This window comes from Aphidius gifuensis, linkage group LG3, assembly GCF_014905175.1.
Source record: "Aphidius gifuensis isolate YNYX2018 linkage group LG3, ASM1490517v1, whole genome shotgun sequence".
Lineage (NCBI taxonomy): Eukaryota > Metazoa > Arthropoda > Insecta > Hymenoptera > Braconidae > Aphidius > Aphidius gifuensis.
In genome coordinates this window covers 11518731-11572864 of record NC_057790.1, presented here as the reverse complement: position 1 = coordinate 11572864, position 54134 = coordinate 11518731, and the positions used below count along the sequence as shown (strand labels likewise).

General features: G+C 28.5%; 3 protein-coding genes across 5 annotated transcripts; 2 read left to right on the top strand and 1 right to left on the bottom strand.

The window, feature by feature from the left end:
• Positions 1 to 29779: 29779 nt before the first annotated feature.
• LOC122851933 (equilibrative nucleoside transporter 1-like) lies at positions 29780 to 33039 on the top strand. Of its 3 annotated transcripts, XR_006373760.1 has the most exons (8): positions 29780 to 29848; positions 29917 to 30042; positions 30130 to 30275; positions 30376 to 30461; positions 30671 to 30847; positions 30927 to 31342; positions 31430 to 31675; positions 31913 to 33039. XR_006373760.1 is itself a non-coding variant. In XM_044151465.1 (6 exons), the coding sequence occupies exons 1-6, from the start codon at positions 29838 to 29840 to the stop codon at positions 30967 to 30969; spliced, it is 576 nt and encodes a 191-aa protein (XP_044007400.1). In that variant the 5' UTR covers positions 29780 to 29837; the 3' UTR covers positions 30970 to 31084. The 3 variants fall into 3 exon arrangements, 2 of the variants coding, with proteins under 2 accessions (XP_044007400.1, XP_044007399.1); XM_044151465.1 differs by lacking the exons at positions 31430 to 31675; positions 31913 to 33039 and having other exon boundaries at positions 30671 to 30834; positions 30927 to 31084; XM_044151464.1 differs by lacking the exons at positions 29780 to 29848; positions 29917 to 30042; positions 30130 to 30275; positions 30376 to 30461; positions 30671 to 30847 and having other exon boundaries at positions 31089 to 31342.
• Positions 33040 to 33065: 26 nt separating this feature from the next.
• Positions 33066 to 35371, top strand: LOC122851938. The gene is made up of 4 exons (XM_044151474.1): positions 33066 to 33594; positions 33674 to 33835; positions 33920 to 34151; positions 34424 to 35371. The coding sequence occupies exon 4, from the start codon at positions 34506 to 34508 to the stop codon at positions 35352 to 35354; it is 849 nt and encodes a 282-aa protein (XP_044007409.1). The 5' UTR covers positions 33066 to 33594; positions 33674 to 33835; positions 33920 to 34151; positions 34424 to 34505; the 3' UTR covers positions 35355 to 35371.
• A 2081-nt stretch (positions 35372 to 37452) lies between these two features.
• LOC122850895 (putative nuclease HARBI1) lies at positions 37453 to 40676 on the bottom strand. Its single transcript, XM_044149951.1, has 6 exons — positions 40496 to 40676; positions 39817 to 39863; positions 39684 to 39706; positions 38772 to 39617; positions 38626 to 38693; positions 37453 to 38558 (listed from the first exon to the last, which is right to left on the bottom strand). Exons 1-5 carry the CDS (start codon positions 40674 to 40676, stop codon positions 38678 to 38680), a joined length of 1113 nt encoding a protein of 370 aa, XP_044005886.1. The 3' UTR covers positions 37453 to 38558; positions 38626 to 38677.
• Positions 40677 to 54134: the final 13458 nt, after the last annotated feature.

The following is a 54134-nucleotide window of genomic DNA, read 5'->3' as shown; positions in this document are numbered from 1 at the left end:
TATATGATTTTCTGTCTTGAAGACATTGACCCCAGTCAGCATCCACAAATCCCTCAAGTGATTTGTTTCCCTTTATATATTTTAAACCAACATCTCTGGTTCCTTGTAGGTATCTTAATATTCTTTTAGCTGCTGACCAGTGTTGTGCATTGTTATTATTATTAAATTGACTTAAGAAGTTTACAGCAAACATAATATCTGGTCTGGTACCCACTGCCAGATACATGAGACTTCCAATTAATTCTTGATACTTATGTCCTTCATGTAACACTTGATTTTCTTGTAATTTATTATCATCAAATTGTAGATTTTTTTCAATTGGTGTTTTAACAGGTTTACAATTTTCCATGTTAAATCTTTTCAGCGTGTCACTTATATATTTGGTTTGTGTTATTGTCATTACATCATTGTCTTGTTTTATTTCAAGACCAAGACAATAACTTGCTTTACCCAAATCTTTGATCTCAAAACAATTTTTCAACTTCATTTTAATTTCATGTGTCCAACTTTCATCTGTGGATGATATCAATATATCATCTACATATACCACTACTAATAATAATTGTTTATTTCTCTTTGACATATATAAACAGCTGTCATACTTTGACTGTACCATATTCAAGCTTGTTAACACACTATTTAACTTTTTGTACCATTGTCTACTGGCTTGTTTCAAGCCATACAAAGCCTTGTTCAAGTGACATACTTGGTTACCATTTTTCAACTTGTTTAACATTTGTTTTGCTTGATGTGAACAATTATTATTTTCTTGTACAATCATTTTTAATGATTCATGTATATATTCAGGTATTTCCATGTATATATTTTCTTCTAAATTAGCATTTAAAAACGCTGTATTCACGTCTATTTGGTGTACCTTCATGTCAAATTGTACTGACAGTGACAAGAACACTCTTACTGTGCTCAGCCTCACTACTGGTGCAAATGTATTGTTATAATCCAACCCTGGACGTTGTGAATAACCTTTAAATTACAAGACGTGCTTTTCTTTTATTTATTTTACCTGACTCATCATATTTATTTTTTAATATTATTCTACTACCAATAACCTCTCTGTCATTTGGTCTAGTTACAATATTCCAGGTTTTATTGTTGAGCATTGCCTCAAATTCTTCTTTTATGGCAATCTTCCACTCATTTGTATCATCACCATTTAGTGCATCTTCAACTCGTACTTCACCAATACATGCTGACTCTTCTTCATAGTTTAACGTCTTTTGATGTTGAACATTTTGATATACTTTACGTGGTCTACCACGTCCACCAGTTCTAATTATCATTGGACGTCCTTTGCCTCTTGGTGTTACATTATCTTGTTCAAGATCTAAATTTATTATTTTGTTCATCTTTTCTTGATGCTTATTTACATTTTGATTACTTTTACTTATTGAAGCAGGACTGAATCCTTTAAAACTATCATTTATACTGGTATTATTATCATAATTTTGTATCATGTTTTCTTCATGTTCATTATCTTCATTGTTTATAAACTCATTTTCTGACAACAAATGTTCTTCATTAATAATTTTTATATTGTTATTATCAACATCAACATCAAGGATAATAATATCTCGACTTATTTTTAATTTGTTTTCATTTGTTAACCAAACACGATATGCTTCAGTTTCACTTGTTCCTGTTGTCATCTTGTCATCATCGTATCCAAGAAAAATACATTCTTTTGTTCTTTCAGCCATTTTATCCTCTTTTGAATCTTTATTCAAACAATGACCTTTTGATCCAAATATTTTTAAATGTTTAATACATGGTGCTTTACCATTCCACAATTTATAAGGTATTTCTCCATTGATGCTTTTTGATGGACACCTGTTTCTTAAATAATTGGCAGTAGCTATTGCTTCAGCCCAAAAGTGTCCCTTTAAATTTGCTTGTAATAGCATGCACCTTGCCATATCATATAATGTTCTGTTTTTTCTTTCTGCAATACCATTTTGCTGTGGTGTATGTGCCACAGTTAATCTTCTAATAATTCCAGCATCGGATAAAAACTCATCAAATTCATTGTTTAAATATTCTGTTCCCCTGTCACATTGTAATTGTTTAATCTTCATGTTTGTTTGTGTTTCCACCATGTTTTTATATTCTTTGAATGCATTTAAAGCTTGATTCTTGTGCTTTAAAAATTTTACAGTGCACATTCGAGAAAAATCATCGATAAACGTAATCACAAACCTCATACCACCTTTGGAGGGTACCCTGTAAGGTCCAGCTAAGTCTGTATGTATAATTTCAAGTAACTTTGTTTTTCTTTGTGACTTCTTTGGGAATGACTTTTGACAACATTTTCCTTTAATACAAATTTCACATTGTGGTGTTTCAATGTCATTAAAATTTATATATAATTGTTTCAACAACAATCTTAAATCTTTATAATTAACATGACCAAGTTTTTGGTGCCACAACAACAAACTTTTATTTTTTATTTTCACTTGACAAGTTTGCTTTTTCAATTTCTTCACTAACAAAGTATAAACCATTTTCTTTTCTTGCAACAACAACAACCTTATTATCTTTATCCAATATTTTTGCTTTATCTTTATCAAACAATATTGTAAAACCATTATCTGTAATTTTTCCAACTGATAATAACTGTGTTCTAAGGTTAGGTACCAATAGTGTATTATCCAATCTCACTATTCTGTTTTCATCATCATTTTTAATCTTAATTTTTATTGTTCCTTGTGAATCAATATCTGCTGTTGTATCATTAGCCATGAATATAAACTTATTTTCATGAAAGCTCATATGTGACGTTGACCCGCTGTCAAGACACCATTTGTATTGTTTATGTTCATTTTTGTATGTATGCATTGACGATTCACATGTAGCGACTTGTGAATACCATCCAGTTTCATCCGCCATTTGTGTCGTTTCATTATTATGATTCACATTAAAATTACAGTCGGCAATTTTGTGCCCAACTTTACCACACTTGTAACATTTTATTTAAAACTTGTGTTTATTATAATTATTTGATGCATTATGATTATTATTTTTACCTTGAGTTTTTTCAATGTTTTTATTATTATTGTTGTATCTATTTTGTTTCCAACTTTGTTTATTATTACATGTTGACACAAAAGCATTTGTTTTATTATTATTTATATTTTCACAATCTTTAACTTGTCTTGCCTCACTTTCTTCAAGAATTTTTATTTTTAAAGCCTCTGGATTTGGCAATGAGTCACGACTTTCTATGGCACATCGAAAGTTCTCGAAACTTGCCGGAAGACTATACAACAGCATAACTGACAACATATCCTCGTTGATGACTACATCCATGTCCAACAATTTATCCACTGAACTCATAAACTCACTTATATGTTCTCTTACATTTTGATTTTCATCCATTTTATTCAAGATTAAATTTTTCAATAACGTGGCCTTTCTTGCCGGTCCACTTGATTGATATATCTCATGCAATGTTTTCCAGACATCGTTTGATGTTGTACACTTCTTGATTTGTCTTAATTCAGACGGTTGAATACACAATATTAATTCTGATTTTGCTTTTCTATCATTTTCTTTCCATGTTTTAATTAATTTTTCTGAGCTTGTTCTTGTTGTTTCTGATGTTGGATCTATTTCGGGTTCTTTTTGTTCACCACACACATAACCCCACAAATTATTTTTCACCAACACTGCTTCAACTTGCATTTTCCAAGTATCAAAATTCTCTTTATTTAATAGTTCAATTCTTGATGCATTATTTGAACCCATTTTTATTTTCAATTGTTATTTTGATTATTCACTATTTCAATGTTCTATTAATACTTCTTTTCAATATGACGCTTCTGGAACTTTCCACGATACCACGTTTTACTCACCTTTTTTAAAAAATTTTATTGCTCCAATTTTACTAATCCGTTTGGATTGTGTCCTGGGCCCATAACCTATTGTGATTATGATTAGGAAAATGGTGCAATAATGTAACAACAACAATTATATTATTGATATTTAATAAAGAGTAAAAGTATATTAATTACAGGTGGAATGTGTGACATCCTCGCTTGAGGTGTCGCCAGAAAGTGTGTACTTTGTGTGTGCATGAACGTATATGTGTGTGTATGTGATGTCACCAAGGCAACTGTTTGTATTTGTGTGCGTCGTTAAGTTCAATTTCCAACATATAATTCAAAGCATTCAGTGTGTGAGACAGTAAAAAAGTGTAAAAAATGTTTTTAAAAAATTACCTTCAATTCGCGTCATTTGTGTGGATATTATTATTGTTCAGCGTGCAAGGAGCTTCAACGGAAAGACACTGTAAAAAAATTTGTTGATTTTTTATTTGGAATTAAAAATAAATATAGTGAAATTATTGTATTAGCTCATAATCAAAAAATTTATGGTGGTCAGTGGGTTTTATAAGAATCAATTAATCGTAAATTATAAGGAAAAATTCGTACTATAATTACTGGTACAAGTATTAATGTTTTGTCAATTGAAAATATTAAATGTATAGATTCGCTCAATTTTTTTCAAGCACGTGTGCGTGCGAAAAATAAAAAAGAAGCCGACAAATTTGATAAGTGGTATAAAGAAAGAGTAGACTCTGGAGAATTTTTTGATTTTAGAAAAAAAATGAAACTTTATTGTACTCTAGATGTAATTGTTTTACGTATGGCATGTTTAAAATTTATAAATTTAACTTTAAAAATTACTAATGTTAATCCATTCCGTGAAGCTTTGACTTGTGCTTCATTATGTATGCGTGTTTTTCAACGTAATTATCTTACTAAAGAAAAAATCGGAATCGTTCCCAGGTCTGGTTATAGATTGAGCGACAATCAGTCAAAAGAAGCTCTTCAGTGGCTAAAATGGTTAGCATATTCAGCAGCGAGTAATATTCAACATGCTGGTAACTCTCCTGAAATCAAAATAGGTCCAAAAAAAATTTTTACATATAAATAAAAGTGAAGGAATAATTAATATTGATCTTGGTAATAATAAATTCAACGTAAATATCAAAAGTGGTGTATATCCAAATACAGATAGTGTCATTTGGTCATTTAATGAAGATAAAAATTTTATACAACATTTTCAATTAGTATATAATACTCGGACACGTTCTGTTACTATAATAAAAAAATGTAGTGAAAAAGATTGCAAAAAACATAAAATAAAATTAACCAGAAAAATTGCAAATATTCTTGGATTTACATACCAAGCTGAGGGTCTTATTTTTACTGTAATTCAACACGTTTTAAAAGCAAATGCACCAGCAAGCATATTGCGTGGGCTTCCGTCAGCTTTATTTGTGCATTGTGATAATGTTTCTCCTCATATTATTGGTGAATCTAATGAGTAAGTACTTCGAGTTGTGCCTTTTGACTCTAGTAATTATCAATACAGCTCGTCGTTAATTGAAAAATTTCAACTATAGGTATTATTTTTCCTTATTACGTCACTCATTTGACACTATTACAATAGATATAAAAAGTAGTTTTGGTGGCCCTATCTCATTTGCATACGATCCATTATTCGTGACACTTCATTTCAAAAAAAATAATTAAAATGTATATTCAATATTAAGAAAATCAAGTTGGTAGTGGGGCACTGATCTATCAAATACATTAGAATCAACGTGATCAATGGATAGGAGGTTTTCTTGGTGGTCTTTATAGAGGAATATTGCCACTAATTAGAAGTGCATTATAACCAGTTGGGAAAGAATTATTATCAGTTGGAATGAATGTTTTGGGTGATGTCATTACTCGTCAGAGCAATTCTAGAGATTCTCTCGATGATCATTTGACACAATCTGGTAATAAATTAAAAAAGGAAAGCTATGGATAAACTAGATACATTTTTAAGTAAAGATGGAGTTGGCTATAAAAGAAAACGACAAAGGACAATAACCAGTCAGAAACGTATAACTTCTGGAAGACAACGTTCCAAGAGAAAAAAAAATCAAAAAGGTCGCAGTATTGTCAAAAGGAAAAAAAAAGAGTTGTAAAAAAAAAGGAAAAAATTCAAAAAGGTGATGGGAAAAAAAACAAAAAGTTGTAAGAAAAAAAAAAGGAAAAAGTCAATTGATATTTTCTCGTCATAATGTCATTTCTTCATAGTCATTTTTTACATACAATGATTAGTCAACGTGTTGTTTTATTTTATCAAAAGTCAGTCACTGGATCTAATTCTTCATATCCATACCGTGCATATATTGAAACATTATTAAACTATGGATCAGATGCATCAAACAGCCATTTACAATTGGGACTATGGTTTTAGATACTCCAGGTTTCATGGAAGCACCAGTAAGCACAAAATAAAGTATTGCAAGATCGATCACTTTTTATGACTAATGGCAATCAATTTAAGATGATTGGCCATTTGCATGTTGATTTTTTTAATCAAAATAAATTTTTATTGAGTGTTGAGATGAAGATAACTTTAACACGATCAAAGAATGAATTTTGTTTAATGGACAACACAGAGTATGGAAATTAAAAAGTAAATAATTTAGAAGCAACACTCGTCATACGCCGTGCTAAGCTCAATTCAAGTGTACTTGTAACACATTCAAAAGCATGGGTTAAAACGACTGCAAAATATCCTTTGACTAGATTAGAAGTAAAGAGTTTTATTTTAGCTTAGGGTATATTATCAAATACACTCGACAATATTATACTAGGAAGTTTACCTAAAAGAATTGTTGATGGTTTAGTTGATAATAGAGCATTTAATGGTCATAGAAAATTTAATCCATTTAATTTTCAACATTTTAATTTAAATTTTTTGGCCTTATATGTCGATGGAAACCAAGTTGGTGGTAAAGCATTATCTCCCAGTTTTAGTGATAATATTTATGATGCTGAAGCTTATTAGACATTATTTTCTGGAACTGGTATACATTTTGCTGATCATGGAATGAAAATTTCTCGTTCCAGTTTCACCAATGGCTATACTTTATTTGCATTCGATTCTACACCTGACCTTTCTGCTAATGATAGCATGTACTGGAATTTAATAAAAAAACGGCGTCTCAAAATTGAGGTCTCAACATTGTCACAATTTTTTTGCCAATTCGGTGTCGCGCTCGCTCAAACCATAAATTGTATAGTGTATGCCGAGTTTGATAATATTATAGAAGTCGATAGTACACGTCAGGTACTATTAGATTATAGTAACTAAGAAGGGGTATACGTATATATAGAGCTACTTTAGTAAATGTTATTCAGTCATAAATATGTCGGAAGTTTTAATCATTGATATTCAGTGTCTAGTTGGATCTTGAAATAAATACTACCCGAAAGAAATTTCTGTCTCGACATTACACGATAAATTTATTAGTCATTGGATAATTGGTCCAACTTTTAAGTACTCGAAACTTGAAAAAGGAGCTCGCCGACAAAACAATTGGTTAATAAAAAATTATCATAAAATTAATCGGGACGCATCTGACGTACCTTACAAAAATGTACAACCATTAATTGAAAAAATTGGAGAACTTTAGTTTATTACCAGCGGACGAACATTATTGTTTATTTCACGGAGTAAATTATCCTAATTATACTTGTACTCAACAAAACGTTTATAAATTAAAAAATTGGTTAATTGGAAAAAATTAATTATACGAGGAGGAAAAAGTGAAGACGACATTGAAGTAGATGTAGTCTTTAATTCTTTTTTTAATACAGTCAAAGAAACATTGGTATGAATACTATTCAATTAGTTGACGCATCACCACCCACTGATTTGACACGTGAAGGAGTTTCCGCTAGTGACCGATTACCTTATATATGGCCGAAACCTTGTGGAATTATTGTCAATCTTGATAATCATAATCAACCATTGGATGTGTTTTACGTCAATAATTAGGAATATGGACTCTTCTTCGACAGCTTCGGACGACCTCCAAAAGATCCCCGTTTCCTTTACGCTCTCAAAAGAAATTGTGTCATCCACGAGTACAACAATATACAGTTGCAAAGTGTTACGAGTAATTGTTGTGGTCATTGGTGCATTGTTGTTCTTCATTATCTCACGAATGGTGGGAGGCTCGACGGATTTCTCCGATTATTTACGAATGATGTTGAACGGAACGACCGATATATTTTAAGAATGTTTAAAAAAATTGTTAGTAGACGTAAAAATTATAATCATAAGAAATTTTCATTTCCTTACTGGCAGTGGATTTAAAATATAATCATCTATTTGTAATCGAAATCGAATAAATTAATTAATAAAAAAACATGTTTGGAATTTTTATTGGAAAATAAAATAAGTAGTTTATAAATTGAGAGGGGAACTGCATCCATTGGTTCAGGTGAAAACTCCCCTCCTATATTACATTATCAAAAAATGTACCCACGTCGTCTTTTACGACAACTAGTTTTAAAAATGACGTCTTCAGTAGAGGATAGAAAACGTAGATATAATAAATATATTTATCGTGCAGAACTAGACGAAAAAGTATAGAGCTATCACCGATAGCAAATATTTGTGATCCTGTAAGATTTTCTGCTGCTGGATTTTATTATACTGGTTATGGATCTAAGTTAAAATGTCTTGAGTATTGTGTTGAAATTGAAAAATGGAGTCGAGGTGACAATCCGTAGCTAGATCATCAACGAGCATAAAGCAAGCTGTCGTTTTATCAGGAATATAGCTTGTGATAATGTTTCTAGAGGAGTAAGTCCACAACTTATACCTATGGAAGGTGATCCACATTGTATACCTACAGATTTTCGTGCTTCGTATCGCGTTCCATCTACTTCAAGGGAGAAGACCGTTTATTTAATGCTGAATTCTATATTGATCTTGAAATGAAAGAATATTCTAATCATCTAATTGAAGAACATTGTGTTGGAATATCTACTACACCTCCAGCGGAAAAACATCTGGTCTCATATGAATCATGATTTGAAATATTTTATTATTGGCCGAAATATATTTCTCAGACAAAAGAATCCATGGCTGAGGCTGGATTTTTTCATTTGTCTATAGAAGATTATGTAATTTGTCATCATTGTGCACTGTTAAAAATCTTGGTATTTTTCCAATACATTTTTATCCTTTTACCGAACCAAGTTGTTGTAAAAGCTCCAAATTTTCTTTGAAATACCAAACTACCAACACTTTCCTGGTAATTGTACCGAAAAATATTGTAATTTTACCAAATATATGGTAGTTTTACCAATATTGTAGGGTTTGGTGAATTTCAAACTACCTTTGGTAATTCGAGATTACCATTTTATAGTAAAAATCCATAAAAATATAGTAGTTTTAGCAATATTTTATTTTCGTAGAAGAGTTTGGTAAATTTCCAACTGCAGTTGGTAATTCGAGATTACTAATTGATAGTAAAAATCCATAAAAGTATGGCAGTTGCATCAATTATGTAATTTCTTAGTAGGATTGGTAAATTCCCAACTACATTCGGTAATTTGAGATTACCATTTTATAGTAAAAATCCAAAAAAATATTGTAGTTTCATCAAAAAAAACTTGCAATTGTAACTTATAATTTCTTATCAAAATTTTCTGTTTTCCGTCAACAATACCTGACTGGAAAAAAATAAATTTCTCTTGTCATTCATTTTAGTGATGGACTAATGATAAAGATGAAATATTTCTTTACCAAACTTGTACTTTACATGATTTTTCATGATTTTTTTTTTTTTTTAAACACTAATAAAATATTTTTTATTTATAAAAAAGACGCTAAATGTGACCTACTCGTGTCTCAAGACTCGGCTAAAGCTATGGGCTTCAGAACATTGTAGTCAGCATCGTTCCCCTTCGTGACTGAGCGGTCTTAAGCGTTCTCTCGACTACGTCTAATCGAAACACTGCCGGTTCGAACCCTGATAGATGCATAATTTAGATAAAAAAAAAACCCTCTCCCTACAAATTTCTCTTTCTCTTTTCTCTGTAGTAATGAAAATGATTGTGCGTCAACAAAAAATTGTTAATAATAAAATATATTTTTTCGATCAAATAATTCCATGAAAATATAGTAATTCATCAATAGATATGACATTGTATTTATTCCACAAATCTTGGAAAAACTACTAAAAATTTTTTGAAATTCCACAATGTGAAAAGATATAGTAATTTTCCATAAAAATATTGCGATTTCACCAAATATATTGTAGACTACAAGTTTGTATTTTTACAAAGACGGTTGGTAAAATTACAAACCGTATAAAGAATGTACCATTAATATATGACATTGTAATTTTACCAAAGACTAGAGGAGAAAAACTTCCAAAGATTTTTTGGTAAAACCACAGTTGAAAATTTGAACAGTGTGGAAATGGAATAAAAGATTGGAAAAATAATGAAGATCCATGGGAAGAACATGCTAGATATTTTCCGGAATGTTATTCTTTCCGACTAATAAAAGGAAATGATTTTGTGCAACGATATTCATTGCAATACAATTTCAAAAAATGTGAAGAAAATACAGACGAGAAAAAAATTAAGAAAAAGAAAGACAAAATAAAAAAAGATTAAAAAAGTAAAAAAGAAGATGCTACATTTGTTTGTAAAATTTGTTATAATGAACCTTTGTCTGTTATTTTTCTTTCTTGTTTACATATGGTTACATGTGTAAAATGTGCTCCAGCAATTGATAAACGTATTATATGTCGAGTTCATATACCTGGTGTCATTTAACAAATAATATCATAATTTAACAAGTTTCAAAAGTAGATCAAATAAATTTTGTTTTGAAATAAATGAAATGTGTTATTTATTTAACCTATATTACATAATTCCCAGCTGCATACAAGAATGAGTCATACTTGAAATATTATTTAAAAAGTTAATTAATAAAATAATAAATGTATTAATATAAAAAAAAAAATCAAAAATGAAATAAAAAAAAAATACACCTGGCCCGACTCGAACGCTAGACCCTACGCTTCAGATACCAATATATCATTTCATTTATTTATCTGCGTCAATTCCGATTGTTAGTTTAAACATCAAAGAATAATACTCCAACATAAGCTGGAGGAACGTATGGCCCAGCAGCTAACCAACGAGCTGAACACTTCGGACACGTAGCCAAAGTGTGTCCTCGACGGGATGGAAAAGCGATGGCTGTCATCACGTAGCCAAACGCGTTGACGGAGGCCAGTTCAATAAACTTTGTCATCTGGTCTTGCATAACCAGAAGATATTTATAACCAGCTCGCAAACGGGGAAGGGGACCAACAATATCGGCAGCTACGATCACCCAAGGTTCCTGTACAACGCGGGTGTCATTAAACCGCGTGGTTTACCTCGGTCAAACTTAGTCCTTCGACAAATCTCGTAACGGGCTACTATCGCCGCTACTTCGTGGAACATATTGGGCCAATAATACGAAGTAGAAACTGGCCGATAAGTTTTGTTATTTCCTATGTGACCCATGTGGGGTGGTTTGTGACACTCTAACACACCCGCTCGTGAAAATAACGGGGCATTAGTATGGTTGACCACCATTAATTTGCCAGTCGGGCTAGTTACCGGGGATGACTCCACCTTGCAAAACCTTTGGCAGTACCATTCATCATCAATATCAGTTAAGTTTGGGCTTCGATTTGTTGTTCGGGAATCCGTGAAAGGGCGTCTGGGACGTGATGGAGGGCCTCTTTACGATGGACTATCTCGAAGTCGTACTGCATCAATTCTAATGCCCAGCGGGACATCAACCGGTAGGGTTACGCAAGTTGTTAAGCCAACGCAGGCTGCTGTGGTCTGTGATAACGGTGAACTTATAACCCTCTAAATAACAACGAAATTTGCGTATGGCTCAAATCATCGCTAGACTTTCCTGCTCAGTAACGGAATATCGTGTTTCTGTCTCGGACATCATGCGGCTATCATACGCGATCACCTTTTCGACCTTATTGAATTCTTGGGTTAATACCGCTCCAAGGCAAACACTACTTGCGTCCGTTTGAAGGGTGAAGGGGAGAGTAAAATCTGGGCATGCGAGGGTTGGTGCGGTGGTCAATTTTAATTTCAGGGCACGGAAACTATTAGTTTGGGGCTCCTTCCATTTCCAATTAACATCTTCTTGGTTAATTGAGTAAGCGGCTCGGCCAGAGTCCAAATTCCGGGATGAACCTTTGGTACCAGGAAGCCATCCTTAGGAAACGACGAAGTTCGAGAATATTTTTCGGGGCCGGGTAGTTTACTACGGGTGAGGTTTTGTCAGGGACTACTAATAGTCCGTCGCGGTTCACAACAAAACCCAGGTACTTCACCTGTGCGCAGCAAGAATGGCTTTTCTTGCGGTCAATTGCGAGATTAGCACCGCCCAAATCGGTTAGTACTTTCTAAAAATACAACAGATGCTCCGCGAATGTTTGCGTCACAATGATTATATCATCCAAATGAGTTACGATTTGTTGTAATATTTTCACGGCCGATAAGGAAGGTGGTTTCAATTTGTATATAAGCAAAATATGAGTATATATGTATTTCTTTTTTTGATTAATATAAACTATATTAATATATACTATAATAAAAAAAAATTAAAATCGAAATCAATTTTCCGGGCAGGCTGACTAATTATTACCATGAAATTCAATTTATCGTAACATTATTAGTCACAAAATAAAATGAGAATCAATTTTCCGGGTGGGCTTACTAATCATTACGATAAAATTTAATTCATCGTAAGATGATTAGTCACAAAATAAAATGGGAATCTAAAAATTTCAATGTAAGCTGACTTATCATTACAGTAAAAAAACTTATTTACTATAACATAATTAGTCATAATTGAAATGGGAATCAATATTTGAAAAGGGCTGACAAATTATAACAGTAAAATTCAATTTACCGTAACATAATTAGTAATATCCAAAATGAGAATCGAAATTTTAACAAAGGCTGGCTAATTATTACAGTAAAATTTAATTTACTATAACATAATTAGTTGTGAAACAAAATGGGAATCAATTTATTGGGTCGGTTGACTAACTATTACAATAAAATTTAAATTATCGTAACATATTTAGTCACAAAATGAAATCGGAATCAATTTTTCCGGTGTGCTGACTAGTTATTACAATAAAATTTAATTTTTCGTAACATAATTACTTACAGAATGAAATGGGAATCTATTTTTCGGGTAGGCTGAGTAATTATTACAATAACAACTAATTTATCATAACATAATTAGTCACAGAATAAAATCGGAATCAATTTTCTGGCTAAGCTGAGTAATTATTACCATGAAATTCAATTTACTGTAACATAATTAATAACAAAATGAAATGAGAATCGATTTTTCTGGTAGGCATATATAATATAGCAAACAATAATTTTTGGTGTGAGAGATAAGCATTAGAAAAGTAAACTATGGTTCCCGGATGACTCGCCGATGAACGTAGTTTTTTTTTTTTTTTTATGTTTTTTTTTTTGTATTTCATTAATCTTAATATTATGATTTCTATTATTATCATTAGATATATTTATTTATGTAGGGTAAATCGTAAATAAAGTAATGGGAAAATGGCAGCGTTCTTTCGTCAATTTTTTTTTAGCGCATCATGACCACGAATTTGCCGCAAAGGTGAAAAAGCACGTAAGTTTTTAAGTGTTTGTAAGTGTGTGTAACGCACACATATATACTTTATAAATTTTACTTGATTCCTCTACTACAGCGCGTATTAAGAGCGTATCATCTTTATGAATCAGATATGCCTGTTCATATCAATCACATCAACGCATCACGAACTGATTGTAACATTACAACGAGTGCATACAGCAATAATAAAAAAGTTCATACCCCAGGTAGAATTTAGTGTCGATTTTCGACACGCAGTGTCCATTCGACGTCAAAATTCGAGCTCGAAACGAAATCGAAAGGTGACGTTTTTCGACGTCGAACCGATGTCGATCCGACTGTGGCGCGTCATACGGTGATAATATTAACATATTTATGATAGGGCTCAGTAGATGGCAGAGTGAGTGATTTTCATCAGATTTATTTACGTATCATTAATTTGAGCAGGGATGGGCATACTGTGAGTTTTTGAGTTGTTTACAATTATCCAGAAATGAAACGTTTAAAACAGAATAAATTACATGTATTTCATTTGTTAAATAAATAAATGACTAAGGACAAGCAGTAGCTAAGGGAAAGATGTAGCTAAGGAATTAATGTGACTAAGGAATTATTTCCTTGAAACATAATTCTTTGGCAACCTCAATTCCTTAGCTACATTTTTTCCTTAGCTACTGCTATTCCTTGGACTTTTTTAATTTTTTTCATAAATGAAATACATGTAAATTTATTTTTAAATAATACAAATGTCCAAGGAAAAGCAGTAGCTGAGGAAAAGATGTAGCTAAGGAATTAAGGTTGCCAAAGAATTATATTTTAAGCAACATTATTCCCTTGAAACATAATTTTTTGGCAACCTTAATTCCTTAGCTACATCCTTTTCTTAGCTACATCTTTTCCTTGGACGATTGTATTATTTAAAAATAAATTTGCATGTATTTTATTTATGAAAAAAATCAAAAAGGTCCGAGAAAAAGCAGTAGCTAAGGAAAAGATGTTGTCTGTATGTTAATTTCTTTGGCAAAATTAATTTCGTAGAAATTAACATGTGACTACATCCTTTCCTTAGCTACCATTTTTCCTACAGCTTTTTATTTATTTCAATTAATAAAAAGCTATTAAAAAAAATTCAGCTAAGGAAAGGAAGTTGTCTACATTTTAATTTCCATGGCTAAATTAATTCTGTATAAATTAACATGTGGCAACCTCCTTTCCTTAGCTATCCCTTTTCCTATAGCTTTTTATTTATTCAATTATAGTTATGGAAAGGAGGTTGTCTACATGTTAATTTCCATGGCTAAATTAATTCTGTATAAATTAACATGTGACAACTTCCTTTCCATAGCCACCATTTTTCCTATAGCTTTTTATTTATTTAAATCAATAAAAAGCTATGGAAAGGAGGTTGTCTACATGTTAATTTCCATGGCTGAAATAATTCTGTATAAATTAACATGTGACAACTGAAAAATTTGAGCTACTGAGAGATCACGTGGGTTTTATCCGTTTTATCCTGTTTCAAACGTTTCATTCATGGATAATTGTAAGCAACTCAAAAACTCACAGATGCCCATCCCTGCGTATGAGGCATTTTTTTTTTTAATTTATTGCTTTTAATGATATTGCTAATAAAAAAAATTGCCTTCTTTACCTATATATAGAACTTGACTCTACTGCCATCTATCAAAATTCAATGCAAGCGATTATTTTATGAACAAGTCCGTAACGACGTCGATCCGACATCGAATAGCGTCACCCTCCGACATCGTTTCGAGCTCGAATTTCGACGTCGAACGGAGCGTGGGCCTCGGAAATCGAGCGCTATTCGACGTCGAATAGACATTAGATTTCTACCTGGGACAATAAACACCTTTTCTCTACGACACCGCCGGGTTATGAAATTATTAAAGTGCCAACTAATCCAATATATTACCAGTGACAGTAAAAACAATTGATTATCTACAAATCAAAATTGTAAATCAAGACGGTCATTGTTAATTTCCGAGGTGAAACATTTCTTGTTTTAACTGTTCATATAAATTAAAAAAAAAGAAAAAAAAGATAGTCAAGTTACCCAAGGTGCACCCTAAGTGTTCCGTAGGATTTTTTATTTTTTTTCTTGCTGTTTACATAAATATTGTAAAAAAACAGTTTGTGACACTACATATCGTTGAATAAAAAAAAAAATAAACGACTGAAAAATTTGAAAAAAATATCGTAGAGTCTACAGATGAAGCGTCGTCGATTGAAACATTGCTGGAATTGATCGGTCAATATTTGGAATTGTGCCATGTCCAAAAATGGGCATATTAAATCTAATAAGACCAAAAAAGTAAAAAAAAATATCATATCTGTTTTTGGAAAAAAAAAAAAACCTAAATTTGTTTTAACATCGACTAATTCTTAATAATAGTGATTTTTAATAATAGTGATGAAATACGGATAACTATTCAAAATCAAGATTTATTTATTTTTCCATCGAAAAGTATTCAACATAAAAGTGGTAAAATAAGTAAAGAAAAAACTCAAACAGTTCCAACAACAGTTAAATTAGTACACAATGCAATGTCGCATATGTTTGATAAAATTCGATATGAAATTAACGGTATAGGAGTTGATAAATCGAAAAATGTTGGTGTTACAAGTACAAAAAAAAATTATTTTTCTATAAATTCATTTACTAACTAAGAAAATGCCGGGTGGATGATTATTGATGAGAACATAGAATTGACGAATAATTATGGTTATTTTGATGTTTGTATCCCATTAAAAATGATACTTGGATTTGCTGAAGATTATAAAAAAATTATTGTTAATGCTAAACATGAAATTATTCTCATACGTTCACGTAATGATATCAATTCAAAGATACCAAATAATGCTAGAGTCGCTGTCGAAAAACAAATTGATATAAATATCACAAAAATTGAGCGGCGTCATGTTATCCAACAAACAAAAATTGAAATAATGAAATTTATTCAAAGAGATCCACTGATCTTAATAGGATTTCGTTCATGAGTATCCACTTTTACCAAGGATCAATAAACATATTTGGACAATTAAAACTGCATCTCAATTAGAAAAACCTCGATATGTTATCCTCGTTTTTCAAACAAACAGAAAAAATCGTTGGAATAAAAATGCTAACCACTTTAATCACTATGATATTAATGATGTTAAATTGTATTTGAATTCCCAAATTTATCCCTATGGAAATTTGAATCTTGATATAAATAAAAATCAGTTTGCATTATTATATGAAATATATGCAAATTTCAGTGAATTATACATTGAAAATCATCAACAATTTTTAATTTCAAAAGAAATATTTAAATCGAAACTTCCTTTTATTGTAATTGATCGTAACAGACAGAATGGAATGTTAAAAAGCGGACCAGTCGATGTACGTTTGGAATTTGGATCAAAAGAAAACTTTCCAGCAGATACATCAGCATATTGTTTAAGGTTGTTTTTAAATCGCATGACCGGGCGACGTTTTGGGTTCACAAGGGTACTTACAAACGTATGTTAAATAAAAAAATTATAGCGCCCCCTCATGCCTAAAATCTTTTCACTTTACTGATGCGTCAGAAGTAGTGTGAGTGTTGCCGGCTTGTATTTACAGACACTAATACTACTCTAGCAATACACATTCAGGGGGAAGTTCCAAAACCGTACATTTCTTGTAAGAGAAGGATAGAAGAAGAGATGGAAGATTGAGCCAGAAGAGATAGAGAGAAGGATAGAGCTAGAAGAATAAAAACGAACGGCGGTATTGGAACGTACCCCAAATTTTCAATGCAATTCAGCCGGCTGAAACCCGTAAACTAAAAAAGTAATTAGCCAATATCTTTTAAGGTTGATTTCGAATATCTGAATTATTGATAGACTTTCGATTTTTTTGGCTTATTTTCTAAATGAAATAATTATCTATAGTGTGAATTTTTTTGTATTGTTTGTTGTTTGCTTTTTTCGAGATATTTACTGTCAAAGTTGACAACTTTAACACACAAGGTATACGCGTTACCTCATGTTTTTACAAATAACTTTTTTTTGTGTTGATTCAAAACTGTACATTTACTATCAGATTGTAGCCCTGGACAAGACAAAATTTTGGTAATTATTTTAATTTTTTCTTCTTTTTCTTTTAATAAATATTTAACTTTTAAACTTCTAAATTTTGCTAGATCCGCGGCACACTGACATGAACACAAGCATGGTTTTGGCGTACGACGTAAACTTTGTTTGCTAGTGTGTTGCCACGCACACACATACTACTAAAGAACTTGGTTTTTTCATCAGCGGCGCCACAAAAATTTCAGGACACGGGAATGAAAAATAGCGTTATTAATATACGTGCCATTCGTGGCATAAATATTTGTACGGCGATGGGACTTGGAAGCAACCTTAAACGACACTGAGGAAATGGATAATTTTTTTTTCATTGATTTCGTATTTGTAAAGTGTACAAATCTGTATAAAAAAATCAAAATTTAAATTGAGAGTTTTAAAAGTACAAGCGCAAACGTACGTTTTTTTGAAAAAAAAAAAAAAAAAAAAAACCAGAAACTTAGAAAAAATAACGAAGTTCCCCCGCCGGGAATCGAACCCGGGTCTTTTGCTTTCCGGGCAAACGCCTTGACCACTAGACCACAGGGCTTCTTACTTTTTCTAAGTTTCATCAAATTAACTCCGACGTCCTTCTATGCGTCAATTCCTTTTTTGAAAAAAAAACCAGAAACTTAGAAAAAATAACGAAGTTCCCCCGCCGGGAATCGAACCCGGGTCTTTTGCTTTCCGGGCAAACGCCTTGACCACTAGACCACAGGGCTTCTTACTTTTTCCAAGTTTTATCAAATTAACTCCGACGTCCTTCTATGCGTCAATTCCTTTTTTGAAAAAAGCGCTATACTCCCTATGCTTGCGTGTTAAAGTTGTCAACTTTGACACTAATTATCTGGATTTTGACGCAGAGGAAAATTACGAAAAAATTCCACCAAATAGATAATTATTTCATTTAAACATTAAAAAAAAAAATCGAAAATTAAATTACGGGAATTTCATTTGAAAACAACCTTAATAACTCACAACCGAATAATATAACCGAATATAAACCAATTAGCGATATTATTAGAAAAATCGATTAATAATTCTAAAATGTAAATGGTAAAATAAAATGTCAATACATAAATAAGTTTGAAATATTTTTTTATTTATTCATGAAAATCAGAATGATCTATAATTTCTTCTTCTTCTTCATAATCTTTAACAATTCTTTTATTATTATTATTATTACTTTTTTTAATATTATCATCAAATTTAACACATCTCTTGTCTTCTCCTGAAACACTTATTCTCAAAATTACTTTCTCAATGGCTTTGGAAAATTCTTTATAGTCTTTTTTTCAGCTTTGAAATGTTCAACAAATCTTGATGGTAGGAAAACTTGAGTAACCTTATTCAACTCAACTATCACTCCTAATCCATATTTTGTATTTATTTGACATACCTTGGTTACTTTGTAAATCTTTCCACTCTGTAGTTTCTTGATTGGTAAATATTCTCTTGCTTTTTACAATTTTTTTAAATTTTCGAGATCCATTGTTATCTGCAAGAAAAAAAAATCAAATACGATAACTATAATTCGATAACAATATATATCAAATTAAATTTTGTTATATTATTACATTAAAATTTCATTACTTACATTCTTATTTTATTATAACCTCAAACTGAGTGACGAGAACGTTCAAGATTGAACTTTGATGAAATAGTCAGTAGTTATATAGGGCGGTTTAAGGCCATGGTGAGGGGGTGAAGCTTGGTCAAGGGGGCAGGGGTCGGGGATCAGAGGCTAGGTCGGGGGAAGGGGGTAGAAATCTCGAAGTTTCTAGAACTTTCGAGATGCATCTAGAAGTTTCTAGAAATTTCTAGAAGCATCTTGAATATTCGAGAAACATATCGAATACGACGTCAGGCTCAAGATGCTTCTGTGTGACGTCATCTAAATAATTGATAATAATATCAAATATCCAAGAATAATAATACTGATAAATGATAACAATAATTAATCAATAAATATATAATAATTAAAAAAATAAATAAAAAAATATTAATGTATAATCATAATAATCAAAAAATAATATTACAATATGATCTGTGACCTTGAAAGTATTTTTTAAATTTTTTAAAAACGAGAAAATATAAAAAATGTATCAGGAGAGAATATGAGTAAGAAGGTAGCTGACGATGCGTTCCCCACTCTATCCGCGAAAAACATTCATATGCATGCCCACTTCCACAGTATGTACAACCCACCCACTACATTGCGTGACCACTCCTCCCGTACAAATGAATGCAATTAAAAAAATAAATGCAATCAAAAAAATAAATAGCGTAAGCACATTACTCGATTGTTATATTAGAGGCCCGTATAATTTCCGATGAGATGTCTCATATGACAATTGAGTAGCCTTGAAATATCAGTATGTTGTTGACTTAATAATTTTTAATAGGCGGAATAAAATAGAATATTATAATTACTAGCAAACAACTAAAAATCAGGAAAGCAGATTAATATTAGAAGACTGTAATAATTTCCGATAGAAAATAACCTTCGATCAATCCAGAAACTGAAATATTAATCTGCCTACGTGATTTTTAAATTATTTAAACTGATAGTCATATGAGAAAGCGCAGGAGTCTCATATGACAATTGAAATAAAATATATTTGAATATTGTCGGCAAACTGTTGACTACCTTATTTTGTCGATAATGAGTAGCCTCGAAATATAAAATGTGTTCACTTGATAATTTTAATATCCATCGCAAAAATACTGAAAAAAAAAAAAAAAAAATCACGTAGGCGGATTAATATTTCAAGATTGTTTGATTATTACATTTTGAAGACCATAATATGTTTTCAATGAATATATTTTCATTTGATAGTCAAACAGTTTTGAAATATGATTTTAAAATCTATTTACTCAATAATGTTTAAATATGCGAATTAGAAAAAAGTTTAATAATTCTTCATAAATAAAAAAATCACGATTGATCAGTCGAAAAACTTTGAAATATTTATCTGCGTACGTGATTTTTAGACTTTCCAAACTGATTGTCATATGAGTTTCCTGCACTCATATGACGTTTGGAATGAATATATTTGAATATTGTCAACAACCTGTTGACTTTCCATATTTTTTTGATAACGATCCCCTTTCTTCTATACCCTCTTTCTTTCTATATAAAGATCTACAAGTTATTCCTTCCATCATTACTTAATTTAACGTTGCTCAATTAACATAACAAAAGAAAAGAACAAAAAATACAAGATGTGAGGGTAAGTGAATATTGTAATTTTTTTAAACTGTTTAAATGAGAAGTTCTCTCTTTTAATTTTGTTTTTTTTAATTATTTTAGAAAGTGTTTCAAAAGTGTTTAAATATTTTTTTTATTTTTACTTACGTTTTTTTACAGTGACTGAAAGTGGATTAATCGTTTTCTGTGAATGAATAATTTAAGTTGACAATTAGTTTTTTAATTTTCTCAAATTTATTGAATGAAATTCTTTAATTTTAAAATGTGATTGATATTTAGTTTTTCTTAAGGGGCAACAAAAGGTTTACTAAGAAGATTATGATATTCTTCCTGTTTTATCGGTAAAGCTGAATTTTTGTGCCCTCTATAATAAATTGAACTAAAATTACGAAGTTTCTTTAAAGCAAGGTACTAATAAGAAAATTTGATGTATTAAATAAGTATGGGTACTGGCGTATACCAATGACCTATATTCTGATGTACAGTACTGTACAGTACTGTATGGTACTGTATATATTAGAGATATACAAATACGTACAAAAACAAAAATAACAATGTATACGTAAATTATTGTATGGAAAAAGAATTCAATTATTTTTTTCGTATAGAAGACTTTAGAAAGCAAGTAAGTACAAAAAAATAGAATAGGAAAATATAATCAAATAAATCTAACATGCAAATAACACTGCCTAAATAAAACAGTGACATTTATTTTGATTTTTTTACCTATTTTACCCATGCAATTATTTTATAGTATGAAATTACAATACTATTTTATACTATTGACTTCATTACAAAGTAAGTAAAAAATATTTAATAAAGCAAGAAAATAAATAAAAAATCAAATAAATCTAACATGCAATTAACAATGCCTAAATAAGACAATGAGATTTATTTTAATTTTTTTTTTTCTTTTTTTTTTTTTTCTAAAACAAAAAATCCAATAACAATTACCCATGCAATTATTTTATATTTTTTTATATTGTAATATTATAAATAATGAAATTTTTTAATTATAATTTGAATTGCTTACCTATTACAGAAGAAAATTGAAACAATTAAATTTTTTGTCAACTAGATTTATATTACCAATTTACTCACCAAATATCAAGTAAAAAATACAACCTGTTGAAAATAAATATAAAGTATAAATTATTAATTTATATAGAATTTCTCTCAAAAAATTGATCGAGATAAATTTTTAATATATAAGTATATTTTTTCACCTATTCGTCAGATCAAGTCGAATCAAAACTTATTTATTTATTTAATCATTTTTAATTTTCTGTTCTTGCAATTTTAACAGCATTTAGTTTCTCAATTAAAAAAACTATTATTTTTTTAAAATTCGTCCAGAGTACTTCGATGACTTTGACAAAAAAATACTAAGCCCAAATAAATGAAATCTGTTGAAAATAAAAGTGAATATAAATTATTAGTCACAAATTTAAAAAAAAACAAATTTATAAAATTTATTACAATTATTTTTTAAAAGAAATATTTTTATTTACCTTTGTATCTGTTTATTCAGTCTTGATAATATAATGATTTCGATAATATATTGCCATAAAATGTGAGCTTGAATTTGTTAAATTATTTTTTAAGTTTAGCAAATTTTATTATTGATTCTTTTGTTCCAGTACTTTTTGTTCTTCATAATAACTTAATAAATGATTACATAATACTTCTGTATTACCAAAAATAATATTGCATTAATAAGACCATATTTTTACTTGTTAATGCAACATTTAAACTTCTTGGATCATTTAAAAATTCTCATGTTCATTCGATCTAACACATGACATTAAAATAATATTTTTTTCACGTCCTTCTAATGCTTGAATTTCTTGATATAATTTTGAATGTATTTAGTCTTCATATTACATATATTGTATTATATATGCACGGTTAAAACACCAATATGTTATGATTTGATTTCATAACGTAAAAATCTTGTTGTTATTTTTTTAATATTTAATGCTTCAGTGCGATTTAAATATGATGTACCACGACAAACAATTTTTTCTTGTTCTTCAACTGGTACCATATGAATATATGGACCAGAATTGGTTTAGTTGCTTGTATATTTTTATCAATGAAAATTTAATATAATAAAGAGGTGGATCACCAACACCAACACATGCACAACATACTATGTCAGCAACTTCAAGTTATTTTTTTTTTCATTATTGACCAAATTTATCTTTCAATTGTTGTAATTTTTTTAATTCATTATTTCTTTTCTTAGCTTCAATTGATCAACAGCTCTATTTGATGGTCCACATTTTGTTTAAAAAGTTGATATATAATTGTTGCACCTTTTTCTTTTTTCACCAGTACCAGTTTTTTCTTGTATTATTGATAATAGATGTTGTAATGCATGTACTTAACGGCATATACTTGTGATTGATTTAAATTTCGTGCACTAGAATATTTTGGCTGATAATACTGATGAATCATCAACAGCAAATTTACATAATAAAATCAACAAAAAAATTATCATGAATTCAGTTGGTGCACCAGTAAGGTTTTTTATTTCAATACTAACTTTTTCCTTAAATAATTTTGATAATATAAACAAGAATAATTCATGGTTTATGTAATTTGCTAAGATAACATAACCATAATTTGCACTAATTTGATGTCACTGCATTTTTAGCTATTAAAAATATACTTTTTTAATTTTTTATTTGAACAAATATTTTAACGTACTTCAATTTTTCTTGTCATTCATTTAAATGTTTATTAATATAATTAATGGTACTTGTTGCAGTACTTTATCAACACCACGTTTTTCTAAATCTTGAAATGCTCCATCAACATTGTCACACCATAATTCTTCAAGCTTATAATTCTTCTTTGTTGCATTGATATTTGACGTCATTTTTCTTGTTCAGATGATATTTTAACAAACCAAGTTAAAACTAAAATTTTCAATTAATATTTATTTAATTATTCTTTAATTGACAGCACTTAAAATAAAAAAATAAAATGACAAAATGTACAAGCGTTATTTTTGAGGTTACGTTGCTTATTGAACGTGGACAACTTTCAGAGCTATATTTGCACATGCGCATAATCAATTCATAATATGGCGTTGCAACAGAGATTTTTTTTTTTTCTTTCTTTCATTTAATTTATATATCCAAAAAATATTGGCTTCATAATGAAGATATAAAAAATCTGTTGTAAAGAAAACAAAAAAAATAAATATTAATCTATACAAACTAGAATTAATGAAGTTTAAATTATAATAATTAAAAAAAAAATTAATTGATTCAATTATATTTTCAATCAACTATAAAATTAGACTTATAAATTTTTTTGTTATTTTAATTATGAATATTTTACCTTTTGAAAAATTAATTGAATATTTTAAATTAGTGCAAATGTGTTTTATTTATTACAATGTTAATTTGATAGTAAATATTTGAGTCCTCATTTTATTTTTTTACTCTTTGTGTTCTTACACGTAAACCAAGTTTTTTTTGGTATTTCAAGTAGTGATGATTATTTTGCTTCTATTAACTTGTTGATAAGGAAATTGGGCATATTGAAGTCTTTTATCGTAGTAATTATAACTTGGTAAATTATAATTACTAGTAAATCCAAGTTGTGGATTCAGAGAAGGTATTCCTGAAAAACTTGGCAATTGCTGCAGAAATGCGGGAGATGATTGAATAGTAGGAAAATATATACATTGTTGAGGTTGTAAAGATGGTGATTGAATATTTGGAAAATAGGATGCTAGAGTGATAAATCTTGTTTCTGTGTTTATGGTTGGCCCTGTTCTATTTTTATTCAGCATCATCTAGAGAAAACAAAGTTATCAATTAATCAAATTTCTCAATTTTATAATTATCAAATTTTTTCATTTTTATTAAGAGTATATACTTTTTCTAATTCTGCAACTCTCGTTTTTAGATATTTGTTTTCTTGCTCCACTTTATTAATTTTTCTCCAAAAAGGAACTGTGGGTTTTTTTTCATTTACATTACTTTGAGAAGATAAAACAATTTTTTTTATATCATTAGTCGTAGGAACAATTGTATTATTATCTCGAATTTTTTTAGACTCATTCCCATCAACATTTTTAGTTGCATCTTGCTGACTGTTTGTATCTTTTCTTTGTTTTTTTGTGGGATTTCTTGAATTATTTTTTTCATTACATATTATATTAGAATCCGTCTTTTTCGGTGGTCTACCACGGCGTTTCACTGGTTCATCATTAACTACAAAATTATTATACATAAAAATTCTGTTTTTTTATCATTTGACATAATAATATTAACTGATAACTCACCCAATTTAGGTATTTGACTTGCTTTATTCGAGCTTTTATCTTTCATATTTTTTTTAAACTCCAAAGTGTTGTTTTCAGTCAATTTATTATTTTTGTCAATTATTTTAGGTTGATCAGTTTTTTTTGTTTCCTGGCCTGGAAGTAAAAAAAAAAAAATTATTTTCTGATAAACTTTAACTTCGATCAATCTAAATAAAATTATATTCATAAATCAAAAACAATTTAAGAGTAATATAGGAAATAATAATAGGAAAATATTAAGTAATGATTTACCTCGTCTAGGTCTTTGACTTGATTTACTCTGGTTTTTACCTTCAATTAAATTTTTAAACGTCAACATCCTTTTTTTAGTAAATTTATCATCATTGTTTATTATATCAGCTGGTTGATTTATTTTATTCCCTTTACCTATGTAAAAATTTTTTAAAATATTAATATGGTTAATATTATCAAAATAAAGTTGTATTTTTCTTTTTATTTTAACAGTGATCTCAATCAATATTGCTCAAGATTTAAATAATAAGAAATATAAAAAAAAAAAAAACAGTTTAAAATATTTTTAAAACAGTTATTTTTTTTTTTTTTTTTAATATAAATAAATTACAATTTTGAACTAAGTTTATTAAAAAAAAAATTTTTTATTTGAGAGTGGTGCATAAGCTGTATTAAGAAGTAACTCACATTGTGCAGATCCTTGACTTGATTTGTTTTTACTTTGATCTTCCATAAAATTTTTAAACATTGAGGTGCTCTCTTCAGTAGATTTATTACCATCATTTTTAATTGTCTTTGCTTCATTAGTTAACTTTTCTCTTTTTTCGTTCCTTGGCATAAAAATAAAATAATTTGTAAGATGTTCATGTCATGTTCATAAATAATAAAATACTAAAATAATAATAATAATTGAAAAAACTGTTTTTTATTTCTTCTAAGTACTGCAGACATATGAATTTTTGACTATAACATTATTGCCCACACACACAAACATAACCCCAAAGAAAAAAAATATATACAAATATATTGCATTTGATTTTGTTTTAACAATAAATATTTTTTTAACACTTACTTGTCTGACAAGCTGATGACATTTTTTCAATTTGTTAAACAGTGAATAAAATGATACTTCGAGAAATATAAAAAAAAAATATAAAGGACGTGTAACGTAAATCACACACTACATATCAAGTATAGACAGCAGCCCATCCACAGTGTGACGTCAAAGTCCTCTCAATGTGAAGCACATTTTTTTTTTGGATGCCATTTCATGTATAAGTTCAATGCACATGCGCAGTCATTATCATACTTATAAATACAAAAATTTATTAAATAATATCAAGTAGACATATAAATAGTAATTATTCTCGACATTATCATTTACTTTTCAACAATAGGTTAAAACTTGGTTTTAATTTTTATTTTTTTATTAAAGAATTAAATAAAATTATTGTAAGAATACTAATTTTTGTGACGCTGTGTTGTTAAAAGTTTTTTTTACTCTGTCAATGATTATGGTTATGGTTATGGTGATTACCACATAAACGTCAACTGTTGAATGCTCTACTCTAGAAAAAGTTAACAGAAACTTGTTGCTAGAATTTCAGCAAATGGAAATAATGTTGTTGTTCTAATGCAGGCTGGTACACTTGATAGTACGCATTGAGTTGGTGGTCATCATGATTGATTATCAATACATTTGGCCACCAAAATGTTAGTCCATATGCTCTATCAATATCAACAGAAAAATTATTATCATTTTAATGATACTGTGATATTCATATGACAACGAAGTCAAGTATATGTAAGTTATTCAAATAATTTATCATCTAATGATTTTTCCACTTGTGAACAAATGTATATGTGAATTTTCCAAACGTTAAAGATTATAATTTTCATGTTATTTTATATTTCAGTAATGTGATGGATTTAGTGACGAATATAATATATCTGGAAAATCAGATAAATATATCACGACTAAATTTAAATAATTTAGTTGATATATTACATCAATGTCAATGCAGAAATATTAAGAAAAGTTTTCGTGAGTTAGTAACATGACCAAATTCCACAATATGTATTGGATAAATTGATAAGGTTGCGTCATCACAATCTGTCAATAATTACTTGTCTGCTACTTGAACAGTTTTTGATGGAAAATTTGCAAAAAAAAATAATGATGAAGATGTAACAATTGGTTCAGCAAATAAACAAAATCGAGCACCATCAACTTCATCTTCATTACCATTTCAATAACAAAGTGGTAATTCATTTGTTGAACCAGGAACAAATATATCTGGTAAATATTGAATTTTAAAAAATAATATTGACTAGACAAGTAGTTGATTTTTATTTTTTTAGTATATTTATTTCCTTATAAATTTAATTTTTTTCAGATAATCTGCATTAGAACTTTGTTATCAAAAATAAAATAATGAAAATATCTAACTTTGTAGAACCGTTGTATTATTTTATATTCCAATATTTGACGATCCATATGTATCAAATGATTGAAAATCAAAAGGCAAACCGTAAAGCTGAAACATAAATTGGCTACTTCATCAAAGTATAATAGAATTTTTAAAATAAACAAGACAATAAAGGTATTGAGTGTTAAATGAGTGGCTATTGAATGTACAAATAAAATGGAAAAAATTATTAGCGACACTGATTGTAAACTGATTTACTAAAAAATAATTATTGAACAAAAAAAATAAATATAACATGAAAGAATATTATAATAAAAAGAAATTTTAAAAGCAAAGAACAAATGAAAAAATTGAAAATGGATTTGTATCTTGATTGATAATTGACAATAAAAGTATAGATAACACTTTATATGTAAAAATGTAAAAATTAATTGTTTAAAAACCTTATAAAATTAACAATGAAACTTAAATTGTTGAATTTTTTTTATTGTTTTCTATTTTACTTTATGTACCATGAATTTTTCAATTACCATGAAATTATTTATGTTTTTTGTTCTTTCAATACTAATAATACTCAATATACTGTTATCTGGAAATTACCAAAAGTCATTCAGGTGTTAATTTTTTTATTAATAATATATTTAATGTTTTATTGTTGTATAATAATAATACATTGAATGTTCCATTGTTGTATTATATCACTATATATTATTATTCATTATTAACTAATTTTTTTTAAAAACTTTTGATTATTGTATTTTATAGTAAATAAAATTTTGAAAAAATTTATAAAATCAGACGTAAATTATAAAAAAATGGAATTATTATACTAGATTCGAGTATTATTCTTTTACGATCATGATTCTTTAAGTGGAAACAGTGTTAACTCATTATGAATAATAATGTTCGTCATATGTTGACGCATTTCCGTCACATCTCGCGAAAATTCAATTTGTGATGGGTCTAGTCCGTACGCCAATGCTGTCGCAAAAGCTGCTGCATATATTCCACAGCTGTATCTATCTGGTTGTTTGGTTTTCATTGGTATGAATCGTATGTCATTTTCTAGTACCATTGGATATCGTTTTCTCAGATACTTTTTCTCATCATCAGCAAATTGAGTATAATTATCCCTGGCTCCACTATCATAAACATGAATTTTATTATTTTTTCGATATATGCAACACCAATGACTTGAGTTTTGCCCACCAATGATTGCAATATCAAAGTCTCCAAAGTTCACGGTTGAATCATATTTTGGTAGCTCATGTGCAAAACTCTTGCGAAATTTATACTAGGCACATTTGCTCCCAAAATATTCATATAAGTTTGTATTGCATCATCGTTGAGCAAACTATTTTTTTCTTGTATATTTATAATCACGTTTTCTTCTCTTATATTTTGAACAACTGTTTCAACAATGTTATCGTCCCCATTGTCAGTTTTCATTGTTGTTTTATTCTGTAATGAAGTTTTTCTGAATGACATAGTTTCATTGTCAGATTCTTCGGACAATCCATGTTCAACCGAATTGATCGTTTTTGTATTATTCTTTCTTTTATTTATTGCACCGTTTTCATTGATTTTTTTTTGTGGTTTTTTTCGAGAAACACTTTTAGGCTCGCGAATCTCTATTTCTCTATTTGCTCTGAGTTAAATTTCAGGAGCAAATGATTCCTCCCAGAATGAAATAAGCTTGGGTAGCATCTTATTTTCCCAAAATTCAAGATCAGGATAGACTTTAATATAATTAATAAGTAAATATTATAATATAATTAATAAGTAAATATTACGAAATAACAAAATTTTTTTTTTGTTATATGCAGTTGACCTTGAATTTGGTAATAGTAATGATGCGATTTTTTCATATTTTTTGGATCACTATTGTCTTCAAACATTCCGTTGTATGTTTTTATTGTTTTTATTGCTTCGGCTGGATGAAGGACTGGAGTATGGGCTAGTTTTTTTAATAAACAATTAAAATTAACTAGTATTTAAAAATTTCTAACTAATATTTTGTTTAATTTTAATGGTTAAAATTAAGGGTTAGAACTTCCAATATTGGTTTTTGGTTATAAACGATCTTTATCTTGATCAAAATAAAAAAGTTAGAGTTATTTATATAAATTTATTAATTAAATATAAATAAATATTTTAATGATTTATTTTTTTATTTTTAGAATGAACCTTCTTTACTTGACCATGGTACTTCATATGTCCTAGAACATGTTTTTAAATGCAAATGAGGTATATTGTTAAATGAATTTCTTTTTAATAAAACATACAACTTAAATATATTAAATTTATTTTTATAGTATTTTTAAGATGTCAAGTTCAAAGGGCAATCAATATTATAAATCTAATTACATGTTTTATCTCACATTGACTGTTCAACTGCCAAATTTATTTTTCAATTGGTTTGATCTATTCTTTTCAACTGGGTAAGTTGAATAATTATATTGTTTTTTCTATAAAATATAGAAATTTTCGTTACATTAAATTAATTTTATTTTAATTTTATTTTGTAGAGGAAAAATTGGCAAGAGAATTGTTTGGGGTTTAGTTGTTGAAGCTGTTATATTTTTATTCACAATTGGAATGGCCATGGATGATACTAAAAATCAAACAACATTATTTTTTTGGATTACAATGGGATCTGTTTTTCTTTTAAATAGTAAGAAAAAAAATACTTATGTTATTACTAATGATACTGTTTTTTTAGTTAGAAACTAAATTCTATAAATGATATTATTTTCTTATTTTTTGTTAATCAGCTACGAATGGTATTTATCAAAATTCTGTATATGGTATGGCTGCAAAACTACCTGGTAAATATACTGGAGCTATTACTTTAGGATCGGTATGTATTTTAAGCCAAACAATGTATTACAGTAAATTAATAGTAAATAAAAATAAATTAATTGAAAATAAACTGAAAATAAATATTTAAAAAATTTAAATATAATACATAATCATAATACAAGATTAAATGATTTTCAATGGAGAAAATTAATACAATAATCTTAATTAATTAATTGATTAATGCAATTTGTTTATTAAATTATTTAGAGTGCATTTATTGTGGCAGTATTAAATATTTGGATACGTCAGTGTGTCAGTCACATCGTCAATGTCATAACAAAAGTAAGACAAGATGGAAAAGCAAGTGATGGTGATTTTATGACTAGTATTTTTCAACAACTAGCGATACCAGCATTTAAATTAGCTCGCATGTATGTAATTCAAGTATGTAATTTGATATATTTTATTTATGAATTCTTTGCTTTTAATCAAAACATATTCAATTATAATTATTTCTTTCCAGAAACTTTTTACATTTACTTATGTATATACACTGTCATGTGTAGGACAAAGAGTAACAATGAAATTTCGTCAAGATTTGGTAAAACTGTTGCAATTGTTGAATCAAGTGGTAATGGTAAATCAACTATTGCTGCATTATTAGAACGAATGTATGATGTTACTAGTGAAACAATAAAAATTGATGGTGTTGATATTAGAACAATAAATTCAAGTGATTTGAGGCGAAAACTTATGGGTTATATTGATCAAGAGCCAATTTTATTTTCAACAAGTATTATGTAAAATATTAGATATGGTTGTTTAGATGCTACATTTACCAATCTTATATCACAATGATTGGGTTTATTTTATTCTTTCATTAACAATGGGTCTTTCAAGTGGTTATTTTTCATCACTTACCATGATGAATTGTGGAAAGTACGTATAAAAATGAATCACTTAATTATTTTGAATCTCGTTGCAAGAGAATACATGTTTATTAAATTAATATTTCATTTTCCTTAGATGTGTTGAACCAGCATGGAATTTCAGTCTCTATTATCATTAAAATTAATATTAGATTATTAAATCAAGTTAAAGCACCACCAACAATACCAACCAGCTATCATCATCTAATATATCAGTAATTACAAATAATAGTAGAAATTATGCACAGGATGTTACATTAAGAGTTGCTCATGGATAACAACTACAAGTGTATCAATTACAACTTGTACAACATCATTTGCATTTAATCAATGCAATTAAAAGGTAAAAAATTTATTTTTTGAATTTTAAAATTTAAAATTACGAAAAATATATATTTACCATTTGTTTTATCAGTCTTTTTGAAAAAAAAAATTAAAATGATTTCATTTAACAAATGAATCAAAAATAAATTTAAAAACACAATCATTTTTCGGAGTAACCTCAAAAAAAATTAAAAATTCAATTAAAGATTTTTTATATATTCTCAATCATCAAATAATTAATATTTTTTGTTTGTAGTGCACTATGGCAAATGTTGTTAGAAGTTCTAATTACGAGGTTCGAGAAACGATGCTGTTAGTTGATTTAGTTTATAAATATAAATCAATTATTAATAACAAAGAAACAGATGGGATCAGCAATAAATTTAAAGATGAATGTTGGACAAAAATAGAAAAAGAATTCAATCAAGGACCATCTCAAAATGAAAGTCGACCTATATCATCATTAAAAAATAAATGGTCGAATTTAAAAAAAGAGGCAAGGTCATACAGTGCCGGTATGAAGAGAATAAAATACGAAACAGGAGGAGGAAAAAAAAAATTGTTCACTAATGATGTATTTGAAAAAGTTTTATCAATTATTGGTTTGTCAGCAACTGGTTTTAATAGTGAATATGATAATGATGCTGAACCACTGAAGAAAAAACTAAAACAGAATGAAGTAATACCTTGTGTTAATGATATTTTGGAAGATCAAGAAAATTCAATTGAAAACAATAAAGATTGCCAAGAAATTTTTGATCATTTAGTTCATGAATCAAAAGAAATACCACTTTGGGATCGTTGGGAAAAAAAATCATCTAAAAAACTAGTCAGCGCTCCTCTCCAGTCTTCTATTTCAAAAGTTGTGAAATTACATGTAACAGAGAAAAAAATCCAACTTCCAAATGGAAGCACATCCACTTTGAAACAAGTCAAACCCTTGTCTGAATTGAACATCAATAAAAAAAAAATCAATGAACGTGATTTAACTAATTATAAAAACTGTGAAAGTAATATATGCACTAAAAGTATGGCAAATTACATATCAGCTGATACTTCATCACAGCCATCTCTTAATGCATCTGTCACTTCACCTGGTCAAGATAGACACCCCAATAATATCAAGACCCTACACAGCTTGAAAAAAATATTACCAGAGGCAACCCCAAAAATTAATGAACTTATTGATATGATGATTCATGAAACAAAACAAAAGATGCCAATAGAAATTGAAATGTTGAAAATATCGTTGAGGAAAGAAGAACTTCAATGCCGATTATTGGAGCAGCAAGTTGAAGAAAATAAAAAAAAAAATTAAACAAGATAAAATAAAAAAATAGCACCAAAAAAACATTTTCACAATACCAGCATCTCATTTATATTATTAATTCATTCAGTCTTGTTGATATTTTCAATTTAATATCTTTCTCAAAAAATCAAATATATCAAATTATAATTTACATATTGTCATATGTTTGCACAATTAAATTATCATCTAGCTTGTTTAATAATACGTCGTACAAAACCATTATCAGCAAATATTAAATCTTAATCAAATGAAGCTAATGACACAACTAAAAATTCACCCATTAGATTATTATCATCTATTGAACTTGCTGAATTTCATCAAATAAGTGAACAAGTATTTCCAGCTTCATTACATCATCATGTTTGGATTGGTATTGTCAATAAACCAAAACCATTAAACACTCAAAATTTATAATCTAAAAAACATTAATTCAGCACTGTCATGTATTTAAAAATTTACAAATATCTGCTCATAATTTAAATCAAGCATCACCAGATAGTCTCAGTCAATTAGACATTGATGCATTTTTAAATGCAACAATTTTATGTTCATCTGTTATTGTTGAAGATCATAAAAAAGTGGATTTTTAAATCTACAATCAACAAGTACCACACCAATAAGTTCAACTGGTAAATTTATTTTAATTACATTTTGTTAATTTCAAATTTCACTGATAATAATTATTATTTAAATTTAAAAAATGCACAGTTATTAGAAAAAAACGTACATCATCAGCACAGCCACCAATAAATTGTCCATTATCATCACCAATATCAACACAAGCACTGGAACGTATTGATGATTCAGGGTTTTGGTGACAGGTTACTATCAGAAATACGAAAAATGTCACCAAAAGACATAAAAATCAGGGTAATAAACAAATTTCTAAATAAATCTAATCACGTTATTTCAAACAAATGTATATTATTATTTTAATTATTATATTTTTAATAGATATCAGCACCACAAGAACGTTTGTACAGTACGTGGATTGGTGGTAAATTGTTTATACTAACATCAAATTGTGTATTACAAAAAGACATTGCAATGCAGCTGTTAGTTAAATGGTATGGTGCTAGCCAAATGCACCTGGACAACAAGATTTTACATCATTAACATCTGATATTGAAATGTTAAATCGTCATCAAATAATCATGATATTTGTCATATTGTTTTGATAAAAAAGGTAAGTTAGTTTGCTCAAAAAAAAAATATAAAACAATGGATAAAATAATTAATAATTAATAATACTTTCAATAGAATATTTTTAACAAATAATTCTAATTATTATTAATAATTAAGTAAAATTATTATTTATTTTTATTGAAAATAAAAAACAATCTATTGAAAGAATAAAAAAAAAAAAAACATAAGATTTACTTTATTCGACTCTTTTTTGTTTATATTTTTTTTTTTTTTTTTTCTTCGAATATTATAAATTTTTCTTTTGTTTTTTAGAAACTACAAAACTTGTGTGAAAAACGCCCAGAAACAGTTACCAATAAGTCAGTCACCAAGTAACACTGAAACCATACACACCATGGAGTTCTTTCTGGAATCGAGTACTGAAAGTGTGGCATTGATGAATGCATTGACGGAAGAATTCGTGCAAAAAAATTGTTTAAAAAAATCAAATACACGTTTACAAACTTCTACGTTAAAAAAAGAATTAAGTATTTTAACAAAAATTATTAATGAAAAATATAATAATTTTGTTCAAGATAATACTCATCGATTGGAACAAGAAATTTTACAGATTTATCAATCTGTCATGTACAAATTTCGTGTATTGAAAGAAGAATTATCAAAATGTCGTTTTGATAACTCAAGAAAAATAAGACAAATTCAAGTAATTTCATTTACTGTTTCCCTGGATTGTGGAATACAATATTTACTGGAAGATGCCAATTTAGAGCTGCAAGTATTTTTTAAAATTCAAGAAATGAAATTATCAAAACTTTTGTTTAAATTAGTTTTTGATTTTTATGCCAATAAATATGGCAATATCAATAATGCTAATGATGATGATGGTGAAATTGAGGATGAAAAATTATATACATATTTTCAAAATATCAAAAAAAAAAATATTCAATTTGCCTCAAGTAATGAAATATCAAAAATTATAAATGATGTTAAAAAAATTAATGATGAAAAAATAAATACAAAAATTGACAATATCAAGATAAGTATTGAACATGAGCTGGAAAAATTTAAAGAAGAAGAAAAGTTACAATTTTCATTATGGCAAGAAACATATATTAACAATAAAACAAATAATGAAATTGAAAATCAAAAAGAAAAAGATGAGAGGCATTTGCTTCATGAAATAATGGCATTTTCAAATGATGTAAAACAATTGAAAAGTCGTCTTGCATTTTATTCAGCATAAGATTTTTGTGGTGCTATACGAGAAAAATAATAATTTTATTATTTAAATTATTATTTCGTTTCATTAAATATTTTTTTCAATGAAAAAAAATATATTAATAATTATTCATTATTATTAACTCATGTTCAATGTTTTTTTGTTTGTTTGTTTGTTTTTTTTTTTTTTTCGCTAAAATTAATGAGTTAAATTATTTTATTTTTTGTTCACTAAACAAAAAAAGTTGGTATGAAAAACAAATGTCACAATTAAAATCACAAAAAGAAAAATTAACTGAAAAATTACGTGATTCATCAAAAAAATCACGTAAAGAATCTGAATTAAATACAATTGAATCACAAATACGTGGTTTAGAAACACGTTTAAAATATAATAAAAATGATTTAGTTGCAACACAAAAAAAAATAAAAGAACATGCGAATGAATTATCTGTTTTACAAATGGTACTTGATAAATTTGTACCAACAATAAGTGAAATTGAAAAAACAATGAATGAATGTGATCAAGAAATACAAAATATTAGCGGGAAAAATGAATAATGTTGAGGATTATATACATAGAATTGGTAGAACTGGATGTTGTCAAGCAGCTGGTACAGCATATGCATATTTACACTTAATAATGCACGTCAAACTAAAGAATTAATGTCTGTACTTGAAGAAGCTGGACAAGTTGTTAATCCACAATTAATTGAATTGGCTAATTCACAACGTGGACAATTTGGTAAAGGACGTCAAAGATGGAATACAGTTAGACCAGGTAGTAAAGATAATTCAATGAGTTCAAGTCCACGTAATAATGCAAGTCCAACTGGTACAAATACATGGCAAAATAATCAACAATATCAACCACAAAATTATCATCAAAATCAAATGTCAGAACGTCAACCAATGCAAAGACAACAACAAAATAATTATATGATGAATGGACAATTACAACGTTCATATAATTATCAAAATGGTTATCAACAACAACAAGCACAAGTACCACAACAACAACAACAGCAGCAACAACAACAACAACAACAACGTCCAACAAATGGTGCTTATCAACAAAATAATTATCATCAATCAGCAAATGGTAATCCAAATTATCAAGCATCACAAGGAGGACCAAGATATCAATCACGTTCAACTGGTGGTTATCAAGGACGTAATATGAATCAAGCACCAAGACAACAGAATGGTGGTTATTTAACAGCTGCTGTTGCTGCTATACAAAATCATTGAAAGAAGAATTTTATTGTCATGCTGATGCACTTGTTGGTATTTGTCCTGATGTCGGTGGATGTTCAGAGAGTAAAGTATTGACACTTGATTTAACTACTTATCCTCAATAAATAAATATTGATTATATCATTTTTTCTTTTTAAAATACTAATCAGTTTTTTTTTTTTTTTTTAAATTATTATATTTTATTTTGTTTAAAAAAAAAATCATATTGTTAGTTGAATTTTTTTTTAAATATTCTAAAACAAAAAAATTAATAATAATAGAAATAATAGTTGTTTTTTGTTTTTCATTAAAATAAAATTTTTTTTTTTCGTGTTTTCTTTAGAAGTTTAATAAAAAAAAAAAAAAATAATTAATATTACAATTATTATGAACAAACATTAGATTATTATTATACTTATTACGTATATAATTTTTTTTTCTCTTTTTCATTTTTATAATAAAAAATAATCAATAAATAATGGCATAAAATATATATATTTTTTTTTTCATAATCAATCTTTGATTTCTTATTATTTCCATTCAATAATTATTATTCCATTCAATAATTACTGTTTGAGTAAAATATTATTCAATAACTTAAATTAATAATGTAAAATGGATTTACTTTATTTTTTTCTTGTCAAAAAAAAAAAAAAAAAAAAAAACTAAAACTAAACAGTGTTTGAGAAGTTTTGTAAGTAAAAAATAAAAAAATTATTGTTTTATTTTTTCTTGTTGTTATTCCTCGAGATGTTTATTAAGATAATTATGAATTATATTTAACGTATTTGTAAGTTAAAATGATGATTGCTTCAACAATTATTTGGCTTATAAATTCTTGTGATTTTTAGACAATTAACAGTCATCATGATAAGAGAATTTAAATAACTCAAAGTATAATTTATTCTTTTCTTATAATTATAATAATAATAACAAAGTTGCTAATAAGTTATTGGATTTATTTAAGTTATTCAATAAGTTGACGATTAATTGAAATGTAAAAAAAAAATGAAATGAAATTCACCACCAGCTTGTGCCATTGATCTGTCTTTGAGAAATATTAATTTGTACATTGTTTCATGATCTTCATTAGTCAATAAATCTGGATAATAATTGTCAATTAATGTTATGATATTCATTGGAATAACTGCAAAAAAATTTTTGTAATATCTCTAGTGTTTTTTTTTCAAATTATACCATTTTTTTCATCATCAAATAATGCCCAGCCAATGTATTTTAAATAATTAACTTTCATATATTGTTTTTTTTTTTTTCATGCATGATCCAACAGCAGATACACAAATTAAACGTATATTTTGAATGACATCACGTGAATGAATATTTTTTTTTCACTATCATATTGTCTATTTGTTTTGACGAGTATTTGTGTTAAATTTGAACATACATCAACAAGACCAGTTGCCAATTTCATACATAAAAATGTTGCAGTATGTCTGTATGATTGAACTTTTGAACGTGATAAATGTACTAAAAATAATATATTGTTATCTAATAAATATTCATCAAATAATATGTCATTCTGAGATGTATACACAAAATTTTTAATGAATTTACTAAAATTTTCACGAAGTTCTTTATCTTTAAGATCAGTCAGTAGAGAATTTCAAGTGTCAATTGTTCTTCGGAACATGTTGCATCAATGATGAATTGTACGAAGAGTAATAAAGCTTTTTCTTTATTATTTTTGTAGTCTTGGATCCAATTGTCAATGATTTCTGTTACCAAAACATCTGAGTATAATTAATCAAACAAGCTTTTATCACCATTATTATTACTGTTGACACTGGTATTTCAACCATTTTTTTCCACGTCGTTGACTTCCACCACGTTTGGATTTTGATGCTGGTGTTTTTGTTTTATTATTTATTGTTACTTATTTACTTGTTTGACTTTATCTTGTTGTTGTTGTTGTTGTTATGAAGATGTTTCAGATACATTTGAGATATGTGATGGTACAACTTGATCACCAGCACTAAATATAAATTGATAATAATTAATTATTGTGTCAATATTGATATTTTATGGATATTATATCATACCTTGTGTCAGTTGTAATGTCAGTATTGCCTGCATCTTGTGAAGTACTTGGCATCAATCATGAATCAGTCTGTAATATTATTTTTGAAAATTATACAAAACAATTCATACTAAATTATCAAGAAGCTCCAAATAAACATATACATACCTGTAAAAATAATTATCAATGATTTGTTGACGGGCATTCTGGTTAGGCTGAATGTTAAAAGTGTTATGAATGATCCTTGTATATTCATTTACATCTCCAGTAACTCGACCAATCCACATTAGTTGCCTTTGGCGAACAATATTGTGTAAAACAGCTAGTGCAACAATTGCTGCGAATGTGTTTTCACGGTGTTTAAACCGTGAACCCGAAATAAATGGCCATTTTCGAGCCCATATACCAAAAAGACGTTCAATGTGTCCACGAGTCCTTATTTGTGATTCATTATATAGAACTTCTTGAGGAGTATTTGGTTGAGCTACTGGTGTCATCAAAAAAGGGAGAGATGGATAGCCAGCGTCTCCCAATAACAAACCATCTTGATAATTAGCAGCTTCAAAATTTGCCATCAAACGACTATTATGAAAAATTGTTGAATCGTGTGAAGATCCAGGCCATCTTGCAACAATGTCTGTAATCTCCAGGTGTGCATTACACACAACTTGGGTATTTATCGAGAAATAATTATCTCGATTACGGAATAATTCTGCATCAGGACCACCAAATGACCTTATTTGTATATGCTTACAATCAATACATCCTACTACTCTAGGAAACCCAAATCTAACAAAAAAATCAGCTTGAGTTTGTCGAATTTCTTGTTGAGTTGTTGGAAAGTGAATATATTCATCACGAAGACTGGCAATACGATGGATTACTCTATGAATAATGGACCAAACAGTTGATTTTGAGATACCAGCAAAGTCACCTATTACTTTATAAAATGCACCAGATGCCAAGAACCGAAGAGTTATTAAAATTTGAGTCCTGGGTGGGATTTGTTCATTTCTAATTTTGAAAAAATTAAATTATTTATTTAAGATAAAAAAATATAAACTAATAATTAATAATAACCTTTGATCATCGTGCAGCAAGTCCTTCCAATTCTTTCAACCTACACATCTATATCTTCGTGAGACAACCTAAACCGCTTCTCGAATTGTTGTGGAGTAAGTTGGAAAAAATCAATGACTGGTCTTGCTCTGACTCTTCGCCTTTGTCCTCGTCTTCTATTACGATAAACATCCATTGGTTCTTAAAATAGAGAACATATAACGATAAACAAATTATAAATAACAAACAAGTATTTATTTTTAAATAAATATGTTGACTCAACAATAACAACAACAACAACAAATAAACATAAAATTAAGAGAAGTTTATTGTTATTTTATATATTCACCTGTTATTTGATTTATTATTTATTATTTATTATTTATGATTTATTATTAATTTTTTTTGCACATTTTTCTTTTGTTATTTATTGTTAATTATTTGTTATTTTAATATTTATTGATATGTCAAAAAAAAACGTAAACATCAACACATAACCAAAAAACTATCACGAGTTTTATTTGTGATATCACCGGTGATCTTTATTATTTATGACTTTTATTGTTCGTCATAATATTATTTGTTATTTATTATTTTTATTGTTTTTATTATTTGTTAGTTTAATATTAATTAATATTTATTTTATATTGATATTTTTTTTGTTATTTATTTATATATTTATATTTTATTTTTCTTTTAGTATAACAATATCCTGACATCTGTGTTTTACTTCAAAATTTATTCCAACGACCGATAAAAAAAAAAACTAGTAGTTAACAAACTAGTAGTTAAAAAAATAACTACTGGTTAACTGTAACTGTGGACGAAAAAACCAGCCCTATATAAAGCCTTGACCTTGACAATTGCATCCTCTTCTTCAACTACTCCATCTGGTGTGCAAGCCAACATCTCATATATTTCGTCGATAAATAATCCACATTTAACGATTGAATGTGCATTAATTGCTGTTTTTAATTTTTGTATTGCATCTTCTTCATATTGACGACCAAACATCATGGCCGGTGTATCCCGTATTGGAAATCCTCGAATAGATTTTATAATTGACGCACGCTGTGTTGTTCGTACAATGCTCGTTTTTGATCCGGATCCGAATTATCGGTGGCTACAATGCTCGTTGAATAACATACAAAGTTTACTTATTTGCATCGCATTGTGTTTACATATAACTTTCAATTAAATAATTACGATAATAAATTAATTTTTCTTTTTTGAAAAATTCGTGATTTCAAAAAAAAAAAAAAAACAATCGATTAGTTAGTGTATGGTTGTGATTTTTTTTTTTCATGATTGAATGGCAGTCATTATTAATTATTAATTATTAATTATTAATTCATTGTTTATTTTTATTTTTTTTGTATTTGAATAATTAAAATTTTTGGTTTCAGACTCCAAGTTCTTTATGTGGATGATGAAGATCCAACCATCAGGGCTTATCCCCGCTGAATACAAGTAGATAATGAAACTTTGGTTTTCATTATCAAAATTTCAAGAATTATTACAAAACCAAACAACGGAGTCCAAGTTATATTTGATGATAAAAACGTCAAGTGTACAAAAGAAGACGATGAGCTCCATTTTGAACTAATTGAATAACTAAGAAAACAAATTCCAAAAAATACAAAAAAATACTAATAACATTGTTATTAATTTAAAAATGATATATCCAACTCATCATATTATTATGTATATTCAATCATTATTTATTATTCATATTTAATCATTTTAAAAACAAAAAAAATTCAATCATTTTTGTGATTGATATGTAATTATACTTTTTAAAATAAAATATGCATACCAAAAAAATAATCTTTAGTTGATTGACTTATATAAATTTTCTTTCAGGTAAAAATACATATAGATATTTTTTTCCAGTTTGATAATTAATCAACTGTGGATTGATTTTTTTTTTTTTTTTTTATAATTCAATTGTAGATATATTTTTTCATTTTTCTTAATTTAATTTTTTGCATATCAATCTCATCGAATATCAATTAATATTTATTTTCTTTTCCAGGAACGTATGATAGATTATCATTTAATTTTTGGAAATTTTTTTTTATTTCTTCAAATATACATTTTTTTCAAAATTTTTTTTTTTAAGAAAAATTATGAATAATCTTCGAAAATATCAATGTAATGATTTATTTTTTATTTTTTTATCTTCTTAGAATACATTACAAAAATTCGATTGATTGATTGTATTATATATTTTTTTGTTTTTCTTTTAAATAGAAAAAAACTCATATGTATTATTAGGTGATTCTGTCAGAACACGTAATGCGAGATGATTCCCATCTACTGAATTCTTTCGCGTGCTGAACTCTGACTCGTTTTCAAGAAATATAGAAATCCGGTTGGGAAGAAAAACGTCATATTCTTGATTAATCGTTGCGATGACTTTTACTCCAAATCTCGTATTAGCTTTCCTCAAATTGGTAATTTTATATTCAGCCCCTGGTGTTAAGTCAACCATCTTTTTTAATGGTAAATTACCATTAATGCAGGCAGCAATTTGGTTGAGTTTTGATAAATCCATGTTTCTATAAGAAAATTATAAACAAAATATATTTGAAATGTTAATTATCAAAAATTTATAAAATTGAATGGTTAAAAAAGTAATATATATAAATACCTTCACTTTTTTTTCTTGATGAACACTGTTCAAATGCTTGAATTGATCTGGTGCTGTGAATCTGAATTGCACTCCTTTTATAGTAAAAAAATGTTCTCGAATATTCTCAAATATTCTCAAATATTCTGAAGAGTTTCAAATATTACGTCGGATTTTTTCATAATCTAGATTATTCTCGAAATATTGATAATTATTTTAAAAGATATCGATAAATCGATAAATTGCTAAATAATTAAATTACCAAATACAAGTTTACGTGGATTGGCAATTGATACATGTAGTAGAAAATTTTACTGGTCAAGTAATGATAAATTAAATCTAAGTACATCAAGTTGTAATTATGATGGTAGTTATATTAAAATGATTATTGAAACAAATCTCTTGATCCATGAACATTGATCAAACTGATGGTAAAATTTATTGGGCTGATGATGAAGGTTTTAACGAATTCTCGTTGCCTTGAAGGCTTAGCCACAAAATCATTTGGTCGACTCTTCATCTTTGGCACGACATCATCAATATCAAGAAATTAGAGTAGGGCAAATCCCCTCCCTTTTTCATATGTAAAATTCAGTAAAATAATTAAGAGAAAACTCTCGCTCTCTTGTCTTAGAGACGTCGAACTGACTGGACCTTTGTTTTAACCAGTCGTCTGGTGACCGTGAGTTTGAGGTTATTTTTGTATGTTGGACATGGTGGATCAACCACTATGTATTATTCTCTTGTTAGCTTTGATTTTTGTGATCAACTTAAAGCTGATCCTCGAGTTGATCTTGATAGTTTTGATACTTTTGATCATTAGAATTAGTTTATTAATTATTAATTAATTAATATTTTGTTGGACGTGGTCCACTTTAGTTTAGGATTTTTGAGATAATTATGGATTAGTTTATTTTGTATTTTGAGTATTTGAGTTACGTTGGTATTTTAGTTACGTTGTTGATTGAGAAATGTTTGATGAATAAATATGGAGTAAAATGGATTAATTGTGTCATTTGTTATTATTTTTGGGGTATTATTAATTATTATTTTCAGGATTAAATAATGGTAACAGCTTTATTCGGCCCTTCTACCAGAACCCACACACTGAGCGACCCTTTCCTCTAGATTGCTTGTTTCGCTTGTTTCATTCATTTGTTCGATTGTATTTTGTCCAGGTCCGAAAAGATAACTGGCAGAAATGTCATGTTACAAATGGCGCCCAAACAGGCACTTGCTCGTCATTGTTATTTCATTCTGGTTTTAATTATTATTAACAACTCCGTCTGATTAGCCAGATGCGATATTAGTAATAAATCATAACAACTCGTTGACAACTCCGTCGTAATATTTATTCAATTATTTTACGTGACGCGATATCAACAATATTGAATTTTAGGTAGAAACTCCGTTATTCAATTTGTGTATTTAAATTCAGTGCGATATTAACTATTGAAGTCGCGAATTAATTGCTAACAACTCCGCTAAATTATTTGAATTAATTACAGTGACGCGATATTGCTTAATTATTATTTTAAAAATATTATATTATTATTTTGTTAGAGTAAGGTAGCCTTAAAATTCATTCATTTACGCTTTGGACGTGTTTCTCATGCTTGGTTGTGTAAATTCTATTATGCGCATGTGCGAGCCTCATGCGAGAGGAGAGTTGGAATAAGCTGGTTAACCAGTGGCTGACATCTTATTCGTTTCTCGCGTTTATTGGGTATAGATCGCCATGAGAACAAACTGACAGCTCAGACACCGTAAGAAATAAAGTGTGTTTAAAAGTGAAATTATAATTATCAAGAATTGTGCCAATATATAGAGGAGATATTGTACTACAGTGGCTATAATATACTATACTATAATATACTATACTAAAGAATAAGGTAAATAGAATTAATTATTCACTAGTATTCGTTTGATCTGTTTGGATAACCAGACAGTCAAAAATCCATTGTGAAAACCGGCTTTATAAAGTTGGCATTAGATCAATTATATTGTTTAATTATTTATTAGTGTGTATTTATTATTGTCATCCTGATTAATTAGTGAATTATTAATTAAACCGGCGTTTTATATTTTTTTTCTTTGTGTGCGTTGACAGGCCCATGCGGGTTTAGACCTGTTGAGTAATACATAGACCTCTCTCTCTGACACGCGCGTAGTATTGGGGGAAATGAAATCCTTTGTGAGTAGCTTAGTAACAAAGGAAAGTCCTTTGTCTTTGCTTGCCTTGTCTAAAATTTATTCAGGTCATCCTAGAATATCTTTTATTGTTGATAATTATTTATTTATAAATTTTTTTTTATATTGTTTCTAACAATATAATATGTTACGTACCGGTATTTTTATATTTAAAAAAAATTAATTTAAAAATAATATTTGGTAAATTCAAGGGATAGAGTATAATATCGAGTAGCACTTAAATTTTTTCCTTTTATTTTTTAATAGTTATATTTCACTTTTAGTGTCAGTGACATTTTTTTTTAATATTATTTACTTTTTACGGAGGCTAGGAGCCGAGAGGCTAGCCGCAGTATTGGATTTATCCCCCAAAAAAAAAAAACGTTCATAACTTCTAAATTAATTGTCGTAAAGACTTCGGATTTGGCTCAAAAGAAGCGGCTCTAGAAATTCTATCGCCCTTGATAGAGAAAAGCGATATCTATTCGGCCATTTTTGTCGGCCAAAATTGTTTTTTTTTTTTTTTTTTTTTTGCACGAAAAATACTATTCGTACGATAAAAATTTATTCAAAAAAGTTATAGAATTTTGAAAAACGATTATTTTAAGCCTAATATGAAACCTCTGCAACTATTCCATTTTGAGTTATAGCTTGTGCCGTTTTCATTTTCTAGGCAAACAATAACTCGTGATGAAATGGTGTTAGAGATTTTTTTTTTTAATTTTAGTTTTTAGAAAAAAAAAAAGTGACTGAACAGATAATGCTCTTTCTCATGAAGGGCAATGGGGTTTCTAAAGACGCGTTGTTTGAGCCTAATACGGAGTCTTTACTACAATTTTATCAAAAGTTGATGATTTCCTAGTTTTCAAGTAATTTTTGAAAAACGCTCTAACTTTCGAGAAAATCGTCCTAAATACTTTGTATAAGACTTAAAAAGCATATGTGGAAAAATTCTACAACTTTTAGTCGAAACTTTTTTCAAAAAAAATTACAGTTTTCATAAAATAGTAAAAAATAGAATTTTTGAAATATTTTTGTCTCTGTTGTTTCAAAAATAGAAAAAAATTGACTATTGACTAAAAATAAAAAAAAATGTATTATTATTGTATTGTTACTTTCAAAAACCATCTAAGAGATAAAATTCAACACGGCCCTAGCCGGAGTATTGAAAATTTTGAATTTTCAATGGTAACGCGGGCCACACGCCCCAACAAACGTTACCAGATCTTTTTCAATATTATTTTTCATTTTAACTTTCATTTTTCTCAACTCACAATTGCATTTTTAAATCAACAACTCGATATTCAACATCCGTTGAGTTTAATAATTATTTCGAATAATATCTCAGCAATAATTAAACGCTGACTAGCATGAGAACCATCAGTTTTGATTGGTCAAAGATGTTTCCTAACCTAAGATCATCCCTACTTTTAATTTATTTTTACGGTAAATTATTATTTTAACAATTTAAGGAGCTTCACTCTTGCGACAACTTTTGTTTGGACAATATCTAAGCTAATTATTTAATTTAAATTTTATAAATCAAATCAAATTAAACAAATAATAAAATCAATTGAACTTTTACGTTTCTAATAAATAAAATTTTAAAAGTGAATTTAAATTAAATAATCTTTGTGCTAAAATTATTATTGAAGTGAAACTTTTTTAGAATGGGCAGTAAAAAAAAAAAAAACAAAAGATGGATGCAACGAAAGTAACGGTATGAAGGTAAGTAATTTTGAATTATTTCTTATTTTGTTTTATTTATTTATTCCCTTGACAACGATACGAAAAAATTTGTTTAAAATTTGTTTCAAAATTTTAAATAAATAGTTTCATAAAAGATTCAAGAGACAAAGGTGAATATTAAGGTTAAAACTTTTATTATATACAATATATAATTTATTATATTATTTTTGATCAAATAATGAGTATTTAAAATTAATCTGTTAAATAAACGAATAATACCCAAGATAATGGTTATTCAAGTGCTTGACATAATACGACAGCAACATCATAATCATAATACCAAACAACAATAAATAATATGTGGATGAAATGTGGTACCACGTGAACGTAAAGATAGCAAAGATGGATAATTTAGATTGTATAGGATTTCAAGAGACAATTAATGACATTGAAATATTATTAGAAACATGTGATGAATGTACTGGTAATCCTAAATCAGTAAAATTTAAAATACGACTAGATCCTATACCAATGTCTGGTAATTTTCATGAGACTTGTACTGGTAGTTGTAATGATATTTTTAATCAAATAATGAGTATCGAAAATGAATTTGTCAAATAAACAAATAAAACCCAAGATAGTGGTTATTCAAGTGCTTGATATAATACGACAGCAACATCATAATCACAATACCAAACAACTATAGGAACCTATAGGAATTGAAGAGACAATTAATGACACTGAAATATTATCAAAAACATCTGATAAATGTACTGGTAATCCTAAATCAGTAAAATTTAAAATAGGACCAGATGCTATACCAATATCTGGTAATGAGACTTGTACTGGTAGTTGTAATAATATTTTAAATCAAATAATGAGTATTTAAAATGAATCTGTCTGAAAATCAAATAATATACACAAGATAGTGGTTATTCAAGTGCTTGTGCTTGTTATGATCGTGCTTGTCATGATCGAAATAAATTCAAGATCTTGAATGAATTTGTTATGGACAAAAAAATGGAACAGATGATTAAATATTGAATCATTCAATGAAACAACAACAACAGGAGTAAATAATAATTCCATAAATGATGTACCAAGTGGAAATTATAATAATAACAACAATAATATTGATCATATATAAACAACAGCAATCATAATAGAACAAATACACGGTGGTGGTAGTGGCGGCGATGATGCACCATCATGTGTTTGTGGTTAATTCGCTCATAAAAAAGATGTTGAAAAAATCGATCAATATTTGACATTAAATATTTTAAACATCAAATAGTTCGTTTTGTTTTTTTTTTTTTTTTTTTTTATTGAAATATTAAGGAGATAGCTACTAAATCAAAATCAAATTTATTTCCATTATAATTTGTATTAATTTTATTTATATTTTTCAGGCTGTAACATGTCAGATTACGAGGCTGAAATTGACTCAATATTCAATAATATTGGAACCTTAAGTCATCTAAAGTTGATATATCGGGAAAATATTAAAAAATATCATCCCGACAAAAATCCTGAACATAAAAGAGCAACTGAAAAAAACTCAGTATTTCATGAATATATAGACTGTCCCATTTTAATTGGATAACGGATTTTTCTCGAAAAATATGGCTCGAATTGAAAAATGATTCAAGTAAAAGTTGTAGGGTTTGGCGGGGGACTTGGAAAAAAAAAAAACCAAAAAGTTCAAAATGGCGGAGTTTCAGGTATGAACGAAGTTTTTTCAAATGGATACTATATTTTTTCTTTGTACTAAAATGTTTCTTACATCTAAACTAACACTTCTTACTTGAAAAGTTTTTCGATAAAATCACTTTTTTTTCGGCCCAATTTTGTCTGTTGATGAGTTTTCCTCAAAAAATATGGCTTAAATTGAAAAATGATATTTAGAAAAGTTGTAGCGTTCAGGAAGACAAACACGAAAAAAAAAAAAAATTTAAAAAGATCAAAATGGCGGAGTTTAGAGTATGAACATCTTTTTTTTGAGGTTAGGTGTAATTTTTTTTTACTAAAAAATTGTTCGCATCAAGATTAACACTTTTTTTAAATAAAATTTTTTGGCTAAGTCCATTTTTTTTATCCATGCTTCTCACTCCGCCATTTTGAATTTTTTACCAAATTTTTTTTTTTTTCGTGTTTGTCTTCCTAAACGCTACAACTTTTCCAAATACCATTTTCAAATCAAAGCTATTTTTTTTTAGGAAAATCCATCAACAGATAAAATCAGGCCGAAAAAACAGTAATTTATCGAAAAATTTTTCAAACAAAAAGTGTTAGTTTTGATGTAAGAAACATTTTGGTGAAAAAAAAAATTCAGTATTTATTTTAAAAAACTTTTTTTTTACCTGAAACTCCACCATTTTGAATTTTTTTTTTTTTTTTTTCTAGGTCCCTTTCTAAACCCTAAAACTTTTACTTGAATCATTTTTTAATTTGAGCTATTTTTTTCAAGAAAAATCCATTATCCAATTAAAATGGGACAGTCTGTATATGTATATCTGACTTCAAGGTACATCTACAATCATACACATTCCCTCCTCACCCGTTACCCTGTAGGGAATAACAAGACAAGAGGATTTGATAAAACTAAGTTAAATATCAGGCTCATTGAGTTATATTATTTTTAAGTTATTACAATAGTATTTTTCTAGTTAAACATTCTTCTTTTTTTTTTGTTATTTCATAGAAAATATAAATTAATTAGCCTGGTACGTAACAAATATTAAATCAAGTGAAAGAAAGTTAATAAATTCAAGAAGTAACGGTCGATCCGATATTTTCTTTGTTAGTTGATAATATTACGCAATACTCGGTCGATCCAGTATTTCTCTTGGTCTTCTTGATAAATCATGGTGGTTCCTGGACGATCTAGGTCCTCTATTGTTTATCAATTGGCTTCACGTGATCTTGGTCGATCCGAGATTTAGTTTTTAGTTAAATTCTCGTGTTTTTGGTTGATCCAAGAAGTGATCCGTGGTACCTGGACGACCCATGCACAGCCTTTTTGGTTTCACCTGGTACTGACTTGATCCAAGACTCAGATCATTGGATTTTCGTGATTCCTAGACGTACCAGGTTCAGATACATTCAATTCTTTCGATTGTTGTTGGATCTAAGTCTTGGATAATCAAAATTACGTGTTGCCTGGTCAATCCAGCACTTTCTTCATTCAAGCGATTGAAAATTACGTAGATACTGGACGATTCAGATCTTTCTTTCAGATCGCAACCTTCGCTTCGCTGGTAAACCAGTTGAAGATGTCGAGGGAATCTTATTCAAAATTGATCAGACACGAATGGTCACTGGTGCCACTGATCAAGGAATCCTATCAGTTTTATCTTTCTGCCTTCATGGTGAGGCTTTAACCTGATTCATGGCTCACACTGAGGAGTTCTTCAACTGGGAGGTCACCAGACAAGCATTTCGTGATAGTTTTGTTGACCCAGACTATCAAAGAGCATGACGGGAAAAAATAGACAGACGTACCCAGGGCCCAAGTGAATTAGTTCGTCACTCCGTTACTTGTATGCGTGGTCTATTTCAACGTACAAATCCACCTTGGCCAGAAAGTGAACGTGTTCTTTATACTATTCGTAATATGTTACCACCCTATCAGCGTCTTATATCATCCAGACGTTTTCCGACTATGCGAGCTGTGGAGGATAAAGCTATACGTCAAGAGTGTATCACAAGAGGTGCTCAGACACGTAGACTTCCTCCCAAACCAGAGCTCTCTTTGTGTCCAAGTTTTGCATGTCCAAACACACGTAATGTTACCTTTGCGTCATCTAGAAATTCACATCAAGACGACGTACGGACTCTATTCGAGGAGAGACCTTCATGATTGGAGTATTAACCGTACAGCAAAGGAAAACCTCTGAACTCCATGTTCTTAGACAAGCTAAATTGTCAAAAATATCGCGTAGAGTTGACCGGGGAATTCAGTGTTTACCACTTGGAACTCCGGTACTTTTGCCTAGAAGATTTGGTCGTGATCAATCATCAACCCCAGATCTTGCTTCTCCACCAGGGCATGCTGACCGTTCAGGTGGTAATGAAGTTGAGTGCTGGAACTGTGATATTCGTGGACATACCCATCGTGATTGCCAGGAACTACGGCATCACTTTTGCTATCGCTGTAGAAAACCAGGCGTCACGACGGCGTCTTGTACATATTGTAATCCTATGCAACGCTAGGCTATGCCTGGTTCTTAACCAGCAAATTTACAACCAGTAACCGAATCACACCAATACGACCTAATATTTATTTGTGTTTTAGATGAGAAAACTATGTGCTGCTCAATAAGTTCAAAGTGATTCCACTGTACCACACAGGCAAATGCAATCACTGACACATCATCAAGTTACTGGAGACGTGTCGGCTAAACCAGCTTTATATCATCAAGTAACAAACTGATAGAGCTGAATCATCCAAATCTACAACACCAAGTTAAGACACAAACAGAAAGACAGAAACCAGGTACCTACTATTACCACTGGTTGGACGAAGTGATGGAATTCCTGATGGACCGAGTGGTTGCCACTTATTCATCATCCATCACTAGCTTATCATGGATATGGTGAACCATGTTAGAGAAGAAGGTATGGATCATTCATTGTGTATAATGTAGTGAACAATTGATGTTACAAATGGACTTAATATGTATCTTTATTTAATATATATTATAGAAAAATATTAGATCAATAACATTATAAATTTAAAATTACAAACTTTATTATCGATAAAAATTTTTTAAAAATTATTTTATAAAAACTTGTAAAATTTATATACAAAAAAAAAATTTTTTTTTTTAAATTTTTACAAGTTTTTTTTTATTTTCTATTATTTTTTTATAGAAAAATACTAATCTATCATTAATAAAGTCCATTATAATGTTTAAACAATTTAAAACAATAAAAAATGAGCAAATTAGGCACCTCTCAATTCGGTGTCGAAAGCCTGTCGAAAGGCGGTCGAAATGCTGTCAAAACGCGATCGAAACGGTGTCGAGACAGAGTCAACTGGCATATAGTGATATAAAATTGAAAAAAAATTATTTTGGCGATTGTTTATACTTCAAATGCTTAATTATACTGTTTTATCATGTTTCTTACATGCAATTGTTATTAATAATTAATTTAAAAATTATAAACAAAAAAAAAATTTTTTTTTTTAAATTTTTACAAGTTTTTTTATATTTTTTATCCATTTTTTTATAAAAAAAATACAAATTTATCATTAATAAAGTCCATTATACTGTTTAAACAATTTAAAACAATGAAAAATGGATAAATTAGACAGCTCTCAATTCGGTGTCGAAAGCCTGTCGATTTAGTGACAAAATATCTCGGTAATAATGACCGAGTCAATTACCGATGAATGGTCTGAGGCTCGACAGCTTTCTGACTCCAGTAGAAATGCGAATCATATCAATCTAACCTCTCTACCGTGTATAATTTAATCTCTTATTTGATATTAAATACATGTACTAGTCAAGGTTTTAGTCAGTTTAAGTTATTCTCATTATAATTTTATATTTATTTCATATTTTTCCAACTCATTTTGAGTATCCGGTGCTCGTGAATTACGTTTTATATATGCTGTCGAATGGCTGTCAAATCGCTGTCGACTGAGTGCTACATCTGAGAGTCAAATCCTGATCGAATAGGTGTCGACGCATCCGCTAGGGTAGGGCAAAACCCCTCCCTTTTTCGTATGTAAAATTCAGTAAAATAATTAAGAGAAAACTCTCGCTCTCTTGTCTCAGAGACGTTGGACTGACTGGACCTTTGTTTTAACCAGTCGTCTGGTGACCGTGAGTTTGAGGTTATTTTTGTATGTTAGACATGGTGGATCAACCACTATGTGTTATTCTCTTGTTAGCTTTGATTTTTGTGATCAACTTAAAGCTGATCCTCGAGTTGATCTTGATACTTTTGATACTTTTGATTATTAGAATTAGTTTATTACTTATTAATTAATTAATATTTTGTTGGACGTGGTCCCCTTTAGTTTAGGATTTTTGAAATAATTATAGATTAGTTTAATTTGTATTTTGAGTATTTGAGTTACGTTGTTGATTGAGAAATGTTTGATAAATAAATATGGAGTAAAATAAATTAATTGTGTCATTCGTTTTTATTTTTGGGGTATTTATTAATTATTATTTTTAGGATTAAATAATAGTAACAGCTTTATCCGGTCCTTCTACCAACACCCACACACTGAGCGACCCAGCGGCTATCCTCTAGATTGCTTATTCTGGTTGTTTTATTCATTTGTTCGATTGTATTTTGTCCAGATATGAGTATGTTCTGAGCGCGAGATTGTGTTATGCCTTTTCCCGGTTTTAAGGTTGTTTGAAAACCCCTGATTTTATTTATTACGTCTCCGGATACAAATTATTATTATTATTATGTTAGATTTATTGAATTTTTAGCTTTGTTTATTGAAAAGGACAATTGAAAAGGACAAGTAAAATTAATTGATGATAAACTTATACAATCGAAAACTTTTTATGATTTAATTATTGATGATGGTGATCCAATTCGTCTTATTACAAGAGATAATATTCATTCATTCAATCAGAAATTACGTGATAAATTATATAATACATTTAATGTGATTAAAAAAATAAATAATACAAATAAAATTGAAGAACTAGTAACAAGTGCTGAAGATATAAATAACAATGAAAATTCAGGTTTGTTTAAATGAATAAAAATTTATTGAAAATAATAAAATTTGTTTATGCAAAAATGGCTAAATTTTGATATTAACAATTTATTAATTATAAAATCTTAAAATTGTTTATTTAATTTAATTTAATTTTAGATTCATTGGTGATCATTGTGAAATATCAGTTTGTTGGAATTATTGCTTTCAAGGTAAATTTATTGTTACTGAAAAAAATAAGCCACAATGTAACTGTTCATCATTGCTTACTGGTCCAAGATGTCTACAAAATATTTGTACTGGATATTGTTTAAATGATGTTAAATGTAGTGTAAAAAATGGTGAGCCATTTTGTGATCGTACTGATTCAAGTGGAACACGTTGTGAAATTAAAATTCATGATAATTGTCAAAATAATTGTACAAAAATTACAAATAATATAAATAATACAAGTGATGCTATCAACACTTCTTGCAGGTATTTAAATTTAACCGAAAAATAAAATAAAAATGTTCATTTAATAATAAATAACAATACTATTGCATTTAATTTATCAAGATGTCCAAAGATAAAGAAATTTTACATTGTACTTATGAATTTTGAAACAATAATTTAATTACAATATTGGAGCTTTATCAATATTGATTTTCACACTTGGATTATTTATTAATAAATCACGTCAACGTCCACGTATTAAGATACGTTTTATTGTTAGTAAAAATGGTTTAACGCCATTGACAACAAGACCAGAGCTACCACGTGATCAGTGTAAAATTATGATTGAAAATTGTTGTAACATGAACATTTGTAAAACTGTAAGTTGTTTTATTTTATATTATATGTATTTTATAAATTATAATTCATGTTATTTTATTTATGGCCTTGCTTTGAACCACAAACAAGAAGTGATACAAAAAAAAGTAAAAAAAAAGAAATACATTCACTTTCAGATTGATTATGGTAATAATTCATGCTAGTATAATTGTCAATAAATAATTGACATAAAACATTGTTCATCGCATCTTAGTAGCCTAAATATTGACACAAATATTGCCAACTCAAACATGAACAAGCAGAAAAAAAAAAACATGAGTATTATTGTTGAGTTTGTCATTATAAAAAAAAATATCGTAATGCAAAAGTTTATCCATATTTACTCTTTGAATTTTAGATAAATTTTTGTTCGACAAACAAAAACTAAATTGAAAAATAATTTATAATTTGTTACGTACCAGGCTAATTAATTTATTTTAACTATGAAATAGAGCAA

Excerpts from the sequence above, each read along its gene's own strand:
- LOC122851933 (XM_044151464.1), top strand. The coding sequence starts at position 31,919 with ATGGCAAATGTTGTTAGAAGTTCTAATTACGAGGTTCGAGAAACGATG.
- LOC122851938 (XM_044151474.1), top strand. The coding sequence starts at position 34,506 with ATGGAGTTCTTTCTGGAATCGAGTACTGAAAGTGTGGCATTGATGAAT.
- LOC122850895 (XM_044149951.1), bottom strand. The coding sequence starts at position 40,676 with ATGTTTGGTCGTCAATATGAAGAAGATGCAATACAAAAATTAAAAACA. Across the intron at positions 39,864-40,495 it reads CAAGGCTTTATATAGGGCTG|AACCAATGGATGTTTATCGT; the intron begins GTTTTTTCGTCC and ends CTCTATTTTAAG. Across the intron at positions 39,707-39,816 it reads GACGAGGACAAAGGCGAAGA|GACTTGCTGCACGATGATCA; the intron begins GTCAGAGCAAGA and ends AAGAATTGGAAG.